A 70,584-nucleotide genomic window follows, 5' to 3' on the forward strand; every position below is an offset into this window, starting at 1 on the left:
TTACTACCGACGAGGTGGTGCAACTATTGTCTAATTGGCCTAGCCTATTGCTTCTACGCATGGCAAGGAGCAAGGACATTGTCTCTGGCAGACACGACAAGAGAGATGTCCTGTGAATGCCTCTCATGGAACTCGTTCTTGCTGCCTATCATCGGGTTAGAGCTCCAGTAATCTCCAATACTGACTCACATGGAACCATGAGCATGTTTGGATCCAAGAGCTAGAACTACTTTTAACTTAAAATAGTCTAAAATTCCCAAACATGAGTACTAGTTCTTGACTATTTGCAAATAGCCTACCTCAAAAAACTATCTCACCCAAAGAGTGATTATTTAGGCTATTTCAAGTGGGACCCACCGTAGTAAGAGAGATAATAGAGCTCCAATGATTGGAAAAATGTGCTTTAAAGGTTAAATAGCTCTCGGATCCAAACATGTTAAGAGATATTTTATTGGAGACCTATTTGCTTGAGCTAATTAGCTCTATCTCAAATAACTCTAACACTTGAATCCAAACACGACCTATGTTGGCACATGCGGCCAGATTAACCCCTGGATCGGAGCGTTTGAACTAGTGCTGTCTAGTGGGTTGTCCGCTTTGGCCCCTATGTCTTTTTTATTCAATACTTCATCATTATCACTTCATCATTTGCTTTGCAGCGTTTGTTAAAAAATGCATCTTGATTTGCTTGTCTTGTCTTTTTTTTTTGACACCTCTCATCTCGATACAGCTGTAGCATATGTTCGTATACAAACACACACCTACACCATACACATGCACACCTCACACACACCACAAATATACAACCAGACCTACAACTATACACAGATACCAAGACGCGTCCTTAGAGAGATCACTAGAGTCATCAAGGCTCCGGCGACGGGCGCATCGCAGTCCCTTTGTGGCTCCACACGTTGAGAGGCTCATCAGAGATTTAGGGACCCTACTGTTCCCAGGTGCGAAATCCTCGTTGAGCGGCGCTCGAACGCGGACGGCGGGCGCTCCACCGAGCGAACCCGCCAACCGAGCTACGGCTCGTTCGCATTTGCTTGTCTTGTCAGAATACATGTGAAGGCAGCTAATTGACTTTGGAGCCTGGGCCTTGGGTGATCTTGTTCCTAGCTAGCAGCCCAATCACATGGCAGTCCATGAAGCAGAAGGTGGCCGCTCAATCTAGGCAGAGCATGTAGCAGCTGCAAATGCTGCTTGTCAAGGATTGTGGATCGCTTGAGTACTGACTGAGATGCAAGGGTCTGCGCCGAGTGTGCCACTGCTGAAGGTATAGACAACAGGTCTGCCATTGCTTTGATCAAGAATCCAGTGCTCCATGGTCAAAGAAAGCACATTGCAGTGAAGTATCCGCAGACAATGGTCTGATCGATGTGGATTTCGTCAGGTGTGAAGAACAACTCGGAGACATTCTGACAAAGCCTCTTGGCAGAGTCAAATTTCATGAGCTTCGCACCAAGATTATTGGTGTGATCGATGTAAATAGGAAGCACAACAAAGCTTAGGAGGAGATTGTTGAGAATAACCCTTGTGTGCTAGATTAGTTTTTAAGAGAGTCAAATTTCATGAGCTTCGCACCAAGATTATTGGTGTGATCGATGTAAATAGGAAGCACAACAAAGCTTAGGAGGAGATTGTTGAGAATAACCCTTGTGTGCTAGATTAGTTTTTGCTATAGATGGTTATTAGTGGCTATTTAGGCACAGGATCATTGTGTGATTGTGCTTGTGTCGGCCTGATTGCAGGCCATGTTTTTCTTTCCTTGTAATCGTTTATTAGTGTATCAATAGAGTCTAAAAACGTTGCCAAGTTAGATAGCACCAAAACGAGGTCACAAAAATTAAAAACATGAAGTCACCTAGGATTCTAGGTGGACACTATTAAAAAATAGAAAAATCTTATAAATTTTCACTAAATACATCCCGCCGTCAATCCAACAACTCTAAATATAATAGCCATCAGATCTGTTATCTTTCCTAATAAATTACCCACCTCTGCCATTATGAAAATAGACTAAAGTAACTCCATAAACATGCATCTAAATTACCCACCTCTGCCATTATAAAAAAATCTAAATTAACCCCCTTATCTTTGTGTAAATTACCCACATATGTCATTATAAAAATAATATAAAACCCCCTTGTGGGTGTTTAGCTGCCAAACCTGCTCAAGGATACCCTTAGCAGTAGGATTGTAGGCAAGGGATCGACTAGCTCTCGAACTAGATGGTGCAAGGAACACAAGGATTTAGACAGGTTCGGGCCGCGAGGTGCGTAATACCCTACGTCTTGTGTGTTTGCTTGTATTGCCTTATGTGTTGTTTTTTTTTCGAGGGATCCCTGCCCACCCTTATATACTCTGGGGGACAGGGTTACATGGAAAGTTCTAGCCGAGTACTGTTGGAGTCCAACTACAATCTGGTAGGGTAGTTTTCTTGCACTACAGCTAGTTCTACGCCTATTCGGGTAGTTACAAAAGAGGCAAGATACATCCATCCGCTATCCCTTACTCTAGAACATTCTACGCCTATGAGCAGTCCCACTGCCCCGGGTCTGACAAGCCCCCGAGCTCTTCATAGCCGAGTCCTGCAGACATCGAATACTTGTAGAGGCTTCTTCGAGAACTTCAAGAAGTCAGAACATCCATCTAGCTGCTTCTGGGCCTTCCTTCGAATACTTCGAGTAGTCTTTTAAGTACTTCTGGTTGCTTCGAGGCTGTGAGGTGCTCATGCCCCAAAATCTTGATCATATGTGGTGCGCGAAGTACTCGCGCTCCATATGGAGTAGCCCCCGAGCCTTAGGTTAAATCATAAAATCAGGCTAAGGGTCACTTCAGTCTTTTTTCTTTCTTTATTTTCCAAAAAAATTGAAAAATAAATCTCTGATGCTCCATATACCGCAGCCTCCCGAGCCTTAAATCTAAATTCCGCATCTTGCGGGGAGCCCCCGAGCCAAGATTTAGAATTAAGAATCTAATTCGTGGCATCTGATTTTATTCTAAAAATATCAACAAGTATAATTAGATCCGATATCTAAAAGATCTCTTTTAAGGGCGATATCCCAGAAAAATGATACGATTAGATATACCACACTGATTACACCCGTAATATCTTAAAAATAAAACACGAGATATTTATCTCTTTACTATGCATTCACATGAAGATTCACTGTGCGGGAATTTGCCCTATTAAACTCGTGACTGTTGTGTCCTTAGTGTCACGCGTCGTCTCCCAGCGATCCACACGCGGCTATAAAAGGCGAGCAAGAGTTCACTTCGAGGAGCACCCAAGAACTGAAGACATGGCTCTCAGTTGGTGTTCTCGATTAGAAAGCTCTCGCCCTCCTGATATGTGTAGATTTCCTCGAGCAAAAGATGCTAGAAAAGTACATGCGAGTGACAAGGGTAGTCTCTGCTGCCTAACCCTGCAACCACACTGCTCCCTACTGGTCCATTCTAGACATCATCCCCCTGCAACTACCCTGGAGGGAGGTTCTTTGTGTACTAGTTGCCTCTGGGTGTGTCATACTCTTGGGATCTCCAAGATGAAAGTTCCCAAGAACTGACATCTCTGGTGAGGAGACTTAATCTTGTCACAACGTATTCAGGGAGAAGGAGAAATTTCTTTTCAAGATGCAAGAAGAGGACTTGCGAGGCGCTTACTGTAATTTGCCTCCTTGCTATTGAAACTTTTCTCCCAGAATACGAGTATTATTATTCCCTTAGTGGGAATAAGAAGTTTGGAGCTTTGTAACGGCTTTAGACCGATGTAGCTACAGCCGTCCTCGTCCAGGAGGTCTAGGAGGTCTGCGTGCAGGTTCAAACTTGTTGTAAAGCTTACAATGAGTACTCGAATTGTAATATCGAGTAGTTTTATGGGATTTGATTGTTTTTATTTTATCTGGAATGTAATCCCAGAAAAAGGGGAAGTCATATCGAGTAATTTTATGGGATTTGAGTGTTTTTTTCCAGAATGTAATCTCAAAAAAAGAAATGTCTCAGAAAAAATCTCATTTTTACTGTAAACGGTAACTGACTCTCGGTCTTCCTGATATTTACCCTTTTGCCACCACCACTCTTATTTAAGTGGGTGGTAAATTAGGTTTTACCCCACCGGCCGCCATTTTCCCCTTTTCACCAGATTAAATCTATGCTTGCTTCCACAGCTCTTCTACTTTCAGATCTACTCTTTTCCCTTGCACTTTCATCGTTCTCGATTCTTGGGTAGGGTAGCCATTGTATGCGCGTGAAGTGTCCAGTGACATTCCGCATGGCACCTAAGAAGTCGACAAAGGGGAAGGCGGTGGAGGCCGAACCCACCCGCGACGAGGGGTGGTTGCCAAGTAAGTGTTCAGAAACCGACTTTGCAATCCCTTGTTAGCAAGGGTCTTTTGCCTTCTAGATCTATGGTATAATGGCATCCTGCCTTGGGCCATGATCGTCCGTATGAAAATATGGGCGAAATCATTGCTTTTGCTCCTTATTTTTAACGAGAATTGGGTCTTCCATGTTCTAATTTTTTTTCTAGACTCCTGTATTATTACGGTGTAACGAACATGGCACCATTTATGCCATTTCGAGTGATTTTGGTCATCGAATGACAACGCAATTAATGGGACTAATGGTTTTATTAAGTGAACATTTCTAGATCCCAGGGATGAAGTATAAAGGCCATGCAAAGCAAAACACGAAGAAAGAACTCAAAGAAACGCTGAAATGGATGAGTTCTGCAGAAAACTGTAGCACCGGATGAACCGACGCACCCAGCATCGGTGCATCCGATGGTTGTCGGATGATCTGACGGCCCGGCTCTGACACAAGTCTATGCGCCTCTGAATATCAAGTGAAGATCATATAGGCACTGGTTGAACCAACGGCGGCATGTCAAGGCATCAGTGCATTGGACATACTATGTACCAGAGACCATGTCAAGCGTCGAGAAGAAGATCCTTCAGCACCGGATCAACCGACGAGTCATCGGAGCATAGCATCGGTGTAATGACGTCAGCAGAAGAGAAGAGCCCAACGGCTAGTCAAGTTGCTATAAGAGACTGGTTGAACCGACGCCCTAAGCATCAGTTTAACCGATGGTCCCTGGAGTTGCTGCAACTGTGCCAGAGAAGCCAACGGCTACTTCAGTTGCTTAGAGAGACCGGATGAACCGACGCTACCCATGCCAGAGTCATCGGTTCATCCGATGATACGCAGATTTCTGCTGAACGTTGGAACAACGGCTACAAGACTTGGTGGCCTATATATATGCCTCACCCCGGCCATTTGAAGCTTGCTGGAGTTGCTGGACTTCCCACACATACTCAAGAACACCTCCAAGCCATACAAGAGCATAGTGATCATATCCTTAGCCCTTAGCACACTTTGAGAGTGTTGTGTAAAGGATAGCTCTTAGTGAGTGAGTTTGCAAGGCCTTGATCCTTTGTGCTGTGGTTCTCTAGTGAACCAAAACAAGAGCTTGGTACGCCGGCACCTTGGAGCTTTGAAGCTCGCCGGCAACGTCATCGACCCTCCAACTTGGTGTGGAGCGGCGACGACATCTTTGTGCGGGGGACGTGGAGACCCCCATCCTTTGTGGAGAAGCTCCTTAGTGGAACCCGGGGCCAAGGTGATCATGATTGTGTTCACGGAAGAGACTTGGTGGCCGAGTAGCAATACTCTTAGTGAGTGCTACAACAATGTGGATGTAGGTGTGCCTTTGTGGCTAACCGAACCACGGGATAAACACCCGCGTCAAGAGTTTGCTATCTCCTATCCCGCTCTTTAAGCTTCCGCATTTCATACTAGCAATTTGTTTGCCTTTACTTTCATAGAGTAATTTCTTGATAGGAAAGGCTATAGGTTGCTAAACTCTTTTGGGATAGGGGTTTCACACTAGAACAACCATAGTTGCACATCTAGATAGCTTGGTTTACTTTAATTCTGTGCAAACTAGTTGGAGCCATAGGTCTAAGTTTTTAGTTGCCTAATTCACCCCCTCCCCCTCTTAGGCTAGAGCGCGCTACCGGTCCTTTCAATTGGTATCAGAACCGGGACTCACTCCTCTCACAAAGGAAGCCAATTCTATTGGCAATTTGTGTTTACCGGCTCACTTGATCGGTTAGGCTTCACCGCCTAGTGAGTTAGCTCTTTTAGGGGAAGAGATGGATTCTCTAGGACCTCCTCCACGTTTCGATGGCACGGGCTTCCAACGATGAAAGATCTTGATGCAATCACACCTCCAAGCAAAGGGCCTAAATGTTTGAAGAGTAACGAGTGAAGGAACTAAGAGCAATAGTCAACAAGAGAAGCAATATGATGCTATAGCCAAGTGTGGTATTTTAAACTCTCTTGGTGAAAATGTGTTCAACTGTGTGTTTGCTTGCGAAAATGCTAATGTTTTATTGAAAACTATTAGTGAGAACAATGACGGCACAAAAGATGTTGCAAATGAAAAATATCATGTTCTCATTGATAAACTTAATAGCTTCAAGCAACTTGATCATGAAAATGCCGAAGATATGTACTCACGGTTGAATATTCTTGTGAATGAGATTAATTCTTTAGATGTAAAGAAAATTGAAGATTTGGAACTCATTCGCAAGATCCTTCACTCACTTCGAAGGCCGGACTATGATTTGGTGACAACAATTCTATATGAGAAAGATCTCAACACAATGACACCAAACCAAGTCCTAAACAAGGTGATCGCTCATGAGCTACGCCATGACATCAAGCCAAGAGTGCCACCTTCTTCACCAACACATAGTGCACTTGCATGCAAGCAAGTCAAAAAGTTGAACAAGATGATCATCAAAGGTAGCTCAAGTGATAAGGAAGAAGAGGATGCAAGAAGCTCCTCAAGTGATGATCAAGAGACAATGCACCCCAACCTCTACAAGCAAGTAAAGAAGATGAACAAGTGCTTAAAGGAAATCAACTCAATGTGGTATATGATCTTCCTCAAAGATGGGCCTCACCATCAACTTATGAAGGTTGAGAAGAAGTTCAAGAAAAACAAACAAAAGAAGGAGAAGAAGCCCAAGCATGAATCATTTGCCATATTTGGTGAATGGGTTAGTGGTGGTGAAGAATCAAGTGCTAGCTCAAGCGATGAATCAAGCAAGAGATTCACCACCCGCACCAACTTCGGATCATCATCAAACACTTGCCTTATGGCCAAAGGTATGGAGAGCGATGTAAGTGATGATGACTCCGATTCTCCTTCAATTGATGAACTTCTTGACCTTGTTCATGAGCACCAAAAAGTCATTAAGAAACAATCAAAAGAAATTAAAAACCTTAGTGCTCTCAAAGATCTAAATGCTTCTCTTGCTACAAATTTTGAAGATTTAATGTGTAAATTCAAATTGCTTAGTAAGGAGCATGAAGAGTTCAAATTAAAATTTGAGAGCATTAATGATACTAATGACTCTTTGGAAATGAAGCAAGCTATCCCTTGTGCAATTCCTATCTCTAGGGTAGATGCTTCAACTTCTTGCATTGATTTAATTGATGATTCTTGCTCTAACCCTTGCAATGAGAAATGCTATGAGAATGTTGTTATAGAAACATGTGATGATGTCATTGCAAAGGAGAATGATGAGCTCAAGCAAGAAGTGGAAAGGCTCATGAAGGACTTGTATAGATTAAAGGGCAAATGCATAGAGAGCAATGTCCAACCTTCTCAAGATAACCGTGAAGACATGGTGAAGAAGCTTGAGAAGGGGTCCACCGTGACTTGCTCAAAGTGCCACAAAGAAGGCCACAAGTCCAACAAGTGTCCTCAACCAAGGAAGAAGCTTTCGGATGAGAAGAACAAGAAAAAGCTAACAATCAAGAGTTCTCTCATCTACACCAAGCCCAACCGGAGGAACAAGAGCAATAGCACCACCTATGTGATCAAGAAGAAAACAAATGGCAAGGTGGTTGCTCACAAGGTTGGGAAGCAAGAAAGGAGTTGGAACTGCCCCATTTGGGTGCCCAAGGATGTCATCATCAATATGAAGGGGCCTCAAATGGTGTGGGTTCCAAAGGAGACTTGAAGCCCAAGAATGGCAACGGGGGATTTGGAGGCTTAGCTCACAAGTTGAAGTGAAGGTTCAAGCCAAAGAAGCTAAGCTCACAACTTGGACATTTGTTGCCCAAGTCCCCCATAAGTAATGGTTGCTAAATTTCAATTCAAGCATCATGTAGCTCCATTGCTCTTGCTAGGTTGTTTGCATACATTGCATCTCCTAGTGTTATATATGGTGGGTTGCTTGTGTCATGACTCTAACCCATGAGCAACCTACATGGTTTGATAAGTGTGTAGAAAGCTACACAAGATTACCCTTCATGGTATATGGACTTCATGAGGTATGTATTTCATATGTGTACCATGAACACAAGCTATAGGGTAAACTTCCCAATTGTGTCAAAATCAATGTGCATACATTTGCTTGGTGATTCAAACACTAAATGCACACATCTAGGGGGAGTTCACTCTATGGTTTGTGATTTTGAGACTAACATGTTTGCTAGCTTATCTTTTGTAGTCTCACGTGCAGTTAACACTCTAAGAGAATGTTTCTCACGATCAATGTGAACAAACAACTCTATAAGAGTGATTAGATAAATTGTGCTTTCATGAATATTGAGCCATGCTCTATTGAACTTAAATGCTCATATCTAAGTTCATAGGCTATGTGCTCATACATTTGCTTAACCTTGGTGTACGAAGTGCTCTTTGACCTCAAAGACTTTCAATTGGTATTCAACTTCAATTGGTACCATATGCAAGTCACCTTCAAATTGGTACATGCAAGGTAAACAAATTCTTCCCCTGGAGGTATGCAAGGTTCTAAATTCATTCAATTGTTATCATTGTCAATTCCTTATAATTTTTAGAGCTACCTCCGTGCATGATATGATCTAAGCTTTCTAGTTATAACATCTAGTTGTGCACATGATTTTCACATTATCTTTTTGTGCACATACTTATGGAGAGCTTAGCTCATGTCATGCTAGTTTCATGATTTAGTGATCCACCATAGTGAAAATTTTCAATTAGTATCTTCATTGATATCATACAATTGGATCATGAGTCATGGAACTAACTCCCTAGGCTACTAATCTTCTCTTGAGCTATATTGTTTTGCAAGACCTTTTAGGAGCAAGACCTTTTAGGTGATTTGATTCCAAAGGGGGAGAAATGTGGATCAAAGCAAAGTATTTTCTCAAGGAGAAGAAGCATATCCCAAAGGGGGAGAATTACCTAAGTGAATCAAGTCATGAGGGAGAAGTAGCAAGATAGGGGGAGGAACAAAGGGGGAAATCATGGTTTTAGGGGGAGGCCAAGCCATCATTGGATGGTAGTAAGCATCCAAGCAAGCGTAAACGGTTTCAATTGCCTTCAATTGGTATCAAGTGGTTCAATTTGTCAATTTTTGCAAATATTATGCTTGCTTTGATTGTGTTGTCATCAATCACCAAAAAGGGGGAGATTGTAACGAACATGGCACCATTTATGCAATTTCGAGTGATTTTGGTGATCGAATGACAACGCAATCAATGGGACTAATGGTTTTATTAAGTGAACATTTCTAGATCCCAGGGATGAAGTACAAAGGCCATGCAAAGCAAAACACGAAGAAAGAACTCAAAGAAACGCTGAAATGGACGAGTTCTGTAGAAAACTGTAGCACCGGATGAACCAACGCACCCAGCATCGGTGCATCCGATGGTTGTCGGATGATCCGACGGCCCGGCTCTGACATGAGTCTGTGCGCCTCTGAAGATCAAGTGAAGATCATATAGGCACTGATTGAACCGACGGCGGCATGTCAAGGCATCGGTGCATTGGACATACTATGTACCAGAGACGATATCAAGCGTTGAGAAGAAGATCCTTCAGCACCGGATCAACCGACGAGTCATCGGAGCATAGCATCGGTGTAATGACGTCAGCAGAAGAGAAGAGCCCAACGGCTAGTCAAGTTGCTGTGAGAGACCGGTTGAACCGACGCCCTAAGCATCGGTTCAACCGATGGTCCCTGGAGTTGCTGCAACTGTGCCAGAGAAGGCAACGGCTACTTCAGTTGCTTAGAGAGACCGGATGAACCGACGCTACCCATGCCAGAGGCATCGGTTCATCCGATTGATACGCAGATTTCTGCTGAACGTTGGAACAACGGCTACAAGACTTGGTGGCCTATATATATGCCTCACCCCGGCCATTTGAAGCTTGCTGGAGTTGCTGGACTTCCCACACATACTCAATAACACCTCCAAGCCATACAAGAGCATAGTGATCATATCCTTAGCTCTTAGCACACTTTGAGAGTGTTGTGTAAAGGATAGCTCTTAGTGAGTGAGTTTGCAAGGCCTTGATCCTTTGTGCTGTGGTTCTCTAGTGAACCAAAATAAGAGCTTGGTACGCCGGCACCTTAGAGCTTTGAAGCTCGCCGGCAACGTCATCGACCCTCCGACTTGGTGTGGAGCGGCGACGACATCTTTGTGCGGGGGACGTGGAGACCCCCATCCTTTGTGGAGAAGCTCCTTAGTGGAACCCGGGGCCAAGGTGACCGTGATTGTGTTCACGGAAGAGACTTGGTGGCCGAGTAGCAATACTCTTTGTGAGTGCTACAACAATGTGGATGTAGGTGTGCCTTTGTGGCTAACCGAACCACGGGATAAACACCCGCATCAAGAGTTTGCTATCTCCTATTCCGCTCTTTAAGCTTCCGCATTTCATACTAGCAATTTGTTTGCCTTTACTTTCATAGAGTAATTTCTTGATAGGAAAGGCTATAGGTTGCTAAACTCTTTTGGGATAGGGGTTTCACACTAGAACAACCATAGTTGCACATCTAGATAGCTTGGTATACTTTAATTCTGTGCAAACTAGTTGGAGCCATAGGTCTAAGTTTTTAGTTGCCTAATTCACCCCCTCCCCCTCTTAGGCTAGAGCGCGCTACCGGTCCTTTCATACGGGATCCAGCTTCATCATCTTATGCCCAATTTTTTGTTCATCTTTCCATCTTCGTGCACTTGTGCAAAGCTTTTCTGGGCATCGAGCCCCATTTTGAGCTTTTCTGCCATCTCTTCCATCTCAAGCCCCAACCCAACTCTACAAAGCTAGACGTAGTTGGGGTGCGGGTATTCAGCTTAGGCAGGGGATGGATAAAATGTATATCCCCTATAAGCTATCAAGTAAAGTAATAGATTGGAAACCAAAGTGGTTTTACATTGAAAACCACGGCAGTACTCTTCCAATGATTGCTCTAGGGCCCCTAGTTATTAGGCCCGAGTGGAAGAAGAAACCCCTAGATACCAGCCAAATTCTAGATTTGCTCAAATGGATTGCAAATCTGAAGCAAAGTAGGATAACCGGATAGGCTGTAGAATTTGACTGGATGAAGCATAGAATCTAGCCTCTCCAAGCCCGTGTAACTTTTGGCTTTGAGTATCAAGGAACAAGTGGTCCGTCGCGGTACTCGACCAAGGAGATCACCAATGGAGAAGCTCTACGTTGGGTACAGTGGCTACTCGAGAAGGTGGATCATGTGCCTCACCTACTCGATACTTTCTTAGCGTCGAATCCTCCAAAAGAGGTATGTATAAAGTAGTCGATTTGCTATTCGAGTATTTTGTCTTTTGTAGATATAACATATCTAACAACCTCTCTTTTTGGTTCTAGGATGACGTGAATGTATATAGGAGCAGCCCTCCTCTACCAGGCATATATCTCCCCTTTTTTCTTCTTCCTAGCGCTCATGTGCCGTCTCTGCCGGATTCTGAAGATTCTTCAGGAATCGAAGGCATTGGTTCTGACGATGAATCTGGTCATGCAGAGGCTGGAGAGAAAGCTGGAGAGGATGAGAGCGGGGGACATAGCCCCAGCCCAAGCGAAAATGCTATGGCTGATCACCCAAAGGGCACTCGATCAGCTGCGCGGAAGCGTCGGGCCTCGTCTCAGCCTGGCGACAGCAGGTAGGCCAATTTTTATTTATACTCAACTACGTTCATAGTTTCATCGAGTTGTTTTTTCTCAAGTTATTTTGCTTTTTTCAAGTCCGGTGGACAAGGTGACGCGAACAACAGCATCTGGGGACGATGCTGGGGTTGGATCGAAAGTCCCTTCCACCCCAGCGGACCCGTCAAAGGGGACCCAAACTGCTCCGCCGAAGATAACTGCATAGGCGAGTAGTTCCAAGGGTAGTTGTGCTGCCCTAGGGGAGAAGGGCGCTGGAGTCGGCAAGGCACTAATTGTTGGGCCTTTGCCAAAGCTGTCGGCGCCGAAGAAGCTCTGATTAAATAAGGCACCCATGTAAGTATTTGATACTTGTTTTTGTATTCATATTTTTTGGCTTTGTGTTGAGTACTTAAACTCTGATGTTTTTTTTGTAGTAACTCGAACCTGGGATCTGGGGGTTCTAGGGGGAATACCTCCATAGCCCCCAAGCCTACAAGCGATGACCCTACGGGTGTCTCTGAAGAGGACGCCCGGTCTGCAGAAGAAATGGCGGATTTCGTGCTGCTAGATTCGCCATTACCTGACGCGGAGGAGGAGGAGGAGCGGAGGCAATAGGGGGAAATCCCTACAGATGAGCCCATTGTGTCCCCTCTTTCTTCCATTTGCTCGGCTTTTTACTCGAAGAATTTTTCCCTAGGTCCTCAAAATCAAGAGGATCCTGTGGGGAAAATTGCGGGTAAGACGCATGTGGAGGCATCACTGGTGGTGGGGGCGAGTACCTCCATCACTCCTTCTGGAGGTGCCCCGCCACTGGTGGATAGGATAAAACTTGCACAGGAAAACATGGATCTTGTGCAAGTTCGTGTAATCGAGTGCCAGAAGCTTTTGGCGGTAAGTAATCTCTTGATTGAGTACTTGATTTTATTAGATCGAGTAGTTAGGTACTGATCTTTGCTTTTATATGTCCAGGAGCTGGCAAAACGGGGGAGCAGCAAGCCCCAGGACAACCCAGAGCTACTCGCTCTGAAGGGTCAAGTGTCCAAGCTCACAGACGAAAAGACTGCTCTTATGAAGAAGCACAAGAAAAGCTCCAAGAAAAAAAGAGGTTAGTGTCGCTTTTTCAAAGCAGTCGACTAGTTTTATACGTTTGGTATTTATAAGAATTTTGTTAACCAAATACTCAGCACTCCGGAAATCATTAAAGATTCAGGAGGGCATGGTACTCGATTTAAAGATTCTTATGTACCGTAACGCAGATGAAATTGAAAAGCTTAAGAAGATCAAGGCGGATTCTGACAAGGAAATGCTTCAAGCGCTACAACAGGTGAAGAACTTATCAAATTCCAACACAGTGCTGCAACAAGAACTCGATGAGCTGAAGGTTGCAGACCAAGCTATTGTGAACATGGTGGATATTGCCGAGGATGAAGCAGAAGGGCCGCTCTCCCTCGCGAAGAAGCTCTGGAGGGTCCCTCGAGGCGTAATGAGGTACATCTCGGCGACCACCCGTCAGTACGTGTCACATGTACTCGGGTTGGTCAAATCCTACTGGCCACACTCGATCCTGGATCCGCTCAGCGAGGGCATGAACCCCAACTGTGAAGAGAGGCAGTTCGAGGAGTACCTTCTTGAAGTCTCGCCAGTGGCTGATAGGATTGTGAGCAGCTTGGAGTAGTATGCCTGAACTTCTAAGCTTTTAATCATATTTTTGTAAGATGATGTAATGGGCTTCTGGAGCCGAAAGTACTCTTATGTCTGTACAAATTTTGCTTTGTACTGATTATTTTATTGCTATGTTAAGGAGTAATGTTTCCTTAGAGGTCGAGTAGTATTTGAAAGTCTCTGAGCGAGTACTTTTAAGTCTGGCAGCAACGTGCCTACTCAAACGTAATGCACTTCAACTTATCCTTTAAATAAGGATGGAGTTAAAGTTTTTTGTGTTACTCGAAAATTCCATCGAGTAAATTGTTCTGTATAAGAACTGAAGAAGCTTCATGATGCTGACCGGTTTGGATTGAATCTCGTAAGATTAACCAAGTTGGAAAAGCACTAAGAAAAAAGTCAAGCCGTGACCTGAAAGAAGTTTTCTTTATAGAAAACTTTGTGTAGGTATTCTATTAGGATTAAATCTCGTAAGGTTAACCAAGTGGGAAAGCTATAAAAGATTTAAGTAAGTTTTAAGCCTTGGCTTAAGATCTACTCGAAGATACGAGTAGAAGGTCCTATTTAAGGACTGGAGTAATCTCCAAGGCTGACCATTTAGGATTAACCCCGTCTGGTTACCCAAGTGGAAATAACTTTAAAAATATTCAAAAACCTACTCGATCCAGCGAGTAGGGTGTCCTACTTGAGGACTAGAGTAACCTCCAAAGCCGACCGTTTATGATTAACCTCGTCAATTTACCCAAGTGGGAATAACTTTGAAAATATCCAAAACCTACTCGATCCAGCGAGTAGGGTGTCCTACTTGAGGACTGGAGTAACCTCCAAAGCTGACCGTTTAGGATTAACCTCGTCGGGTTACCCAAGTGGGAATAACTTTGAAGATATCCAAAACCTACTCAATTCAGCGAGTAGGGTGTCCTACTTGAGGACGGGAGTAACCTCCAAAGCTGACCGTTTAGGATTAACCTCATCAGGTTACCCAAGTGGGAATAACTTTGAAGATATCCAAAACCAACTCGATCCAGGGAGTAGGGTGTCCTACTTGAGGACTGGAGTAACCTCCAAAGCTGACCATTTAGGATTAACCTCGTCAGGTTACCCAAGTGGGAATAACTTTGAAGATATCCAAAACCTACTCGATCCAGCGAGTAGGGTGTCCTACTTCAGGACTAGAGTGACCTCCAGAGTTGACCGGTTAGGATTAACCCCGTCAGGTTACCCAAGTGGGACTAACTTTAGAGGTACTCTAGGGCTAAGCCGTAGCTTAGGAACTACTCGATTGTTGTCACAAGTCTCAAATTTGCGACAAAGAACTCGAAGTAGTTCAAGGGGAGGGTGTAGGTCATGGTTGAGAGAGAGACAAGTAGTCGATTTAAGCAGCAATCAACTTTATATAAAAACTGTCGTGATTACAAGACTTTGTAAGATGACAGACTCTAACTCTTAAGACCTACCCCTTGCCCATAGTGACAGACACTTTGAACAATGATTTACATGACTAAGTATGAAATATTTAGGAATAGTTCTAATCAACTTAGTAGTCGACTAGATTTTTGGTTGCCCAGCAGAGGCGCTCCAAGAGCTTTGTGGAGTGAGTTACACTCGAAGACTGTGTGGGAGCTTTTTGGGTGCAAGAAGCACTTGCGTTGAAGCATCTTGTTGACCTTGTCTCCTCCAATGGGCGCATCTGCATGGTGCTGATTACGGGGCTGGCCCTGAAAATTAGTGGTCACATGCTTGCACTTCTTGAAAGATCCTGGTCCATTGGTGGGGATGTTATAGTTGGAAGAAGGGCTATAAGCCTCAATTTCCTCACGCTCCTTTTTCCTTGAGATGATCACATCGCGAGCGTCACGCCCGATGTTGATCACTTTGCGGAGATCGCTGTTGTAGTAGTCGTAGTTGTTGCCCTGTTGTTCTTGGCGACGGTCGGCAATGTTTCATTGCGTACGCGGCGGTGTTCGTAGAGATCCTCTGCCAAAGGCTCGTCTTCCAGCTGGACGGTAACCGTCACAGCTGGTGGAGCTAAGGGCGGATCTTGCTTGATGATAGTCTTGACTTCAGTGATCGCCGTGGGAGTGGTCTCCATGTTGTTAGAGAGGTATTCGTCATATTCATTGGAGTTGTAGTCATCGAGGTTGATGCATTCCATTGAATTATCATCTGATTCGTGGAGCTCAGAGATGCGCACCATATGGATTTCGCGATAGAGATTCTTGACGTCTTGATCTTCTATACTTTTCGGCGGGTCTAACGGGGCGCCCTAATGGAATGGGAGCTCGTCGATCTGATTATTGAGCCCCGGCTTTTCCAAACGCACCGTTCACCCTTCCGGTGTCCCATATATGACCAAGTTTGGCAAAGAATCCTGGTCGGTTTTGAAGTTCGTAGTCGAATTGGCTTCGGCTTCTTTGCTGTACTGAATTAGATTGTCCAGCTCATCTTCCGAATCGTAGGAGTATTCGGAGTCGGGGTCGGTTAGATCACCGATTTTTGAGTATATGTGTTTTGGGTGAGCGAGGAGTGGAATGCCCATCTCTACTCGAAGGGCGTTCTCGGTCATCCAATGTAGTCAAGACTGAGTAGGAGTTAGTCCTTCTGGCTCTTTGGTCCATGGCTTGTCGAAAATTGACTCGCTGGGCTTTTCTAGGGTTTTGGAAGTTTCTCCTTGCTTCTTGAGCTTGGATTTCTCCCACAGCCACGTGTGGTGGGTGGGACATGGCAACCATGAACAAGTCGACGTTGTCTGACCAATTCTTGAGATCATCATATGATTCGAGGTTGTCAAGACTTTCCATGGACTCGCCGAAGTCCTGATCGAATAGAGAATCAGAGATATCAGTTGGTTCAGGAGTCCACTTGTGAGCAGGGTTCAGTGAGGGTCCTTGGGTTTCCCTGAGAGAAGCGGTCCCATCTGTGGGGGTTTGTCTTCTTGTGTTTCCTACAGGATTTTCCTATTGAATCCTATTTTTTGTGATGCAGAGTGCTCTCAGACATGTTAATGCAGTCGATGAGCGAGGAATCGACTAGATCAATCCCAGAGAAACATGTTACCCGTCCGTTTAAACCGGGGGTTCGAGGCTTCCAGGTTCTGCTGTGTCTTGGATGAGTCCAGAGCAGATTCTGCAAGCTTAGTGCTTCCCTTAATTGATTGTGAAACTCGATCTACTCCATCGAGTAGTTCTGAGTTGACAATCTTGGGGCGTTTGATTGACTTGAGGTAAGCCACACATTTTCCCAAATTTTGAGAAAATTGAGAATTTTCGGAATTCGGGTTTGTGTCGGACTCGGCTGACCCGCCTGAGTGAGCTGGAGTCGACATGTTCCCAATGTTTTCCATCTCGAGTTTAGGTAGAACTCGATTCCCGCCGAGTTCGGAAGCGTCAGTTGTTACGGCGGGTTGATCGTCGAGTTTCATCTCTAGTTCCTTGGAAGCGATCAGGTGGCCAGAGAAGCCGCCCGATCCATCAGCCATACAGGCCCAAGAGCCAAAGACGAGGGTTGTGCCTTTAGGCACGGTGTTGGGGTCACTTGATTCGGCCATCGAATTCGCTAGTGAACTCGCCTAATCCCCTACCTGGCGCGGTAGCTGTCGGTGTTTAGCCGACAAGCCTGCTCAGGGATACCCTTAGCAGTAGGATTGTAGGCAAGGGATCGACTAGCTCTCGAACTCGATGGTGCAAGGAACACAAAGATTTAGACAGGTTTGGGCCGCGAGGTGTGTAATACCCTACGTCCTGTATAGTTGCTTGTATTGCCTTAGGTATTGTTGTTTTTTTTCAAGGGGGTCCCTGCCCACCCTTATATACTCTAGGGGACAGGATTACATGAAAAATCCTAGCCGAGTACTGTTGGAGTCCAACTACAACCTGGTCGGGTAGTTTCCTTGTATTACAGCTAGTTATACGCCTATGAGCAGTTACAAAAAAGGTAAGGTACATCCATGCGATATCCCTTATTTTAGAACATTCTATGCCTATGAACAGTCCCGCTGCCTCGGGTCTGACACCCCTAAAGTTGCATATAAATTATCTAATTCTGTCATTATTAGAAGTTAAATTACTCCTAAATCCGAATCTAAATTATATAATTATAATAAAATAGTAAAGTGAATCAATATAAAAATATAAATTACTATTTCTATCATTATTAATATATTATTTATATAAAAATACTACCCACGATATGTGTCACAATGTATTCATGTGTGATGGAAGAGATAAGAATATCAATTCACAAACAAATAGTTCAACTAAATATACATCGAATACATATGGAGGTGTGATATAAAATGAAATCTAGATAATTATAAATATATATTTTAGAGTATATGTTAGACTATTTAATAGATGAAAAAGAGTTTGAGATAGATAATTATAATTATTAGCTATAAATTTTATTTTTTATATTAATTCTAATTAGCCCGTGCAGGAGCACAGGTTGATAGGCTAGTTTTGACAAACCTAGATATATGGTTTTTACTCTGTATGTAGACATATTGTTTATCTAGATGCATAGCAAAAGCTATGTATCTCGATTTGCCAAAATGACCTAAAATTTGTAACGGAGCGAATACCACTTTATCCTTTGCTTCACAGCGGGTGGTTTTATCTTCTTTTCTATATTCTTATCACCTTATACTTATTCTTGCTTTATTCACGCGTTTGTTAAAAAAAATGCATCTTGAATTGTTTTGCTTGTCAGAATACATGTGAAGACAGCTAACTGACTTTGGAGCCCTTATACATTCAGGTGCTTCAACTCTTCTCTTAAGTCTTAACACCGTCCATACCTAGGGGTGGTAAAGGGCCCAACATTTTGAACTAGAAAATCTAAGGATCGGGCCTTAAAAGGGCCGGGCTCTAAACATATGTATTTTTGAACTAAAAATTTTAAGGATTTTATTGGACTGTGAAGAGATCATTAGGGCCATGGCCCATTACCACCCCTATCCATACCTGAGGTGTGAAGAAGTCTCCTTTATTTCAGCTCTTTAAAAACAACCCCTTGCGTGTGGAATCGAGCATAGCTAGTGACTCCCGGATCCAGTGCCGGCCGGTGAGTAGTGGAGCACCAACTGGCGCGAACTGCATCATCGGGCAGCAGCAGGGCTAGCTATAGCCATGGCTGACGTCGTCGCCATGGCGGTGCTGGTTCTCCTCTTGCAGCTGGTCTCCTCGAACCCCATGGTGGCCCACGCCGATGCTGCCAGTGTGCTTGGGCGGAAGGCCGGCGTCGTCGACGAACCTGCCGCGGAGAACGCGCCGGCTGGGCCCGGGAGGTACGCCGGCAGCACGGGGAGCCGGCTGCACGTCTTCAGCTTCGACAGGCAGATGGACCTTGCCCCTATCGGCGACGACATCGAGTTCTTCGCCAAGGTAAGACGATTCTATATATCATGGCCACTAGATCATACGAAATAGGATCGTCTTGATTCTGAATGCGGCAGTCTTATAAGTAACTTATAGGCAGTGTAGTTAACAATTGGGAAAGTGTTCCTCGCAAACAAAAAGAAAAAGAAAAGGAGCGAAAGTATGGCCGTCTAGTGAAGTACTCCGTAGTGTGTAGTGATCTACGGCGGCCAAAGGCTCCGGGTGCCCGCAATGGAATGCAACTGCTTTTCTCCCCTTCCTTTTTTCTTTTCCGCATGGCGCATCACTTCCCTCAAATCCAATTTACAGTCGGCTGTTCATTGGTTTGTAAGGCTCAAGCTATGTAGGTACGTACGATTGTCGTGTATAGGATATAAGAGCCTCGTTATCTAGTTGGAATTCATATAGCCATACCAGTTGCATACGTGAAGACCTCACCCATAAACTTCTATGTATTTAAACTCTATCATCAGTACGGTTAATTAATATCAGATGTGCCTGGGTATCAATTTTACTTTCTTTTTTTCCATTTCCTTTCAAAAAAAATTTCATTTACATTTTGCGAGACCTAGTATTCTATTTCTTTTTCTTTTTTAGTTTTTCTGTTTACTTTCTTTATGTTGTGTTTCTGAGGTAGTGTTCTTCTGACAAATATTTTGTACAAAGTTTGCTAAAAATTTATATCGAGAAGTTGTATTTTTTACACACGTGTGCTGAACTTATGCATCAAAGTTGTGTGAGAAATTTTTCTAATAACATTTACATGGAAGTTATGTTCAAAATTAACCTTTAGTAAGTAGACTAAAAAAGTTATGAGTAAAATTTGTAAGTATCGTGATAGTTATGTTGAAAAATTATCCTATGAAAATTTGATTGGAAAAAGTTATGAGTAAAAGTTATGCATATCCTAGAAGATATGCTGAGAAATTATCATCTAAGAAGTTATGCTAAAAAAATATCATTTGATAGTTATCTGAAATAAGTTATACGCGTATATATAAACTATAACATTATGAAAATTGAAAATTATGGAGAAAGAAACTTTTCAGAAAAGGAAAACCACAAGCTGTATGAAATCGACCGATCGTAACCCTCCAGACCAGAGCGCGCCGATTAGCAGAGCTGGGGTGGTTAATAGAAGCTTTGCAAGGCGGTCGCTCGGAACCACGATAGCATTGGCGTGGGTGGCACCAAAAGAAAACGAGAATAGTCGCAGGTGCGCCGTGCGCGGGTGATTGAAAAGGGAAAGCTAATTATTGCTCGTCGGAAATCGGTCGCTGGTTTCCCTACTGACGCGCGCCCGCGAATTAGGAGCCCTTCAAACCGTGTTGGTTTGCAGAACAATTTGATTGCCCCATGCATAATCAACGGCTGATGATGCAGGTGAAGCCCGGGCTGAGCTCGTATGCTGGACAACCCCAAAAGGCTGCAAACTCCATACTACCTCTCCTTGACAAGGCCAAGAGCGTTGTCCCTTCACGCCTTACGAAAACAACACCTCTTAAGCTAGGAGTATGTGAACAAATTTTCTTCTACTTTACAAGAACTTCACTTCAAAATAAATCACGACTAATTTGACTTCTTACCAATCAAACTTGCAGGCGACTGCAGGATTGCGCCTAATCGGAAACCGACAGGCAGAGCGAGTTCTTGATGCGGTATGTAGAACCATCTTACTCTCCAGTCTTGTCTTGGCACACATAGTAGTAGTGTGTACAATCCATGATATTAATCGGACAGAAAGAACATTTCAACTTTTGATCGTTAGTACAGGTCAGAGATCTTGTCCATAAAAAGAGCAAATTCCAGTACAAGCCCAACTGGATCAATGTTCTTGAGGGATCTCAAGAAGGATCCTACCTGTGGGTATGATGAGCTAGCTGTGACACACAACAACATTATAAAATTCATCCATACTCAGTATCATCCATTGACCTTAACGTGCATATATTCCATGAGATGTAGGTTGCATTGAATTATTTGTTGGATAAATTGGGAGAGGACTACTCCAGGACGGTAGGCGTGATCGACATGGGTGGTGGATCTGTGCAAATGGCCTATGCTATCTCTGCAAGTGCTGCTGCTAGAGCCCCTGCGGTGGCCGATGGAGAGGATCCCTATGTTACAAAAGAGTATTTCAAAGGAAAGGACTACAATGTCTATGTACACAGGTTTGAAACTATCTTTTCTTACTATTACTAATTGGAGGTTTCTTTTAAAGCCTCACATGAAGCCACCTAGGATCCTAGGTGGATACTGTAAAAAAAATAGAGAAAACCTAGAAATTCTCACAAAAATCAGAAACGTACAGCCAACAATCCGACAACTCTAATTATAATAGTTGTTAGATCTGTTATCTTTTCTAATAAATTATCCACCACTACTATTACTAAAATAGATTAAAGTAACCTCCTAAACATGTATCTAAATTACCCACTTCTGTCATTATAAAAAAATCTAAAGTAACCTCTAATCTTTATGTAAATTACCCACAAATACCATTACAAAAATAATGCAAATAACCCCCTAAATTTGTATATAAATTATCCAATTATATTATTATTAAAATTAAATTAATCCATAAATTTTAATCTAAAGTAATATAATTTTAGTTAAATATTAAAGTGTAGCAATATAAAATTATAAATCACTAATTCTATCATTTTTAATATATTGTTTATGTTATTGTTTAGATAAAAATACTACCCACAATATGTGTCACCATATATTCATGTATGTTGGAAGAGATAAGAATATCAATTTGCATGCAAATGGTTTAATTAAATATATCAAATACGTATGGAGGCATAATGAAAAATAAAATTTATTACAACTAAATAATGACAAATAACCCACCTATGCCATTACAAAAATGCAAATGACCCCCTAAATTTGCATATATATTATCAAATTATATTATTATTAAAATTTAAAGTAATCCATAAATCTAAAATGAATTATATAATTATAACTAAATATTGAAGTGCATCAATAAAAAATTATAATTACTATTTCTATCATTATGAATATATTATTGATGTTATTTTTATATAAAAATACTACCCACGATATGTGTTATCATGTATTCATGTATGATGGAAAAGATAAGAATATTATTCACAAACAAATGGTTCAATTAGATATATATCAAACACACGTGGAGGTGTGATGCAAAATAAAATCTATTACAACTAGATAATGATAAATATGAATTTAGAGTACTCCCTCTAGGTTTGTAAAAGAAATCGTTTAGGACATCGACACGGTCTCCAAAAACAACTTTGACCATTATATTTTTGCTATAAAAAATTTATAAAAATATAGTCAATATATATACTTTTACGAAACTACATTTCAAGATGAATCTATTTACTTAGCTTTCATATTTTCAAACTTAACCCATAAATATTTATTTATAGTCAAAGTTTAAAATGTTTGACTTCAGACAAACTCAAAACGACTTCCTTTACCAACACGGAGGGAGTATGTGTTAGAATATTAATAGATGAAAGAGGGTATGAGATAGATAATTATAGATATAATTTTTATTTTTATATTAATTGTAATTAGCATGTGCGTAAGCATGGGTTAATAGGCTAGTATCATAGTAACTGAGGGAGAGAAAAACATGTAGCACATTACCCTTTCTAATCAGTCAGATAGTGACCAGCAGAGACTTTATTTGTCCATGCAGTTACTTGCACTATGGTGCTTTTGCAGCACGAGCAGAGATTTTGAAGTCGAAGAATGGACCATTCAGCTTCTGCATGCTGCGTGGATTTATTGGTATGGTAGGCTTGCTGACGACAATACCCAAGTCACACGCTTGATTTTTTTTTGAAAGCATCACGTTGTCAGGCATTTTAAGATCCTTAAAATTAGTATTTTTGTGAAGGTAAATACACCTATAATGGGAAGCAATATGATGCTACTGCTAGACCAGAAGGAGCAGTATATGAGAAGTGCAGGGAAGAGATAACCAACGCACTGAAGTTGAATGCACCATGTCACACAAAGAACTGCACATTTGACGGCGTGTGGAACGAGGGAGGCGGTGCTGGCCAAAGCAACATCTATGCCACATCGAGCTTCTACTACCTTGCCTCACATGTAGTCACTACAACTGATGCCTCAACCTTTTTTTTTTCCTTTTGCTGAAGAACTGATGCCACAGTTTAATTTGGGGGTCTGCAAGTTGCACGAACTGAATTTCTTCTTCTCTTTAACTGAAAGGTTGGGTTCATAGACAGCAAAGCTCCCAGCGCGAAGGCCGCTCCTGCCGCGTTCATGGCTGCTGCAAAGAAGGCTTGCCAAATGGACATCAAGAAAGCAAAAGTTACCTATCCAGACATTGGAGACATGGGTCTGCCGTACTTGTGCATGGATCTTACTTACACATACACATTGCTCGTTGACGGATTTGGTAAGTTGCGTCGGGCTTTAACATTTTGTCGAGATGACAAGAAAGTTTTCCGATGTTTTCTCACTAGTGTTCTGAGCAACCTGAACTTCAGACATTGTTCATTCGGTTCTTATACCTGGTGCATCACTGCAGGTCTGCAGCCAATGAAGAAGATCACATTTGTAGACAAAGTGAAGCATGGAGAATACTACATTGAAGCCGCGTGGCCTCTGGGTACTGCTATTGAGGCCGTCGCACCCAAGAAGATGCCCGGAAACTAATGGTTAAATTTCTGGGTCAGTAAGGGGTATTTGGCACTTCATAATGTTAAATAGTATCTGATATTCTGATTCTCAAATCATTGTAAGTACAAGCTGTGTGCATCGGCTTGGAGTTTTGTCATCAGATTCAAAAAAGTAATAAAGTAATTTTTGCAGTCACTTCGCTCCTTCAAACTTATGATATCTAGAAAACTGATAGCTGCTTTGCTGGTAAAATTGATCAGATTACTAAAATGAGAGTTGGACTATTGAATCACTTAGAGTAAATTACTTTCGTAATAAAAATAATGGGATTTTTACTTTGGTAAGAAAAATAATGGGCGCTTTAGTACAAATTGTTAGAAGGACTAGCATAGATGCACGTGCGGCACGCTCGTGTTAAAAAAGACAAAAGTTCATTTTGCACTCTAACTTGTCACCAATTTTTTTTTAAAAAAAAATCCAAATTCAAAACCGGACATTATGCGCACGTGTTAAAAAAAGACAAAAGTTCATTTTGCCCTCTAACTTGTCACCAAGTTTTTTTTAAGAAAAAAATCCCAACTCCAAAATCGGACATTATACACCCTCATCTCCTCAAAATCAGGCAACCTACCCCCTCTTGACCATTTTTAGAGAGGTTTGTCAAGCGGTTTTGCTAACATGGCACATGTGGATCCCACATATCACTATATTTTTTGCCACCTCACCTCTCCTTCTCTCTATCTCTCTGCTGATTTTAGAAACCTTATTAACAATATCTTTTATATTTATAATAGAACATACCTGGTAGTACCAATTTTCATTCTTTTCCAAACATAGTAAGGTGCAAGTGCGGTACGTGTTTGAAAGTTGGATGCTTATATGACCAGATCCGACGGTAAAATTAATGTGGACTAAAAAATACTCACATTTCATAATACAACTGATAAACCTCGTATGTTACCATTAACTTATTCTCACAGCATTGTATTAATATAATCAACAGGTTCTTAGTTTCAGTAAAAAATAAACAATAAAAAAAATCCAAATACGCCCTCGCCGAGGGAGTCAATGATGTGTGGGACGAAATCGTGCGCCTCCGACAGGGGCCAGAACGCGAACAAGCGGGAAGTTGTAGTCGTCCGGCCTGTGGCACAAATATATTTGGTGATTGCATTAATACCCGGTGTACTCAAATCAAGACATTCTATTTACACGTCTGTTCTAATTTCTATTTATAACTCTGGAAAAATCTGCCATTGTTTTCCTACATGCAGCATGCTCGGTTGACAGGCATGACCATGTCGCTCCACCTTTGGTACCAGAGTACCAAGATCCCGAGCCTCATTTTCTCAGCTATGGTTGGTATAATGGTATATAATGCTCAATGGCACGTTACGCTGAGGATTGATCATGCCTGCAAAAAAACAACAAACAGTAAGAATTTGTTGTAGGTTATGTGGAGTGCTAACATGCCACGGAGCATCATCCATGGAAATGGAATAAGCTGCAGGTTTATGTCGATTGCTAAGGAAAGATGTGCAAAGAAAAAATATCAGTTACCTTTAGCCAAGCTTCAATGCTTCCCTAAGATCAAAACTCATCTGGGCGTGACCCTTTTTCCCTAGTGGGTTATTTCCCTTCTGCATCATTACAAATTCATTGTAGTCGATCAGACCATCCTGAAGAGATAAGTAAGTGAGATGGAACTATTGGCCTTTATCAGCAGACTCATAATCAGATGCACATCTACTTACATTGTCTTGATCAATGTCGCGGATAATATCTTCTAGGTGTGTATCTCTAATACCAAACTCTTCACATGCCTTTTGTAGCTCATCATGAGTAATGTAACCACTGCCATCTTTATCAAAGTATGAGAATGCTGCGAAGAGATTATCTTCTTGTTCAACTTTGTTGAGATGTGAAGTTGCAGTAAGGAACTCTCCGTAATCAATGGAACCACTGTTATCGATATCTGCCTGAAAGTTGCACAACATATATCTTCATTCAATCAACGCCCAAAACTTACATGTGCACTGTTAATTCTCCTAGCAACAAATTCCTTTGCAAGAATATAATAAGGGTCATTCTCACAATCTTAGATCAATAAGTTCAGATAAAAACAAATTTAAAAACTAAAATGGATGCTATTAATGCACCTACATCAGTTTGATATTTCAGGAACTCAAATTCAAGAAAGAGTTTTTTTGAGCTCATTGGGCTCAAGAACCTTTTGAAAAGATATGGAAACAGAAGGGCAAAAATATGTTAGAATAATTACCGCTTCCATTAGTGTTATAATTTCTGAGTCCTTTAAGTTAGCACCAACTCTCTTTAAGCCACTTTTTAGTTCCTCCAATGTGATCTGCCAACTATTGTCAGTGTCCAGCATTTTGAACATTTCTATCAATTCTGCAATTTCATCTTCGAACAAATTCTCAGCAATGACCTGCAGACACCTAGTTCAACGAGAATATCAATACTGAACACAATAATATCCTCTCTACAAACTAAGCAACCTTCCAGTACTCACCCTAAGGGCCATTTCTTTAGTTTATTCATTGCAGAAAAATGCTTCAATCTTGTTAAGATGGAAGGGTCCAGAGGTCTGTCTGGAGTAACTCCATCAACACAAACCTAGGGATGACCTGGCAAAATAAAGATGAGTCATTTGGGAAGATTTATGACAACAAAATTAGATGATCAACAGAATGTTCTATAATAAAGTGGTATACTTCGTGGATTTAGATGATCAACAGCAACTCTAGTTGTGCCTAATTTCTGGGCCAGTTTGTTCGGGGCATACTTAATGGAGTTCTATAATAAAGTAGGAATAATAAAGTGGTATCATTTCTGGATCTTGTGCTCTCACATGTTCTGAAGTCCACTGAAGCAAGCAACTCTAGTTGTGCCCCATTTATGGGTCAGTTTGTTCAGTGCCTCTCAATTTAGAAAAAAGATATTTCATATCTAGCACGGCACCACAGGCTGTTACTACAGCTCATTTCACCACCAGAAAAGACACACACTCACAAAACGTCTTCTCCAACTATTAATCATTCCCACTACTAAAATTGATGAAAGAATGAGGGTATAAATAAATAACAAATGCACATTAATAAGATTGAGATCTTACCTTTTCCATGTCAATCTCCTGCTCTCACGGCCATGCTAGAGTTCATAAAAAACCAAACTGAATGAACATCCACTAAATCATTTATGCAAAATACATCTCCCACATCTGCATGATAACTTAGTAGGTTTAGAACATCGCTAATTGCATGTGGAGCAGAACTCAGAATAAACCAAAATTTATCCCAACAGTACTTGAAAGGAATCAATCATGTAGACTTGTAGTTGGATACACATCCCTTAAGCACCGGAAAGAATTCAATCATTATTGGGGATATTTTTCAAGTTATTTAATTTGTCACTACACATCACCAACCCCTGAATAAGATTTTCTAATTGAGCCACACCCATAAACACTGGAAAGAAATCAATCATTAATGTGGCTCTTTTACTCAAGCACTGATCATACTTGATTTAGTAATTTTATAACACTACTTCACATTGTATCAGTACATCAGGGCATATCCATTCATGTATGGATAATGATTCCTATGTAGTCATGGTCATTTTTTATATTATGCTGGCACCGGATGACCTTGTTTGTATTGCATTTGCATCATGAACACACTATGCATCAAACAGTTCATCTCAAAAAAGACTGGGTAAACTATTCAAAAAGAAGATCAGTATCTTAGAAACCAGTCAAATTGATGGCAAACTTCAATAGGCATAGTCTCAAACCATTGTTTCCATCTGAGTACTTCATTGCCATTGGCCCCATGTAGCCCTACTCCATCTTATCCTGAGCAGATTTGTGCATGCCCATGTGCGGCACGCACATGTTTTAAAAAATTCAGAAAATATGAATTTTATATTATAGTTAACGTTTACATGTGGAAATGATATATTTTTTTAAAAAGAACTGAATAAATATTTAGTGAAGAGTCCAGCTTCGTGCACTTCAACTGGAAATATGCGGTCCTCTCACAGAAAGTTTAGTAGCAATTGCTCGCCATTAGCTTAACTGAACCCTTGTACATTCCACGCCCTTAAACTGAATTCATATGATGAGTCTTGGATGCATTGACCAAAAATGTTTGACATCAAATCAATATACCCATAAATGTTTCGGTAGAAACAATTCCACCCTTCGCCTCACATATGTTTGTAGGGGATCGCAAGACTGGCCAGAGAGCGAGGGAGAGAGGAAGGGGGAGGCGGCGTCGTGGGAAGGGTGGGTACGGGTATAGCAGACAAGGAAACGGGAGAGAACATGATTCATGGGCAATTCACGGGAGGAATTAGAAGTGGGTACAATAGTCAGGTAGATATCCACACAGTGAAAAAAAGACAGCCAAACCATGGAAAACATTTTAGAAAGAGTGATTTTTTCCTCATCACCACAATTTCAATATCCACTTTCCTGACACTGAGGAGTGGGTGGGATTTTTTCAGGTGGATGTGACTTTCAATTGCAAAGTAGCCGCACATAATATTATTGAACATCATAAAGTATATTTTGTAGTATCGGACATCATAAAGTATATTTTGTAGTATCGGTCGTTTATTCAATCAATGTAAATGACAATGGTACATTCCATTGGCCAAAAATGAAAGGAACCTCAGTTTCCATTAAAAACTCATAATGTAGAAAATAATGTCATCATTGTTTCAGTGTACTCTCAAATCGCTAAACCAGGAATCCATATGCTTACAATCTACCATACTGATGTCACTTGCAATATAAATAAAACTTAAGTTGGGTGTTGGTTCCAATTTCGAATTTCGATCCCTCACATTGCTATGCACTGCCTCCTTCCCAAATCGAAAACTCGACTGCATCAAAGTGTGACAAAAAAAAGGTTTATTAGGTTACAATATACGCTGAGAATCTTCTAATAAGTTTGAGAATGTGTATCTCTTCATCGCCTGAAAGTAAAATTCTTTAGTAAGCAATCCAGTAAATCATATTTGGTTACTGAACTTGAATTTTGCAGTTACAAACTTGGAAGAGAAATGGAAGCATTTTCCAAGTGGAGGACGACGCGCTGCTAGTCTCCTTTGCTTAATAAATTGATAATAGCAAGGTGGTCCGCGCGTGCCGCACATGCTTTACATTAATACGATACTAATGAAAACTACAATATAATGAATTGATGATAGATTGTTCTCATGTCGCTAACTAAATAGACAACTCCTCATACTTCAGAGGTATCATCACAAGTTGTGCACCCTAGACGGAATTAGAAACTTTCAGTCATCACCTGAAATAGCAAGCAAAATTGGGACAGCAACAACACTTTATTCTTTTGCTGCTGCAAATTATCATCAGAATTCAGCATGTGAAGCTTGAATAGCAGTGGCACATGTAAAAATCACCAATATTTAAAAATCAATTGAACAATAATTTGGGACATTTTCAGAAGTGACACATCTTCCAAAAAATAAAACTAATTAGGAACACTACCTCATTGTGCTTGCAAGAATTCACCATCCTTTTAACAAGATCAGCTTGACGACATATCCGAGCAGCAATCTCATTGTGTGGAAGCCCAGTAGCAGATAATAGAGAAATTTTTTACCCTCGCGCAATTGAGTTCATCAGCAGCAGAGAAGAGAGGAATTTTTTACCCTCGTGCAATTGAGTTCATCACATCAATGGTGGTTATTCCTGTTTGAATCATCTCTTTTGGATAGGTTTCCTCACCGGGGTCGATAGAACATCCTGAAATATGATCAAACTTCACAAGCTTATCACATAGTAAACAGTTTTCAAAAATGGATGATTCAATGACTCTCAAATCCTTCTAATGAACATGGACCAATGATCAGCAAAAATTGATATCCTCCAAGCGGAAACAAACCAGTCATAGACAAAAGAAATTAATAAATAAAATTAGAACAGATTGAAATATCTAAATAGGAAAAGACCTCTAACTGCACCCTCTATAAGCTAATTAACTGCCATATACCTATTTGCTCTGGAGATTGCAAGCTCATTTGCTCAACAGTCAATACATCATCTAGAAAGAAACCAAATTTCAATCTGCATTAAGGGTTAGTAAGAGACCACACTTTAAGAAGAGTTGAGAGTTTGGCAATAAGAAAATGGGCATGTGGTGCCTGTCAGACCCCAAACCTCATTTGCATTTGAGTTGCCGCAAAGAGACAATTAAATTAGTGATGATGTAATTTAACACAAACTTGAGAAATCAAACAGACAGGATTAACTCTGTTTCATCGAAACATAACAAGATGGCTTAGGCCTACTGGTGGTTGTTTGATGACCGGTTGGCATAATAGTTGGTTTCTACGTCTCCCTGTGGTCAATCTGGCGGAAATCGAGTAACCACATCTCGCCTGAATTAGCAGCAACGAACCTCAAAAATCTAAAAACAAATTAGATTGACATATTGTTGTGCGGTGGTTTATCTGGATGATGACGCAAGATGGACGGATGCACCGTCTAGATTGGTGAGGCCTCCACGGATGAACTCTGGTGGTACCAACAAAATGCTAAATCTATTGGGAGCTTCAAAAACAGTCTGGCAGCTTGCCTAAATTAACCCATTATTTTGCTATATATGTACCACAAAATTTTTGAACATGATACCTCAACAAAAAATTGCCATCTAAATTGATTATATCCAACCAGAATTTCTTTATGAAGTAATTATCCTTGCTTGAAATATGAATACTGGTTACTTGTAGCACTATAGCAACTAACAAGGTTCCAGTAATAAAATGTTGTTTTGTGTTACATGGACACGGGTGCGGGTGTCCGATTCGGCAAATCCTAAAAAAATAGGATTCGGGGATTCGTCAAATATATTTTTTGTTTTTAAATTTTACAAATAAATATGCAAATATACAAAATAAGGGAAAAGAGAAATGAATAAGGGAAACAGAGAATGAGATGAGCTGCCCTGCTCTTTGGCCCATGTTGACATCGAGCCCACCACGTCCTTATCCTAAGCAGCCCAAACAGCCCACCAGGTCAACCTTATCGCCCACCTTATCTTCACCCGACGCCTCCCCTCCCCTGTTCGACGCCTCGGGTCAATCGGCAATGGCGAGCGCTCGCCCCTGCCTCGATTGCACCGCCATCCTAGCCTCCGCCGCCGCCGAGGTTCGTCCCCTGCCTCCTCCTCCTCCTCTGCGCACCTGCCCCTACCTCCTCCGCCGCCTCCGCTTCTCTCTCCCCCCTTCTCTTCCCCGTGCTGGCGGAGGATGGCGGCCGGCGGCCGGCGCGTGGGGCGGAGGACCGCGGCCGGCAGCCCGCGCGGGAGGAGGCGGTGACGGCCGGCATGGGCGCGGCGAAGGCCAACGGCCGGCGTCGTGCAGGGATGGGCGGGGGGCACAGCGGAGGCGGCGGCCGGTGCTGGCGGGCGCGGCGCAGCGGAGGATACTGCTGCGGCGTGTCTGGTACGCGTCACATCGCATTCGACGTGAATCGACACGTGGATGCACGTCGACGCGCCAAAAAAATTTTGGACACACGTGTCCCGGTAACACAGATAAAATGACTTGGATTGATTCATGTGTTTGTTAAGAATATTGATTCATGTGTTTTGCAATTCTCAAGGTTGCCTAATCCAATTTTTTTTTTGTTTCTACTAGGGATAACAGTTCTGTTGTCGGTCAAAACCCACCGGCGAGTAGTGACAGGCAACACAAGGAGCCGGGAGGCTGCCGGGGCGCTTTCTGGCACCGGTCCCTCGGTCAACGGCCCAGATCCTGGCACACGCCGTCGCTTCCGGAGACGCAGGGCATGCCACCTGATCTATACCCGATCAGGAGGGTGCAAACGTGCCTTTGACGATTTGCCTACAAGCACAGACACGTGTAATCATTAGTCCGAGCCGTGGTCGGCTCCCTGGGACGACTCTTGCATCGGCTTTAAAGAGCCGATCGAGTCCCGGTGTCAGATTGGATCTGCATATCCAGATGATAATGGATAAAGCAAATAACTGCAAAAACTGCTTCAATTAAATCTAGCTAATCTAATCCACGACGGTAAAAGCTTCACTGCTAGATCGGAATATCCTACACATAGTTAGGCCTAACGAGCGTAAAAGATAACCGAACCTTGACCAAAAAAGAGGCCTAAGAACAACCAAAAGCCGATTCCCGGATCAATCCCTATTAAGATCAAGGCAAAGCATCTAATACGTCGCCGGATCGTCCAACCCGTTTGCAAGGCCTAAACTAGCAGATATTACGCTAATTCTTAAGTATAAGAACTAACCACAACAGATTAGATCTACTAGATAAAAAAGGAGCAGAGTGTCATCTCTACGCGACTAATTCCATGCAACGAGAATTAGTATAAGATTAAAACATGATCGCGCAGAGATGACATGATGTTCATAGATGATAAGCAATAAAAGCACGATGAATCTACTAAAAATCATGCTACGAAAATCAAGATAACTAGCACTACTCGCCATCAAAAATGCTTCAGTACGAGTAATACCAAGGTAAAAGCAAGAACAACGCTGCCCTGATCGCAAGAAGCGATCAGGGCAGCATGGCGCTTACTTGGACGAAACCCTAGAATTAGGGGTGGCGGTGCGCTGAGAGTTGTTGTTTGCAAAACGTGATGACGTTCCTCCTTTGACAAATGTCATAGAGTACATATTTATAGTCCGGAGACTTGGACAATAATCTAAACTAACGTGTCCATATCAGACTCTATCTCTAGCTCAAACTGAACTAAATCTAAAGATACATGGCCCACATGGCCCAAACGCTCACGCAGGAGCCGATTCGTAAGGCTCCTTTAATTTCTTCATTAAGCCCAACTCACACGCGGCCCATTAATTAACCTGTTAATTTATGGCGATAACAAGTTCTTACTTTACAACTGTATTTCTCAGTTAGGCCTCTATGGTGCTTTCTCACCCTTTTCCACCTCACCCATCCATCCGAGCCATAAAAAAATATGGAGAAGAATCATGGCAGTAATCTCTATACTATAGTAAAAGAGCTATTTAGCTTAAAGAATTTATTTCACGGATAAATGATGCAAAATCAGTAGCATGCTTCCTTTGTTGAATCATTTCTTATTGTTAGGAACTGTTACAATTATTATAAGCGCAACATGTATAAAACATAATTGTTGGGGTATATTGAGCCCATGTATAGAGGCCTATCTAGAGGCCCATATATAGGAACTATATATCCCACCCTTCTAGAGTTTGGAGGAATACACACAATTATTCTCTCTTACATGGTATCAGCTAGCTCTTCCTCTAGCTGCCGCCGCCGCCGGCACCCGGCCGTCGGCGCCGCCCCTCTTCCCCTTCCCTCCCTTCTCCTCCCTCTGCTGTGAGATCTACAGCGCTGGCCCCTATTGCTGGCGGATCTGGTGCCCTGGCGCCCAGGAACGCACCTGCCCCGCGAGCACCCGCCACTGCCGCGCTGGGCGCGGACGGCGCCGCTGCAGCCGCCGCCCAGGGCGCCTGGCGCGCGCCTGCGCCGTGGGCGTCCGCCCCTGATGTGCTAGACGCGCACGGCGCCACTGCAGCCGCCGCCCAGGGCACCTGGCGCACGGCTGCCCCGCGGGTGCTCACCGCCACCGCGCTGGCCGTTCTCTCTAGCAGCGCGAGCACGGACTCGGGCATGGCGGGCATCGCCGCCACCGCGCAGAGCGCGGCCGCGGGTGCTGCGGGGGCCGCCGTCGCAGCCCAAGACACAGGGGCCTTGGTGGCGCGCCTGCTGCCGCCATCCGTGTGGCCCCTGCTGCCTCTACTGCCCCCGTGGCCCCTGCGGCCGGCGCGGGCGCTGCCGCTGCTTCCCACGCGGGCGGGGCTGGCGTGGGTGCGGCCGCCGCTGGTGGCCCTCCTCCTCCGTGGCGTGGGCTGGGCATGCCCACCACGGACACATCGTTCGCCGCCTCCTCTGCGCGCGCGTGGCTTCAGCCCGCCGCCGCCTCCTCTGTGCGCGCGTGGCTTCAGGCCGCCGCCGCCGCCTCCTCTGCAAGCGCGTGGCCACAGGCCACCGCCGCCACCGTGTTTGCTGCATCCGCGGGTGGCCCTCCTAACGCCCAGCCCCCGCCGGCCCTGGTCACGCTGGCCATGGGCGCGGGCGCAGTTCTGTTTGTTGCTGCCCCCTCTCCTTCATGGCATGGGCTCGGTATGCCCCCCGCGGACGCGCCGTTCGCCGTCGTCACCTTCTGCGGGTAGCATATCGCCGCCAACGCTGCTACGGCCGACGCTGCTCTCACCACGGCCCTCCTCGCCGCCAAGTCTGAGGCTGCGGCGGCTCAGGAGCGGGTCCGCACGGCTGCCCTCACTTGGGAGCGCGAGAGCTCCGCGGCCGACGCTCTCTCTCGTCGGGTCGTCGCGGAGGAACACTACTCCCTTGTCCAGCCCGTCCCCTTCCCCGGGCATGGCACTTCGTCCTCCCACCAGGCTCCGCCTTCTGGATCTGGACCCCGGATCGACCCGCCCGGCAAGACCGGGGTTGGGGGAGGCTGCGGGGTTGGGGGGGACGTGGTGGTGGTGCTAGCGGCACTTCTCCGGCTCCGACCCCGACTCTGGCTATCACTCCTGCTCTTGCCCATGAGGTACGCCCTGGCCATCCTTCAGCGCCCCATGGTCAGGGCGCATCCCAATGTGGCCATTTCAGGGTTAAGGGGAGGGGCCTCGTCCTCAGCACCAGCCGGCGGCCTTGTTCACCGGTGCTGCTCCCCTGTTTGCGCCGTTCTGGAGCCCGCCCGCTCAGCCCAGCCAGCAGCCGACCTGGCCTGGGGGTGGGACCAGGCCGCACTGGCGCAGTCCTTCAGCGCCATGGGGCTGACCCCGCCGGTCAGTACTGAGTGGATCGCCGACTCGGGTGCCTCCTTCCACACCACCCCAGATGCCATATCCTCTCTTCTGTCCAACCCCCACACCCCTCTTGTCCTTCTTCCATCATGGTTGGTGATGAGTCTTGCCTTCATGTCACCGCCGTGGGTTCTGCTCCTGGTTCTTTTCTTCTTCCCAATGTCTTTGTTGCTCCTCGGATGGTTCATAACCTTCTTTCCATTCGTCAGTTTATAGCTGACAACTCTTGCTCCATCGAGTTTGACTCTTCTGACCTTACTGTAAAGGATTTGGCCTCCCGACATCCGCTCCTCCGGTGTGACAGCACGGGGCCCCTTTACACCATTCGCCTTCCGTCTTCCGCTGCACCACTCTCGCCTTCTTCTTCTTCTTCGTCTGCAGCTTTTGCCGCGACGCCGTTTTCCACCACCTGGTACCGCCGTCTTGGTCACCCTGGCCATGATGTTCTGGCTCAGCTCAGTTGTAGTACCGATGTTCCTGGTACTAGGGCTCCTGCTGAGCACCTCTGCCATGCGTGCCAGCTTGGTCATCATGTTCGGCTTCCTTTTCCTCTTCTTCTTCGCATGCGATGCATGCCTTTGATCTTGTTCACTGTGACCTGTGGACCACTCCTGTTCTTAGCCTTTCTGGCTACAAATACTATCTGGTGGTGGTCGATGATTTCTCACACTACTCTTGGACTTTTCCTTTGCGCGCCAAGTCTGAGATCTTCCCCACCCTTCTCCACTTCTTTGCCTGGGTGTCCACTCAGTTCGGCCTCACCATTAAGACCGTCCAGTGTGACAACGGGCGTGAGTTCGACAACTCCACCTCCCGTTCCTTCTTCCTCTCTCAGGGTGTTCAGCTGCGTATGTCTTGTCCGTATACCTCTCCTCAGAACGGCAAGGCTGAGCGAATGATTCGCATGACGAACGACGTCGTGCACACCCTTCTGATCCAGGCCTCTCTGCCCCCGCGCTTCTGGGCTGAGAGCCTCCACACCACCACCTACTTGGTTAACCATTTTCCGTCCACTGCTTCTCCTGCTCCCACTCCACACCACGCTCTTTTCGGTACCCCTCCTCGCTATGACCACCTTCAGGTCTTCGGGTGTGCATGTTACCCTAACATCTCCGCCACTGCTTCTCACAAGTAGGCGCCCCGCTCGACTCATTGTGTGTTCCTTAGTTACTCTCCTGACCACAAGGGGTACCGATGCTTTGACCTCACCTCTCGCCGCGTCCTGATCTCCCGACACATTGTGTTTGACGAGTGGATTTCCCCTACTCCACCTCCTCCACACCTTCTCCTGACCCAGAGCTAGAGTCTCTGTTTCCGACTGATCTGGTGGTTCAACCACCTTTACCTGTCTGTCCTTTCCCTGCAGGTTTTTCCGGTACACCGGCACCGCTTACGGTGATCCCTGCTGTGCCTAGCGTGGCCCTGATGCCCGCTATCGTGCCACACGCGGCCCCCGGACCTCCAGTCGTGCCGCGCGCGGACCCGGTGTCTTCTGCTACGCCACGCGCGGCCCCGGTGCCTTCCCCTGCACCTGTGCGATACGCTCAGCCGGTGCAGGTGTACCGGCGTCGTTCGGCGCCGACACCGGTGCCGCCTCCGGCTCTGGAGGCTCCTGCGGCGCCTACACCGGAGTCGTCGCCTCCGCCACCTACACCAGAGCCGCCACCACCGCCGTCCCCGACTCGCTCTTGAGCCGAGCCGGCGGTGTACCACCCGCTAGTCATCCATCGGGATCCTCGGCATATCCATTCCATGGTGACCCGACGGATGGCGTCTCAGGCCGCGACTCTCTCCGCCACCGAGGGAGAGCCCCGAGTCTCTCCGGTACCCTCCTTTGTCCGCGACGCCCTGGCGGATCCTCACTAGCATCGCGTGATGGAAGAGGAGTACGCGGCTCTCCTTGCCAACCAGACGTGGGACCTCGTGCCGCGTCCGTCTGGTTGCAATATGGTCACTGGTAAGTGGATCTGGACGCATAAGCATAGGGCTGATGGTACACTGGAGCGCTACAAGGATCGCTGGGTTCTCCGGGGTTTCACCCAGCGGCCTGGTGTGGACTATGATGAGACCTTCAGTCTAGTAGTGAAGCCTGCTACTGTGCGCACGGTCCTCTCGCTCGCACTCTCTCGCTCCTGGCCTGTGCACCAGCTGGATGTGAAGAATGTTTTTCTCCATTGCACTCTGTCAGAGACAGTCTACTGCAGTCAGCCAGCGGGATTTGTGGACGCGAGCCGTCCGGATATGGTCTGCCAGCTCAACAAGTCCCTCTATGGTCTGAAGCAGGCTCCTCGGGCTTGGTACTCTCGGTTCGCCACATTCTTGCTGACTTTGGGATTCACCGAGGTCAAGGCTGACACTTCTCTGTTCATCTACCGCCGTGGGGATGAGACTGCCTACCTGCTGCTCTACGTTGATGATATTGTGCTCACCGCCTCCAGTCAGCAGCTGCTTGAGCGCATTATCTCCTCTCTGCAGCAGGAGTTTTCTATGAAGGACCTTAGTCAGCTCCACCACTTCTTGTGGGCACGAAGTGAGATTAGGAGAGGATTGGTGGGAGGGTTTAAGTGCTAAAATAACCCACCTTTATATCTAGCCATTGGATTAGAATCCTGGGGTCCTCATCGTTGGTTTGCATAGTTTGCATAGCAGCCTGGTTTGCATAGCATACGTTGCCCAGAAAGGAAGCAAAGTAGGGTGGAGGTGGGGTCGCACGCTCTGCGTCCATGCGACTAACCGCGCTATATCCTGGTCCCTCCTGGAAGCACAAAGGAGCCCCCAATAATTCAGTGATCATGAGATGCTCATATTGTGGTAAATTTCAGCATTCAGGTCAATAATAGAGAATAGCATTATTTGTAACTTAAATTGAAAGTTTCTCTAGAGTAAAATATGATGTGCCAAGCATTGCACTGTAGTGCAGATAAATTGTGGATTTTGCAGGAATTTAGATATGATAGGGTCACAAAAGTTTATATGGAAAATGGTAATAAAACAAGCATAGTTGTAACACACACTTCCTTTACGATATGTTCATTTTCTACATATCATCTGGTAGTTTTCCTTGTTGTCTCTCATACATAAATAGATAACCATTAGTTACAAATTAACATAGAATTGGCAGAAAGTACAACTGTTGACACTACTTCTGCTATTTAGATCCATGACATGCAAGAGACGGTCCCAAATAGCCAGTATATACGTGCTCAGGAGGAAGGCGCATCTGGTTGCTTCTCTGGCAATGCAGCTAGGAATGCAGGATGTTCCATGTAAGCTTCATGGAGCCTTGCCAGGACAGGGTAAATTGACTGCAAGGCAGAAAATGACCTTATTAGTGTCAGCAGATGAATATGATGATTTATGAACTTCATAAATTCCCTCTTTTTTATAGTTAAATCGAAACTGAAAGCTATTCCAAATTATGATTTAACTGCAAGATTACAACCATACATCAACCATACACATGAGAAATTATGTATGTTTGATTTAAGGAAACAGAATAAAGAAGGTATTGTGCCATTGAACCACCGTAGCATTGTGCTTTAACGCTAGGCTAGCTGCACGTGCAAGCTGTAAGCCTGCAATTCTGTTCATCCCCTGTTGAGGATGTAAATAAAAAAATAAAGATGTAATTTGCAAGGGCAGTGGTACTTACCATATCGATTCCAAAGCGCTTGATACCACCGTATATCTGGGGTTCCAGAAATACATCAGCCTGTACAGCATCATTAAATAAATATAGCTATCTCAGATAAAACCGAGTGAACTACCAAAAATGTTTTGAGCTAAATTTTGTGGCATCAACTTTTCAAACTCGAGAGGTGCTTCATTGTAGGAACTTGGGCAGTGTAAAAGCAGTGTAAAACTTTGGTTTGGTAGTTTGGTGCTGCTCGTGTGCTCAGCTAGAGATTTTTGTTGGAGAACATAAGCATATGCTGGGTTTGAACGTCAGTCCATGTTTCCATATCATTACATTTATGCCTTTTTAAACAAAAATATACAATTAAATTGGAAATGAGGTACAAACCAGCTGGATTTCGTTTCCTGTGGCATATGTAGTATTGCATCCTTTCAACAGCTTCTCAAGAGCTGAAAATACATCGGAAATAGAGATTTGAAATCTAATTGAATAAGAGTTAAGATATAACAATTTATATATAAAAAAGAAAAGAGACAGCCTGTTATATGAAACTGAAATCTTGGTGATAGTTTCCTTGTTTGATTCGTGCAGTTACACTTATCTTCCAATTTTTCAATATCTGTAAAAACTGATGACAGAGTACCGAACCTGTGAAGCCCCTATTGATGTGATGCTGGGTCCACTTAATCGCCTCATTTGAGTCCAACTTCTCCTCTATGAAATTCTGCAATCAAGATGCAGTAGAAAAGTTATCATTTTGTTACAAAGAAAGGAACTGCAAATAGAAAGAACTGTAGTTTCTGTGAACGAACTCACAAGAGCAGGATAATTTTGGAGCGGTTGAATGCTTGAACCGACTATGCTTGCAATCTGCAATTCAGAAACCATGGCCATTTAATTCAGATGAGCAAGATGCACCGGATATCAGATAGAGTTAAATACATCAGCGGCCCTCAAACTTGTCATAAGGTGCCACTTAGGTCCATGAACTCGCAAAATCGAAATCTAGCACTCCGAACTTGTTAAGTTGTGTCACTTAGGTCCATAACCCTTGACGTGGTGCCACATGGTATGAATATATGCAAAAAGGCCCTCCAAATTTGTCATCTTCTCCTCTCCGGTCCCGGCGGCCTCCCAGGGCCGCTCGCCTCGCTCACCTCCGTCCGGCTGCCTCGCCCGACGCCGCGCGCCGCTCGCCTCCTCGAGTCCGTGCTCGCGGGCCTCGAGTCCAGCATGCCGTTGGCGAGGGGCAGTCCCTGCATGAGCGCGACGCCGTGAACCGGTTGAAGGGCGCATCCAGGTCCAGCGTCGTGGTGACCACCCTCACGTTCTGCTCCCGCATCCACACTGCGAACGTGCTCGTGCCGCCGCTGATGTCCAGCCCGATCCGCACCGTGCCGGGCGCCTGCGACCGCAGCACGCTGTCAATGTTGGCGTGGAAGCCGAGCGGCAGTCGTTTGGGCTCGATGGCGAGCTTGAGCTCGCCCGTGGGCTCCTCGAGCCACCCCCCAAAGTCCCTGGCCTCCGACTTCCCCGTACTGGACTCGAGGCCCATGAGCACAAACCCGAGGAGGCGAGCGGCACGCAGAGCGCCATCACACCGGCGTCCATACCGCGACTGAGCTTCGGCCAGTCGTCGCCACGCGTCGCCCCCTAGGGCTGAGTCCATCCAGTCCGAGCTCGAACAGAGCTTTCATGTCCAGCCTAAAATCTGTCGCTCATGCCTCGTCCCTTTCCGATTCCTTGCGCGTCGAGTCTCCTCACCATCTTCCCCATCCCCTAGTTGAGCTTCTCCTCGACCAAATTGACGGAAATCGACCAAGCCACCACCAGCCACCATTAGAGCCCGCTCGAAGCTCCGGCCCCACGTCGACGGCTCATTTCCCGCCCTTCTCTGTCCCCCCAAAACCAAGATCATGGTGAGCACACGCACCATCCCAACCCTTTTTCTCTTTGTTTACTACATCAATGACGCCGGAACGTGGCCATGCCGCCGGCGGCCAAACACCTGCCGCTGCCGCAAGTTGCGGGTCGCGCTCGTGCAACCCCGCGCCACGCCACCGCACGCACCAAGTCTGCCCGGCCGCGCTGAACATCGCGCCGCCCCGCACTACCGCCGGCCGGCTTCGCCGTCGGCAGGGGCTCCGCACCATGCGCGGCGCCATGGCCACCACGCTCCGCTTGGCCGCGCTGCGTCGAAAGTTGAATGGCGGACGGTCCACCTATGGGGGCGGACAGTGCTGCCATGCTAATTCCTCCGGCCTCCATGTCGTGCGCCCGCCTCCGGCGAGCCGCCGACCTCCACGCCGCACGTGACGCCCTGCCCTCCTCTCTATCCCTCCCTCAAGGATGCGAAGGTAGAAGATGGTAAAATTCAAGGGCCTTTTTTCATATATTCATGCCACGTGGCACCACATCAAGGGATATGGATCTAAGTGGCACAACTTAACAAGTTCGGGGTGCTAGATTTCGATTTTGCGAGTTCGTGGACCTAAGTGGTATCTCGGGACAAGTTCAGGGGCCGCTGGTGTATTTAACTCTATCAGATATGTAGTGCATTTTGTTTTATTTGCACATCACCGCAGTTAAGTGTACAATACAATTTTTTCTCCATAAACTATGACATGGTGAAATGATTTTTTTCGTAAACTCAATTATGCTATTCCAGTGAAAGCAGATTAGCAGAGTACACGATGAAATGGTTGTGTTGACGCAAAATGAAGAACAAACCTGGATATTCAGGGCCCTCTTTTGGGGGTCTTGTGGTAGCAGAGGATGCTGGGGGTACACATCCTCAAGGTACTAGTACACCAAAAAGCAATAGACTTGATGACTATGGCAATTGGCAACTCAGAAACTGCTTTCTCAAATTCTGCACCTGCATATCTCGTGTCTTACTTACCAGCAAGATTGCAAAGGAATCAGCGATGACCGTGTCGCCATCCACCAATGCTGGAACATACTTGATTGGGTTCAACCTCTCAAATTCTGTATCCAAAGGGGTAAAGGACAGTCTCAGTTTCAGATCAACATTTCTGCACATGGATTGTCTGAAACTCTGAAGGAGGGCACGCTAGTTTCAGAAGAACCTCTGAACTTCTGTTTCCAAAGTGGGGAAGTACCTGGGTCTGACTGCTCGTTTGTGAGGAGATTCACCGGCTTATACTCGTACTCCAGTCCTAGCGCGCCCGGCCCGGCAGATTGTGTTTCAGCAATCAGAATGTTTATGTTCAGCTCACACTACTTCTGAAGCAGGTGCTCAAGCTCATGCGGGTTGCAGGTCTGACAGAGTCATGCGGGTGTAGTGGGGTACCTTTGAGGTTGAGGGCGATGCGGACGCGCTGCGAGCACGAGCTTCGCCAGAAGCAGTAGAGCTTCAGCTTCACCGGCGCCTCCGGCACGGCCCCTGCTCCGGTGATCGCCTGATTGGAACCGAATCAGAGAAGAGACAGCCGGGTGATTCAGAGGTGACCGAGTGCCAGCAAGCTGAAGCTGCATACCTGTGGCGCGTTGGATGAACAGCCCGACGCCATTAGGTGATCGAGGCGACCGGCGGTGTCTGTCGATAATGGTCAACGGATTTGTGTGTTCTTGTTTGGAGGTGGCCAGCAAGGAGTAGGACAAAGTGCCGCCTAGTAAGGTGAGGGAACAATTCGGTCGCCATCAAGGCAGTCCGAGTAGGGTGAATGCGATAGTTTTGTTAGTATACAGTGTGAGAAGCTACTCCCTCTTCAGATCGTTTGATCTTTTTAGATTTATAATATGAGCTCTTTTACAATAATTGTAAGGTACCAATAGTTACTTTTAGGTATATTTACCTTAAACTTTTTTCTAGCCGTTGATCTATGAAAAAATATTTATAAAAATTTAAATTAAATTAGTATTCGGTTCCACTTTTTGGTACTTGGTCCCAGAAGTACCAGATATTTTATTCTAGATACTTCTAGGTACTTCTTACTTTCACCACCGTATGATTTTAACTGATAGACGGCTCCTAGTTTTTCAATCATCGTAAAATTTCTCTTATAATATTTACTATGTATCTCCATTTCAAATTGTAGGTGATTTTGACAATAAATACATAGCTTTTCGCTATACATCTTGATAAACATTGTGTATAGATATATAGAAAAAATTATGCATCTAGATTTGTTAAAACAAACTACAATTTAAAAGGGGGAGTATGTGATCTAGACCGGACGAAATGCTCGTAGCCCGTTAGCTCGCTTGACTCTCAACTGGCTCGGTTTGGCTCACTGCAATTTGCAGCGTTCTTTTTTACTTCTTAGTCTAATGAGCCGGCTCGAGCTGGCTCACGAGCCTAGCGAGCCGCGCACACCAGCAGGCCGCAAGCCCAAATATATTGGCCAAACAAGCCCACCGACCGCTTAACCAAGTAGCCAGCTCCAGACACATTATCCGATGTCCGATCCCCCATGCTGTTAACCGATCGAATCGCCTCCCTAGCTCCCTCCACCGTTCCTCCTCTCGGTGTCACGACGCCTTGCAGACGCGGAGCCACCGTGCACCGACGCCCGCCCAACGCCTCCCTCACCTGCTCCCGTCAGGTCTGCCATTGCCTGCTCCACCTTCGAGCAGCGCAGGCGCAGGGGCGCCCGACCATAGGAGGAGCAGCCAGGACCCGTCACCCGCGGCCAGTCATGGAGGATGAGAAGATCCAGCAAGCAGAGCAAGGCAGCGGTCGAGCCGGCTAGACGCAAGTGCCAGGAACGGACGTCGGTGTTGCCCCTTCGAATCCCTTGATTCGTGTTGCTGGATGCCAGGAACACGTGTCGGCGTTGCCCCTCCCCGTCCCTCGACTCGCGTCACTTGGAACGCCGACGCCTGGTCACCACTGCCAGAGACGGCCGCCAGCTCACCGCGGCTCGCCCCCCGGCAGCCTCCCTCCGTCTCTCCCACCCGCTCCTCTCCAGCCTCGTGCCTCAACCCGTCCGCACTCCCTTCCGAGCGGCAGGGGCTCATAGCCACGGGCCACGGCGGAGCCGAGAGCCGCCATAGAGTATGAGGAGGCTTCTTAATGTTATCTTTCTTTTCGAGTCCGAGTTCAGTATTGTTTTTATGTAAACACAAATATGTAAAAGCCCGCATTCTAATTCAACTAATATGACATGGCAGTGCTCCTGCCTTAACTTCAGAAAAAAAAGAGTATGAGGAGGCGTCATACGGCCGTAGCATATTAATGTTCGTTCCGGCACGCAAGCTGTCCGAGTTGGCTCGTGGGCCGAAACAAACCAAGTTTTTTTTGTTCGTTTCGTTAACATGTCGAGCCGAGCAGGCTCATTAGGATAACGAGCTGGGCACAGCTGAGTCAGCTTATTATCCAGCCCTAGTCTAGATGCATAGCAAAAATTATAAATATAAAAAATCAAAATAACCTATATTTTAAATAAAATGGAGGGAGTATTAGTTACAATTTATAAAGCTAGTAAAATGTATGAGATTATAAAAGATGGACTAAAATCTGCCTTGTCTGAATCGGCTAGAGCTTTTAGAAACCTTAACATACACGAAATCTAGTTGATTCATAAAGAACCACAAAGAAAAGCCCCACTGAAAGAAGTTTTATTTGAATACAGGGAAAAAGCCACGGCCCACGGGCCCATTCAGCCCAAGTTTAGCTTAAGGGCATGCATGTCCATCACCACATTTTTTTTGAAATTCATATAACGGCATATTTTTTTGAACCAGAGGGGCGGAGCAAAAGGATTCTGAAAACATTCGGCCTGTTTTCGTTTTTTGAGCTGAGAGATCCAGTTGGCCCATCACGAGTTTAACTTTTAGCCCATGAGCCCAACAGCCCACGGCCCATCACATCAGTTCGGGACGAAGCGTCTCGTCTGGCTTTCCTCAGTCACCGAGCGCCGGCACTGCGGTCTCGGCTGTTAGCAAATAATGCAAAAACAAGATCAAACACGAGACACGATTTTTACGTGGAAAAACCTTTACGGGAAAAAACCACGGATGTCTTACCCTGCCGTCTACATGGCTCAAAAAGATCACTATTGAGGAGAAAACCTTCTGTATCACTATTGAGGAGAAAAAGATCAAACTTGTCCAAGGACAGCAGCAGCGAGGCGAGCAAAATGCTCTCCAACCGCAAGTTGCCAGTTACCATGACTTCCTGGGTACTCAGCCCCTGCTGTTCAGCAAAACTGAGGTACCACTTGATGCAGACACCTGGATTCGCACCATCGAGTCCAAGTTCACACTACTTGTGGTGCCATGTATGGATGCTAACAAGGCCCGCTTCGCTGTGCAACAGCTTCGTGGGTCCGCTCATCTTTGGTGGGACCACTACAATGCCATGTTGCCGGCTGATCATGTGGTCATGTGGGATGAATTCAAGACCGCCTTCTGTGCCCACCATATCCCAAAAGGTCTTATGGAGCGGAAGCTGAACGAGTTCCTGGCTCTCACCCAGGGTACTCGGACGGTCACCCAGTACGCGCAGGCCTTCAACAACCTATGTCAGTATGCTAGGTATCATGCCGACACAGACTCTAAGAAGCGCGATCGCTTCAGGCGAGGCCTCAGTACCATGCTCAAAGAACGACTCAACCCCGTCAAGATGGACACCTACAATGAGTTGGTTAATCTAGCTATCACCCAGGAGGATTGCATTATGGCACACCCAGTAGACTCATAATTGTATTAGAAACACCCAGTAAAATTTTCAGTGCCATTAACCTAGTAGATCTCTCTGTATAAATTGATTTTTTTATGTGTAGCTATTTAATTGATTTTTCATAAATAATCTGCTGCATAAAAGTTGCTGAAATTTTTACAGTAAGTCACTGAATCAATTTGCACCTTGTGTAAGAAATATCAGGACCAGAAGATACAAGAATCTACCTGTTTTAAATTAAAGCACAATAAGGTCTAAAATATAGAAATAAATAATCTTACATATATAATATAAGACTTTTTGGAAATCACCCCGCACTTTTATGTGGAAAAACCTCTACATGGTTAAAAAAACCCACGGATTTTTACGTGGAAAAACCTTTACGGGAAAAAACAAGATCACTATTGAGGAGAATTTTCAAGCAGTGATGATACATGGCTCATCTACGATGTCTTACCCTGCCGTCTACATAAGGCTTGCATATATATAGGGGTGGAACATAACTCACGTAGGAGTAGGACTCTATCTCTAGAGTATACTATTTCCTAATAGACTAGGAATCAAATCCGGCAACACAACTAGTATTAGACTAGAGTTCGGATCACAATATAACAATCTCCACCTTGAGCCGAATTCCCTTGTGTAGACGAATAATAAATCTCCATATCAAAATCTTGAATGCCAATGTCCATCGGACTAATCAATGAGTAAGATCACTTGAGTATTCTCCTAACACTTCATATGAAGCAAAATTGAGCAAATATCCAATAGGTCCAAACGCACAGCTATCAACAAAAGCAGACGAACAATATGGGTCTTCAACAAGTTCATAACCCCAGCAAAAGTCTGAGTCTGTGCAGCTGAGCTCAAATGCAAGTGATAATAATGCTCAATCCTCAAACGACATAAAGTCGCAACATCAACTGTGGTATTGAACAAATATCCAGTGAAGAACTCATCTCATTGAATAGTATATGCTCCATCGGGAACACAAGACTCAGCAAAACGCTCTTGCATGAGCAAATTGCACGTGTGTATCACGTACAATAAACTGCCGAGTGAATAAGAAACTAAATTCCATGACATGGTCAATAACTGCTCCATTCAAACACAGTTGAGACGTAGGCATAAATGTGCAATTAACGGAGTATAAACCTCTGCAATAGACCCCTGCCATAGTGCAGTCATGAGCGGACGTCTCCGCCTTGAACAACAAACGTACTGAAATCCAGTACAAAAACATTGTAGTTATCTATGCAGCAACTTTGTACTAGACCCCTCTGGACAAGCAAAGACAGCAATAAAAGTACTGCTCCCGCAATACATAACACTGTAGTATCTAGTCAAACAAACCTCCTCTTTTGCACTTGGAATCCTCCACCTCGAACTCAATTCAGAGCAAAACCTTCACTTTCAATTAACCAACTCCATATAGGAGTAAAAGAAACCACTAGGCTGACAAGATCGATGTTGTCAAAACATCAACAAGGATTAACTCAAAGTGATCCAATAACATATCCCAATATCTCCTCAAGAATTCAATATGTCTCAGCAGCGGAAATCATATATAAAAAATAATACTCTCCCCAAAAAAAAGTGATCCCTCCAAAATGACATAATGGCATCATAACGGTCTACTAAATAGCACCAATAATACTTGTACCAAGGAACAATGATAAAACATACCATCAATCGAAGAAGGCATAAATCTGCATGCTTGGCATAATCCATAGATCAGAATAAGATGGATATGAATGAATCAACCGGCATGAAAAGAAACTCAATTGTGTGTTACTCGGTTGCTTGAAATAAACTCCCTCGGTATATTCTTGTGGTGCACAAACAGATCCAATAGAAAAATCCATGTATCAAAATTTCTAAACGGAGAGCACAATCAACAGGAAACCTTCGGAGTAAAACTTATCGCAGCACACCTCAATCTAGCAGCCATTGAGAAGAATAACCAAGAGAAAAAATGAATCTGCAGTAAATAATTTAGGTATATTATTGTGTAACCCTAGCAATAACATGCAGCCTGGTCAGCAGAACTCTGAAGAACTCCTGGTAGCTTCCTGTGTGACCGTAGCAAGATTGCCAATTTCCATAGAGGAAACAGCGGCAGTAGCAGGTACACTACTACAGAATAGGCCTTTGTTCCAGGCCATTTGTCCCGGCAGCCTTTGGCCCCGGGACAATAGGTGGCTTTTGTCCCGGGTCCAACGGCTAGCCGGGCCAGCGGGGGACAGGTGTCTTTTGTCCCGGTTGGAGGCACCAACCGGGACAAAAGGCCCCCCTTTTGTCCCGGTTGGTGTCTCCAACCGGGACAAAAGGCCTTGGCCCCCTTATCCCCTTCCCTCTCCCCCCGCCCGAGCCATTCAACTCACTTGTTTTTTGCTGTTCTCGGCTCGGGAGAGAGGAGTCCTTGCTCATTTCTTCACCACATTTGTGAAGATCTTTGATTCCCCGTCCATCCATCGGCGCTAAAGGTTTGGGGCTTGTTTTTCTCTTCTTCCTTGGCTTGTATAGCTCATTTCATGCTTTAGAAATAGAGAAAATGTGTAGCTAGCTCATTTCTTGGACATTTAGCTAGATTGCATATGTAGGTGTGATTTTCTTTTAGATTTAGATGAGTATGTGGATAGTAGAAATTTTTAGAATGAGTGTAGACATTTCATGTGATGTACTTGTATATATGACCATATTGTGGATAGTTGATTTTTGTATTCATGAATGAATTAATGAAATGAGTATATTAGAATTTTTTGTATTATGAATGGATTATTTTGACACTCTAGTGATGTATTTATTCAGGCTCACATTAAAACCATCTAGAAGCTAAAAAAATTTTATTTCAAAACAAGTAAACGTCGTTAATCTCCATCCAACGGTGATGGCACTACCTTTCGGGGATACACGATGCGCTATAAGGACGTCGCGAATCGGTTGGTCGCATCACCAGCACTTCTGATTGATAAGAAGACAGCATTTGACGCAGTCAGCATGGCCATTGTTGTACTGAGAGCATATCAACGTGCACGCTGCCTGTGCCAAGTGCTGTGCCTATTAATCGTAAATGTTGGTGCTGCGACTAGCCGATTGGTGACATCCTTGTACGGCACCGTGTCCCCCCGAAAGGCAGTGTCATCACTGCAGGGTTGAGTTTACTGACATATACATTTTCAGAAATAAAGGTTTATTTTTCTTCTAGAGGGTTTCTGGATATTGAAAAGAGTGTACTCCTGGAACTGAAGGGTGTCAAAGTAATTAGAAGTTATAGAGATTTCTTTCAATTAATTAGAGATTTCTTGAGGATTAATGATATATTTTGTCTTTTTATATGATTTTATTGTTATTTGCAAGAGTTATTAATCTGATCATTGTAATTGTAATAGTAAATAATTTTTGCATTGTAATGGTAAGAATTTATAATTTTGTGGAAAATAAAGGTATTTTTCACTAAAATATGGCTTCAGCAGCTGGAGGGAGTGGCGCCGGTGGGGGTGATCGTTGTCCTTCTGGAGAGAAGGGCACAACTCGAGTAGGTCGTCGGTCCAAAAAACCTAGTGCTTTTCATAGGGCAGCGCTCCGTTATTTGGAAAAAGAATATAGAGAATGCATGGCAAGGGGCGAGGAACCTCCGTTTGATCTTGAGGATTTATTGCGGCGTTACGGTTCGTCACCACCAAACTCGGAGGCTTCAGCTCCGCCATCTTCTTCTGCGCTAGCAAGAAATCCGTTAGAGCATTCTGCGTTCCAACACAAGGACGGTTGAAAACCTATGTGTTGTTTTCCGAATTTTTAAGTTTCACGTATAGTACTCCTTTGTTAAGTTCTGTAATGGATTAAGTACTCCTTTTAATTAATCAAGATGTATGATGGATATTGCATATCTTTTAATTATCCATGTTATGTTACATTTAGTTTAATTTAGGTTTGATATATTTTATTTATTCGATACATGTAAAGAATTCAAATCAATTTATTTAAAATGCAGATGGACTGGCAATGGATGTACAATGTTGACCGACGTTCGAAAGGATTCATTGATGGCCTGCATTATTTTTTATCTGTGGCTGAGGCAAACAAGCAGAATGGTTTTATGTGCTGCCAGTGTGTTCATTGCAACAATAACAAGGATTACTCATGTTCAAGAATCCTACACAACCACATTTTCGCAAATGGTTTCATGGAGAAGTATGTTTGTTGGACGAAGCACGGAGAACAGGGGGTTACCATGGAAGACAGTGAAGAAGAAGATTTTGACGACCACTTTCCCGGGAATGCTGGAATCGGTGCATTCGATGATGATATTCCCATGGAAGAGCCCGAAGTAGATGTAGCAGAAAATGATCCCAGCAATGATCTGGGGCAGGCATTGCACAATGTGCAGGCAGACTGTGATAGTGAAACGGAGAGGTTGAAGTTCCAGAAGTTGTTAGAGGACCATCGTAAGTTGTTGTACCCAGATTGTCAAAATGGATTGAAGAAACTTGGCACCACCTTGGAGTTGCTGCAATGGAAGGCGACAAATGGTGTATCCGACAAGAGATTTGGTGAATTACTCAAACTTGTTAAAAAAAATGCTTCCTAAGCACAACGAATTGCCTGCCACAACGTATGAAGCCAAACAACTTGTTTGCCCTTTAGGATTGGAAGTGCAAAAGATACATGCATGCCCCAATGACTGCATCCTCTTTCGAAGCGAGTACGTGAATTTGGATGCATGTCTCGTATGCAGTGCATTGCATTACAAGATTAGAAAAGATGATCCTGGAGATGTCGAGGGGGAGCCTCCCCGAAAGAGAGTTCCTGCGAAGGTCATGTGGTATTCGCCTATAATATCACGTTTGAAACGTCTGTTTAGAAATAAAGATAATGCTAAGTTGATGCGATGGTACAAAGAGGAACGCAAGAAAGACTCGATGCTGAGACACCCCGCTAATGGGTCGCAGTGGAGAAAAATAGATAGAACATACCTTGAATTTGATTTGGATGCGAGAAACATAAGGTTCGGTTTGAGTACGGATGGCATGAATCCTTTTGGTGAGATGAGCAGTGGTCATAGCACTTGGCCTGTGACTCTTTGTATGTACAATCTTCCACCATGGCTCTGCATGAAATGAAAGTTCATCATGATGCCAGTGCTTATCCCGGGTCCAAAGCAGCCCGGAAATGACATTGATGTGTACCTAAGTCCATTGGTCGAAGAACTCTTATTGCTCTGGGGCGATGAAGGTGTACGGATGTGGGATGAATACAAACAGGAAAACTTCAACCTACGAGCATTGCAGTTCGTAACGATCAATGACTAGCCTGCTCTTAGTAACTTGTCAGGACATTCGAACAAGGGATACAAAGCATGCACACACTGTTTAGATGATACCGATAATATATGGTTGACTCACTGTAAAAAGGTTGTATACATGGGTCATCATCGGTTTCTTCCCATCAGGCATGCGGTACGAAAGAAGGGCAAGCATTTCAAAGGCCAAGCGGACCACCGAACTAAACCGATGCACCGTAGTGGTAAAGACGTCTTCAATATGGTAAAAGATCTAGAAGTTATTTTTGAAAAGGGATCTGGTAGCCAACCTATTCCGAACGAAAACGAAATGACGCCTATGTGGAAGAAGAAATCTATATTTTGGGAGCTACCATATTGGGAAGTCTTAGATGTTCGTCATGCAATTGATGTGATGCACCTCACGAAGAATTTTTGCGTCAACCTGATAGCATTCTTGGGAGTGTACGGAAAGACAAAAGATACAGTAGAAGCACGCCAAAAATTGCAATGTATGGAAGAACGAGATGCCTTACATCCACAATAGCGAGATACTGGACGACAATACTTAAGTCCTGCCAGCTATACTCTTAGCAAGGAAGAGAAAGAAACCATGTTTGACTGCTTGAGCAGTATAAAGGTTCCATCTGGATACTCATCCAATATAAAAAGGAATCTTAAATTTGGCAGAGAAGAAATTTACAAATCTCAAGTCCCATGACTGCCATGTGCTTATGATCGAACTTCTTCCGGTTGTGCCGCGAGGGATTCTGCCTGATAACGTCCGGTTAACCATCGTGAAGATATGTGCCTTCCTCAATGCAGTTTCTCAGAAGATAATTGACCCGAAGAATTTGATAAAGCTGCAAAACGATGTGGTGCAATGTCTTGTTGGCTTTGAGCTGATATTTCCACCATCTTTCTTCAACATCATGACACATCTTCTAGTGCACCTTGTGAAAGAGATTGATATCCTCGGACCAGTATTTCTACACAACATGTTCCCATTCGAAAGGTTCATGGGGGTACTCAAGAAATGTGTTCGTAATCGAGCTCGTCGAGAAGGAAGCATCGCTAGTGCCTACGGAACTGAGGAGATCATTGACTTTTGTGTTGAGTTTATTGATGACCTTAAACCGATTGGAGTCCCTGAATCGCTATATGAGGGGAGACTAAATGGAAAGGGTACATTAGGAAAGAAATCTTATGTCTGCACAGATGATTTCTCATTCAAGAAAGCGCATTATATGGTTCTTCAACAATCATCCTTGGTTGACCCATATATCGAGGAACACAAGAAAATTCTGCTCTCCAATTTCCCGAAAAAGTCTGAGGCATGGATTACACATGAGAACATGAACACTTTCTGCAGCTGGTTGCAGAAGCATCTAATGCATAACATGGATATTAGTGAACAACTGTTCTTATTGGCTAGGGGACCATCTTGGAATATCTTAACATACCAAGGGTACGAGATAAATGGAAACACATTTTATACGATAGCCCAAGATAAAAAGAGTACCAACCAAAACAGCAGTGTTCGTATAGATGCCACGGACAATAATGGAAAAAAGGACACATATTACAGCTACATTGAAGAGATATGGGAGCTGGATTACGATCCCAATTTCAAGGTGCCTCTATTTCGTTGCCAATGGATTAAGCTATCTGGAGGAGGGGTAACAAAAGATGAGTATGGGATGACAATAGTTGATCTCAACAATCTTGGGTATACAGACGAGCCATTTGTCCTAGCCCAGGATGCCGCTCAGGTTTTCTACATTAAGGACATGTCCAGCAAGCCAAAGAAGGGGATAAACAAGCAAAAGGATGAGCCTAAGCGACACATAGTTCTATCAGGAAAGAGAAACATCGTTGGAGTGGAGGACAAGACAAACTTGTCAGAAGAATATAATAATTTTGTTGCCATTTCACCTTTCGAAGTAAATGCTGATCCATGCATTCTGCTAGCCAATGATGATGCTCCATACTTGCGCCGTGATCATAATCAAGGGATATTTGTGAAGAGAAAGTTTGTTACCGCTAATCCTTCATGTACTTGAATCATTTTATATTATTGTATAAAAACGTAATCGCAATTCGAATACTTTTATTATATATGTACTGTGCAATTATACTTTATGTGTTATATATATCATTTTTTATATTTTTCACTTAATTACCAGACTCAATTATAATTTTCATTCAATAATGGATTACTGAACTAATTTTATTTATTTCATGAAATTACATTCACATTAACACACTATATTTTCTCACTAACACACACACAATCTCTCAAACTCACACACTACTCATTAATATCATGAAATTACTTAATTTTATGTAAAATTCACTTTTTAAACATTAATATCGTGATAGAATCCACTTTCTGTCGAAAAGCAACAGTTTGAAAAAATTTGTTCACCTAATATATTTTTGCATGGTCAAAATAACAAATATGATTTCAAAAAAATTAGATATTTCGTTGACCCAATCACTTGAATAAAAATTAATTATTTTTGTTGCGTGTGTCAAGTTTATATAGAGATAAGAAATTTTTTTCCATAATTTTTGGAATCAAAATTTATTAACTAAATTAATAAATGAAAGCCTATTTTAAAAGAGAAGTAAAAAGAAATAAAAACAAACATAAGATTTGGCGGGAATGAGGGAAAACGGGCCCCTTTTGTCCCGGGTGGTAGATCCACCCAAAAATACCTTTTGTCCTGGGTGGAGCCACGACCCGGGATAAAAGGCCCTTTTGTCCCGGGTGGTGGATTCACCCGGGACAAAAGGGGGGCCTTTTGTCTCGGGTGAAGCCACCACCCGGGACAAAAGGGCCTTTTGTCCCGGGTTGTGGCTCCACCCGGGACAAAAGGCCCCCACCCCTATATCTCCCTTCTTCCTCCCCCTTCCCCAACACTTGGTGGTTTTCTTGATCTGCGTCGCGCCGCCATCGTCCCCTGCTCCCACCGCGCCTCCTGCTCGCCGCCGCCGCTGTCCCCGAGCGCCGCCGACCTCCGCCGCCAGAGCTCCGCCGCCCCATCACGCCGTCGGTGCCGAGCTCCGCCATCCCCGAGCGCCGTCGACGTCCCCCACGAGCGCCGCACGCCCGAGCTCGATCCGCCTCCTGAGCGCCGTCGGGCCGCCTCCACACAGCCGTTCTGCCCCTTTGGAGTTGCTGGTGAGGTTCGCCGCCGTGTCCTCCACCCTGTGCGTGCCTCCCCTGGCCCGCTCCGGCCCCGCCTCCATTGCGCCGGCCGTCGTGTGCCTCGACGATGCCGCCCCCTTCCCTGTGCGCCGCCGCCTCGCCGCTACTCCACCCGCCGGCACGCCTCGACGCCGATGCCGCGCCGTCGTCCTTGTCCCCGACGTGGTATGGGCCGGCCGCCGGCCATTTCTTTTTTTTCTTTTACTATAGAATTATATATATATTATTTGTTTCTATTAGTAAATATTAACTACAATTTAATTATAGGGATATTTTTGTTGAATTTAATTAAGGTATAATGTTTCCATTATTTGATATTATCTAGAATTTAGTTATTAGATATAGTGAGAATTATGGAGAATTTAGAGAGAAATAGAGAAGGAAATGCTTTTAATTATTTAAATAGAGAGTGTATAATGTATTAGATAATTAGAGAGTGTATAATGTATTTATTATTTAATTATGTCATTCAAAGACTTTAATTTTCTTGTATTCATTATTTACATATGTCATTCATAGACTTTAATTTATCATGTATTTATTATTTAATTATGTCATTCAAAGACTTTAATTACATATATTCTTTATTCTTAATTGAAAGGTGTCATTTATATTACTTCTTTATATTCACCGACGCTCTCTCCTTCTCACCGACGCTCGCTCACTCACTCACTCACATACACACACACACTCACTCACTCGGCCGCTCACTCGTTTAATACTCAAACCGTTACCGAACGTAGTCCCCTTGTCGTTACCGCTTGGAAATGGTTAGAGTATTTGCCATCTAAACGTCCATGTAAATGTAGTCCAATCCAAACGTAGTCCCCTTCTCGACCTCGTCCATGTAAATGAAATTTGATCCAATCCTCGCAAATATGTACATTTTTAGAGAATTTTTAAGGGTTTTTTTTGTATTCATATTTTAGTTACGATGGACCCATGACACACAGACGCGGAAGACGAACAGTTCCTGTTGAATATGATTGGCGAAGGTCAAGGAGATGTCCCTGAACAAGCTGATGATGGCAGCAATACCGACATATATTTGAATATGTCTGGTGATGGAATTGAGCCACCATCTATTCAGGATGACGCTGCTGGTGAACAAAGTGTTAATGTACATATCACAACTATACTTATTTGTAGTGAAAATCATATTTTCATCTGAATCTATATGAATACTGTGAATGTTTTTTTATAGCCGTCTGGATCATCATCGCAGCAGAAAAAGACGAAGCGAGGCCCGACAAAAACAGTGGAATGGCAGTTCATTATAACGGAAGTTGGTCCAGATGGCGAACCGATAGCTCCAGAAGCTGCCGCGAAAAAATTCATAAGATAATCCGGATGTATTGTCAGGGACCACATCCCGATTAGCCTCAGGCTCTTGAAAGCTTCCAATCCAAGCGAGGAACGGGATGCGGTACTCGAAAGAGAAAAAGAATAGTGCTGGCGGGAGCTTAAGAAAAACTTCATGGTTCCAGCTGAATCCGAAGAGATATGCAAGCGCTGGACCCTGAGTAAGATGGCCGAACAGCTGCAATCATTCAAGAAAATTTTGACGAACAAATATATCAAGACCGGGACCACACCCGTATTTACCGACGAGCTCGAAAAGCTCAGGGGTCACTGGGATGCATTTGTAGAATACAAGTCTTCAAAGCTTGGGCTTCAGAAGGTGCAGAAGGCCAAAGACAACGCCTCGAAGAAAATTTACCATCATACTCTAGGCCAAGGAGGCTACAAGCTTGCAATACCCAAATGGGTGAAGATGGAGCAGGATCTGCTTGACAGAGGCATCCAACCTGCGACCATGAACTGGCCTGAAAGGTCAAGGACCTGGTTTTATGGTCACGGGGGAAGCTTGGACCCATTGACTGGTGACTGCATCTATGGGCCAAACATCCAGCGAGCAGCCCAGAGACTACAGGAGGCCATACAAGCAGCGGCCGAGGGAACATTCCAGCCGGATAGATAGAGGGACAAGCTAACTTATGCCCTTGGGAATCCAGAGCATCTGGGCCGCACAAGAGGCAAAGGCGTGGTTCCGTGGAAGTATGGGTTCAGGGATTACATTGAATCATATAGAAGCCGGCAAAGAAGAAAGAATGATGAGCGGGAGCACTTGCGAAGGCTAGAGGAACGGCTCATGTCACACGATCAAAGACTGGAGTAAGAGGTTCAATGCCAAGTGGCCATAGCAATGAGCCAGCAACAGCAAGCGCAAACGGTGCCTCCAGAGCCTAATGTCACAGCCGATCATCTGTCTCAACGGAAAAGCAGCTGCGCTTCCACAGACGTCGCCGTCGCCGAGCCAACGGGGATCCAGGCCGCAGTTGAAGCGATGGCCCCGCAGCGATTTCCAGTGGATGAGATCACCCAGCGGACACCTTGTGACCTGCAGACTGTCGTTAAGAACTTAATGTTCACTATTATGTATGGTACCGCCATGCCAACCCAACCAGGCGACGTGTACCACGGGCAACAAATTCTGCCAGGATACACAAGAGTTGGCGTGGAGCAGGTGTGCCAGGGTTGGGAGACGCTCTAGCTTGATATTCATGGAGGCGATGGGGAGAGGACACTAGCAGAATCCATTCATGGCTACATCCTATGGGATAAGCGCTACATTGTCCTAAAGTCGGATGATCAAACACCAAGACCGGCATCTCAGCATGCCTCTCCAAGGCCGGCATCTCCGCAAAACTCCCTAAGGGCAGCTGTAAGCATCTAGGCCCTCTAGGTATGTTTCGGTGATTAATGACAACCATTATTGTGACTAATGAGTTTGTGCAGCTTAATGAAATATTATCGCTCATTGGATCATATGTTAAAGAGGCCCCTCAATTTCATTATTCAAAAAGGCGATCTCGGTATTCAACTCAAGTATATAACAAGCCTAAGGATCTTTCTAGTCCTAAGCGTCACAAGGTTGAGAAGGACACTTAGGTTAGTATAGGTTTTATAGTTTTGTAGAGGTCGCACTATTAAGAGGGGTTAAGGCCAAGTAACTTGAGCATGGATATGGTCAATTAAAAATGGATGCACACTATGGTCACTGAGGTTCCTAGAAGTTCAAATAAGTGGTTTTCAACTTATATCTCAAGAATATTTGGATTTCATTCAAGACTCAAATCAGAAAAGGCAAAATCAGAAAAAGTCTATACACCGGTTTAACCGACGACTCCAATTTTCTATACGTCGGTTAAACGCAGTTATCAGAGTCTGGACAAGTACATACACCGGTTAAACCGACGATATTTGAAAATTAACGTCGGTGCAGTTGTCTAGAACATTGGTTTTCCAGGGTGTTTCAAGGTTACATTCACCGGTTAAACTGACGAAATTTGAAATTAACGTCGGTGCAATTGTCCAGAGAGTTAGTTTTTCCAGGGATTTCAGAAGTTATACTCACCGGTTAAATCGACGATGGATTTGAGTTAACGTCGGTGCAGTTGTCCAGAGAGTTGGTTTTTCAGTTGATCAGTGGACAACTACACTCACCGGTTAAACCGATGATACGTCGGTTAATCTGCCCGAGTTGTAACGGCTAGTTTTCCAAATGGGCAGTTTACATTCATCGGTTAAACCGACGATGACTTTTGGAGGACTGTCGGATTAACCGGCGTTGCGTACTTTTCTGGCAGCTTTTCTCCAACGGCTCTGTCCACGTGAGCTGCTTATATATACCCCTGCAATGGGTCATTTTGAGGTCTCTTGACACCAGGCAACATTCATACACTCATACTATTGTTGAGAGCCACCTTGAGCTTCATATTCCACACATTTGTTCATTCAATGATTCAATAAGCAAGACTAAGGACTTGAGTAGAGAGAAGCTTGTGTGCATCCGTTCTTGGTGATCGGTTCTTGCTCAAGTGAAGGCCCTAGCTTGTTACTCTTGGTGATTGGCAGCACCTAGGCGATCTTGGTGATTGAGGTGTTTCTTCCGGAGCTTGCCAAGTTGATTGTGGGAGCCCGAAGAAGTTTGTACGTGGCTTGAGCTCCACCACGCCGGGATGGTGAACGGAGACTCTTAGTGAGCGCCCTCGTCTCGGTGACATGGGAGGTGACAAGACTCTTAGTGAGTGTCACAATGTGGATTAGAGGTGTGTGCCAACACATCGACACCACGGGAAAAAATCCGGTTGTCTCTTGCCCACTCTTTACTTTCAAGCACTTACTTTCATGCAATTATTCATGTGCTTAACCTTAGAGATCATAACATAGCTCTACCTTGCTTAGTTTCATATCTTGTTGTTTTCTTTATAGCTTGTGTAGTTTGCTTAGTTAGCTGGTTGGTGAATTGAGCCTTACTAGTATTGCATAGGTTAATGTTGCTTAATTTTGTTTTAGGATTTTGAAAAAGGCCCAATTCACCCCCCCTCTTGGTCCATCGATCCTCACAATTGGTATTAGAGCCTCGTTGCTCATTTGGATCATTAGGCTTCACCGCCTAGAGCTATGGCCAAGATGGGTGATTCGCCGCCTCACTTCGAGGGCAAGAATTTTGCTTATTGGAAAGTTCGCATGGCCGCATATCTTGATGTGATTGCCCCCGAAGTGTGGTTAGCAACTAAGACCGGGTTCACCAGAAATCCCACCCCCGAACAATTAAAGTGGAATGCTAAGGCTAGAAATGCAATTTTCGAAGCTATTAGTGAGGAAGTCTTTGCTAGAGTTAATGGCATGGACTTAGCAAGTGATATTTGGAAAGAGCTCATTAAAATTCATGAAGGCTCCACAAAAGTTCGTGAGAAAAAATATCATTTGTTTAGAGCTAAGTATGATTCCTTTAAGATGCTAGCTCATGAAAATTGCAATGATATGTATTCTCGCTTGAATGTCATTGTCAAGGACATTAATGCACTTAAAATATCTAAAATTGACAGTGGCTCCATCAACCGCAAGATACTCATGCTCCTTCCGAAGCCTAAGTACAATATCATCAATGCAATGCTTCAAAAGGAGAATCTTGATACGATGGAGGTGGGAGAGCTTGTGGGCGAAATTCGCGCTCATGAAATGGGTATTCTTGGTATGTCCGAAGAGCCAACTACAAGCAAATCAATCGCTCTCAAAACCAAGGCTAACAAGCCCCGCAAGCTCAAGATGATCAAGCAAGAATCAAGCTCAAGCAATGAAGAAGATGATCATCATGAAAGCTCATCCGATAATGAAGATGATGGAGAACTTGCTCTCATGATGAGAAAGTTCACACGCTTGAGTGACAAGATCAACAAAAAGAGTTATAACTTTGACCCTAAGAGAAGAATCTTTCGGCCAAGGGAAGATGTCAAAAACAAAACATGCTACAATTGTGGAGAAAAAGGTCACATCTCTCCCGATTGCCCCAAGCCGGACAAGAGAAAGAAGGACAACAAGAGCAAACATCGCCATGATTCAAGCGATGATGATGAAGATGAAAAGAAGAACAAGAACAAGAAACTTGGGAAGAAGAAGAGCCATGACAAGAAGACCAAACTCTTCCCAAAGAAGAAAGGCCACACCAAGAGAAGCTTCTTGGTGGAAAAACAAGAATGGGTGACCGATTTCTCATCAAGTGAAGAATCAAGTGATGAAAAAGACATCGTCACCATTGCTCTCACCAATGAAGAACCATCGCTACCTCCACCTCCTATGTGCCTTATGGCAAAAGGTAACACAAAGGTATGTGAGGTGGATAGTGATAGTGATAGTGATGATGAGGTTGATCCTAATGAATTTGCTAACCTCATCAATGAGTATACATCCGTCATCAAGAGGGAAAAGGGCAAGGTCAAGCTTCTTGAGAGCACTCATGCCAAGCTAGAGCTAGCTCACTCCGATTTGCTTGGCAAGTACAATGACTTGCTCAAAAAGCACCGTGAGTCACTTGCACTTGCTAAGCAAGTTGAAGAGAGTCACAAAAAGCTCAAACAAGAGCATAGGGAGTTAGCTCACAAATATCAAGAGCTTGAGTTTGCCTATTAAGCAATTGACCCGAGTCTTGAGAACTTTATCAATGAAACTATTGAAAAGGTCAACGCTTGTACTTCATGTGATGACCTACTCAATGATGCACATGCTACTAATGTTGTGCCCGAGCTTGCTCCTTCTAGGGAAAAGGAATTGATGGATCAAATGGCAAGCCTCAAGATTAGTGTGGAGAAACTCTCAAGAGGAGAATACATCCACAAGGAAATTCTCTTCAACAATGCTCGTGACTATGGCAAGAGAGGTCTTGGTTCATTTCCAGAGCCAAATCAAGGCACTACTCCTTCTCCGGAGATCAAGACTAGCTTCATAAAAGAAGTTGGATCCTATTGTCAACATTGCCAAGTCACCGGGCACCACACTAGGGAGTGTCCCTTGCCATCACGTCATTTCCCTACTTTACCTAAGAATTACTCATCTATGCATCAAAATAACCATTTTCTTTTGAGGAAGGTAAAGGGCAAGGTGAAGGCCAAATTCATTGGCAAAATCACAAAGGAAGCAAAGAAGAAGCTCTCCAAGCAACTTTGGGTTCCCAAAGCTCTTGTCACACATGTGCAAGGCCCAAAGCTCGCTTGGGTTCCAAAAACTCAAAATTGATTCTCATGTGTGTAAGTGAACTACAAAGCCGGTGGAAAACATTGGGTACTTGATAGTGGTTTCTCTCAACACATGACCGGCAATGATAGCATGTTCACTTCTCTTGAAGACCCCGGCGATCATGAACATATCACCTATGGTGATAACTCAAGGGAAAAAGTTTTAGGTTTGGGTAGAATAGCAATTTCTAAAGATTTATCCATTTCTAATGTCTTGTTTGTAGAAGCACTTAGTTTTAATCTTATTTCAATTGCTCAATTATGTGATCTTGGACTAACGTGTACCTTTGACAAGAATGGTGTTGTAGTAACCCTTGAAGAAGACAAGTCATTGGTATTCACGGGGTTTAGGCATGGCAACATTTACTTGGTGGATTTCTCTTCAAAGCAAACAAGCTCCATGACATGCCTTTTCACCAAGTCGTCTCTTGGGTGGCTTTGGCATAGAAGAATTGCTCATATTGGCATGAGCAACCTCAAGAAAGCCCACAAGAGAGGGATGATCACCGGCTTGAAGGATGTCACCTTTGACAAGAACAAACTATGTAAAGCATGTCAAGCCGGAAAGCAAGTTGCAACACATCATCCTATCAAGACGATGGTGTCTACCTCCAAGCCGCTCGAGCTACTTCACATGGATCTTTTTGGTCCAACCACATACAAGAGCATTGGTGGTAATCTCTATTGCCTAGTAATCGTTGATGATTTTTCACATTATACTTGGGTCATGTTTCTAGGCGATAAGGGTGAAATTCCAGAAGTCTTCAAGACATTTGCAAAAAGAGCTCAAAGGGAGTACAACTCCCCAATTGTGAAGATCCGGAGTGACAACGGCACCGAGTTCAAGAATATGAAGATTGAAGAATGGTACGATGAAGAGGGCATCAAGCATGAGTTCTCCGCCACCTACACGCCTCAACAAAATGGAGTGGTGGAGAGAAAGAACAAAACACTAATCACTCTAGCAAGAGCAATGTTGGATGATTATGGCACGTCCGAGAAGTTTTGGGCGGAATCAATCAATACGGCTTGCCATGCATCCAACCGAGTGTATCCTCACCGACTCCTCAAGAAAACACCATATGAACTCATCACCGGGAAGAAACCAAACATATCCTACTTTCGAGTCTTTGGTTGCAAATGCTTCATTTATAAGAAGAAAAGGCTCGGTAAGTTTGAGAGTAGATGTGATGAAGAAATCTTTCTTGGTTATGCATCAAACTCTAAAGCATATAGAGTATTCAATCAAACCTCCGGGTTAGTTGAAGAAACATGTGATGTGGACTTTGATGAATCTAATGGCTCCCAAGAGGAGGTTGTTGGCTATGACAATGTAGGTGATGAGGAGATTGAAGAAGCTTTGAAGAAGATGTTCATTGGGGATATCAAGCTGGAAGAGGTGCATGAATGCAATGATCAAGGGGGAGGACCTTCCTCATCTACACCAAGCACCTCCACGGCACCCCAAGTGGATGAAGATAAAGAAAAGGATGATTCACAATCTCAAGAAAGTGCCGCAGCAGTACCCGCCTCGACAGCAGCAGCAGGCAGGTCAGGGCCCGAGGTTACCGGCGCCTCCGGCTTGTGCTCCACCAGCTCCGCCAGCACCGCAGGCTCCACGTCCGGCAGCTCCTACCGGACAGCAGGCTTCGACACTTGCACGCGTCTGCTATCACTGTGGCCAGCCGGGGCACTACGCCAACACTTGCCCCCGGAAGGCGCAGGCGGGACAGCAGGGGCGCCCAGCTCAGCCCAGGGCGCCAGCACAGGGTCGGGTGAGCCACGTGACAGCCGAGTCAGCGGCCGAGGCTCCTAACGTGGTTATTGGTACGTTCATGGTCAACTCTCACCCCGCTACAGTGCTTTTCGATACCGGTGCTACTCATTCTTTCATCTCCAAGTCATTTGCCGAGCAACATCGTATACCGGTTTCTTGTATGAGGACAGCTATGGTAGTTACCTCACCTGGGGGTCAGATACGTACATGTTCTATATGCTCCAGAGTTAGTATTGTCATAAAGGGGGTAGAATTCCGCACTGGCCTGATAGTTATTGACTCCTCGGGGATAGATGTGATTTTGGGCATGGAGACCCTTACCAGATGGGTAGTCTGTATTGATTGTGCTCAGTGGACAGTTCACTTGTCAGCATCTGATGGCCAAGAGGTGACAGTCAGTGCTTCAGAGCCTTCTGGATTTCTTCATCAGATGGAGGCTAGACCCACGGACGGTATTCACATGGTGTCTGAATTCCCGGATGTCTTTCCGGATGATCTGCTAGGTATGCCGCCTGAACGCGCCATTGAGTTTTGTATTGATCTCGTGCCTGGCACAGCTCCTATTGCAAAGCGGCCCTACCGTATGGCACCTATAGAGCATGAAGAAGTCAAGAAAACTATTGATGAGTTGCTAACCAAGGGCTATATCCGTCGCAGCTTCTCTCCTTGGGCTTTTCCATTATTGCTGGTAGATAAGAAGGATGGCTCCATGAGGATGTGTGTTGATTATCGGGAGCTGAATGCAGTCACTATCAAGAACAAGCATCCACTGCCCCGTATTGAGGATCTATTTGATCTGCTTCGAGGTGCTCGTATATTCTCGAAGATTGATCTTCGTTCGGGTTATTTTCAGCTGAGGATCCGTCCTGGGGATATTCCGAAGACGGCATTCACCTACAAGTACGGGCTATATGAGTATACAGTCATGTCCTTCGGCTTGACTAATGCCCTGGCTTTCTTCATGCATCTGATGAACATGGTTTTCATGGACTATCTGGATGTCTTTGTGGTGATTTTCATTGATGACATTCTGATTTTCTCCAAGACAGAAGAAGAGCATGAGGAGCATCTGAGACTCGTGTTGCAGAGATTGAGAGAGCATCAGCTGTATGCTAAGTTCAGCAAGTGCGAGTTCTGGATTGACGAGGTTCCATTCCTCGGTCATGTTATCTCTCAGGGAGGCATTGCTGTTGATCCAAGCAAGGTGAAGGATGTGCTAGAGTGGGAGACACCGCAGACAGTAAAGGAAGTCAGGTCATTCTTGGGCTTAGCTGGATATTATCGGAGGTTCATTGAGAATTTCTCCAAGATCGCGAAGCCTTTGACTTCTTTGCTGGAGAAAAATGTGGCTTTTGTATGGACTGATGAGCGTCAGATGGCCTTTGATGAGCTGAAGAAAAGGTTGACTACAGCGCCAGTCCTGACTCTGCCAGACCAGACGAAGAGGTTCACGGTATATTGTGATGCTTCGAAGGATGGTCTTGGGTGTGTTCTGATGCAGGAGGGCAGAGTGATTGCTTATGCTTCACGGCAGTTACGTCGGCATGAGCTGAACTATCCCACTCATGATCTTGAGTTAGCCGCAGTTGTGCATGCTCTGAAGATTTGGAGACATTACTTGTATGGATAGCGGTGTGATATCTACACGGATCACAAGAGCCTCAAGTACATTTTCACGTAGAATGAGCTGAACATGCGGCAGAGAAGATGGCTAGAGTTAGTCAAGGATTATGACCTGGAGATTCACTATCATCCGGGTAAGGCCAATGTTGTAGCAGATGCTCTGAGCAGAAGAAGTTATGTCAACATGGCCGTGGCTTTCCAGATGCCTCCAGAGTTATGCGAGGAGTTTGAGCAGTTGAGTCTGGGCTTCTTGCATCATACTTCGAGTGCAGCGTTTGAGGCAGTACCGACTCTAGAGTCAGAGATCAGGCAGCATCAGAAAGATGATGAGAAGCTGCAGGAGATTCGTGAGTTGCTCAAGAAGGGCAAGGCTCCTCATTTCAGAGAGGATGATCAGGGTACTTTGTGGTACAAGAACCGGATCTGTGTGCCAGATGTGAAGGATCTCCGGAAGCTGATTCTGAGTGAGGCCCATGATACAGCTTACTCTATTCATCCGGGCAGCACGAAGATGTACTATGATCTGAAGGAACGTTTCTGGTGGTAGGGATGAAGCGTTCAGTGGCAGAGTACGTGGCTATTTGTGACACTTGTCAGCGTGTCAAGGCTGAGCATCAGAGGCCAGCAGGTCTGTTACAGCCTTTGAAGATTCCAGAGTGGAAATGGGAGGAAATCACTGTGGACTTCATTGTTGGATTGCCTCGTACTCAGAAAGGGTACAACTCCATATGGGTAGTAGTGGATCGTCTGACGAAGGTTGCTCACTTCATTCCAGTGAACACCACTTACTCCGGTGCTAGACTTGCAGAGTTGTACATCTCTCGGATTGTCTGCTTGCATGGTGTGCCAAGAAGATCATATCTGACAGAGGGTCTCAGTTCACTTCTCGGTTCTGGGAGCAGCTCCACGATTCGCTGGATACGAAGCTGCGATTCAGTACGGCTTATCACCCTCAGACAGATGGGCAGACAGAGAGAACCAACCAAGTGTTGGAGGATATGCTGAGAGCCTGTGCCATTCAGTACGGTACTAGTTGGGATAAGTGCCTGTCATATGCCTGTCATATGCTGAGTTCTCATATAACAACAGCTATCAGGCCAGTCTGAAGAAGTCCCCCTTCGAGGCATTGTATGGCAGAAAGTGCAGGACTCCTCTCTATTGGGATCATATTGGTGAGAAGCAGCTCTTTGGCCCTGAGATCATAGATGATGCAGAGCAGATGGTTCAGGCTGTGCGAGAAAACCTGAGAGTTGCACAGAGCAGACAGAAGAGCTATGCAGATGGCAAATGGAGAGACCTGACTTTCAGTGTCAGTGATTATGTGTATCTGAAGGTGTCTCCGATGAGAGGGATCCGCAGATTTAATGTCAAGGGGAAGTTAGCACCTCGGTATGTGGGGCCATTCAAGGTGCTAGAGCGGAAAGGCGAAGTTGCTTATCGCCTGGAGTTACCTCTCAGCCTCTCGGGAGTTCATGATGTCTTCCATATATCTCAGCTAAAGAGGTGTTTGCGAGTACCCGAGGAGCAGGCACCACTGGATGGAGTAGATGTGCAGGAAGATCTGACCTATACTGAGCATCCGGTAAAGATTCTGGAGACAACAGAAAGGGTTACTCGGAACAAACGCATCAAGATGTGCAGAGTTCAGTGGAGTCATCACAGTGAAGCTGAGGCTACTTGGGAGCGAGAAGATGAGCTAAAGAAGACATATCCAGACCTCTTTGCTAGCCAGCCCAGCTAAATCTCGGGGACGAGATTTCTTTAAGGGGGTAGGGTCTGTAACACCCTAATTTAAATTTTAGCATTTTTTAATAAATTTAATTGGCTTTATTTAATTTTCTAGGAATTTATTTGCTTAGTCTTGCATTTAAACTAAAATTTTGTTCCTCAAGTAATTAAAATTTTTCCTAGGTTTTCTTTTAATGTTGCATCCATGCTGGAGCATTGATTTATTTGTTTGAGTGTTAGAGTTGAATTCAAATTAAATTTTGAATTCAAATAGTTTTGGTTGAGTTAGTTTGAACAGATGTAACGAACATGGCACCATTTATGCCATTTCGAGTGATTTTGGTGATCGAATGACAACACAACACTTGGACTAATATGATTGTTAAGATGATCATTCTCAGGCTTTTAGGTTCAAGTGATGACAAAGAGAAAGAGAAGGTAGGCGTAGCAAGGCCCAAAGGGCCGCCCCTACGGGGGCATCCGGTGGTAATCGGAAGAACCGACGCCATGATGTTTGGTGCAGGATGGAATCGAAGCCAAGTCAGCCTTTAGGCACTGGTTGAACCGACGGTCCAAGAAAAGGGCATCGGTGCATTGGCAGTCCTTTGTACTAGAGACGATGTCAAGTGCCCAGAAGAAGTTTCTTCAGCACCGGTTCAACCGACGGTGCATCGGTGCATACCACCGGTGTAATGACGTCAGCGTCCAGGAGAAGATTCCTTCAGCACCGGTTGAACCGATGAAGCATCGGTGCAAAGCATCGGTTCAACCGGTGGTCTCTGCGTCAGCCGACAGGAGTCCAACGGCTACTTCGTGTTATGAGTGACCGGATGAACCGACGCTACCCCGCCAAGAGGCATCGGTTCTTCCGGTGATACGCAGATTTTCAGCTGACCGTTGGAGCAACGGCTACAAGACTTGGTGGCCTATATATACGCCTCACCCCGGCCATTTGAAGTTTGCTGGAGTTGCTGGACATCCCACATACACCCAAGAACATCTCCAACCACCATAGAGCTTCATTGTACATCATATAGGCTTAAGCACACTTGTGAGAGTGCTTAGTGCTTGTAATAGGGATTAGTTCTTGCGAGAGCTCCCTTAAGAGAAGTCTTGCTGCGGCAAGCAATCCTTGTGATCTGTCGTGTGACCCTCCGTCTTGGTGTGGAGTGGCAACGACACTTTGTGCGGGGGAAGAGGAGGCCCCCTCCTTGGTGGAGAAGCTCCGTAGTGGATTTCGGCCGGGTGACCGAGAGAGACGGTGGCGGTGCACGAGACTCGGTGTCTTGTGGACACTTGCCTTTGCTTGCCGGCATCGCCATTGGTGGCGTAGTGCAAGACGGTGATCGGAAGAGCCTCGGTGTCCCGTGGACGTAGGCGTTTGTGCCGAACCACGTTACATGACCGTGTTTACTCGGGAGTTTGCATCCCTCTTGCACTTACCTCTTTACTTACCGTATTACGTTTCCGCATTCACTCTTCTTGCGTGCCTATACTTTCCTAGTTAGTTTGATTAGGATTGGCTATAGGTTGCAAGTCTTTGGGGAAAGTAGAGAGTAGCAAAGATAAACCTTAGTCATAACTAGCATGCATAGGACGTGTTAGGTTTATCTTATGCAAGTAGATTGAGCCCTAGGTTAAAAAGCGATTAGCGACCCTATTCACCCCCTCCCCCTCTAGGGTCGGACACCCCGGTGATCCTTACAACAGAAAAAGAAAAAGAAGCCCAAAACCCCCTCACAGTTGGCCCACCAACTCCCCCTAGAACCCAGCCCAAACCCACCAGGCAGCCCAGCAACCCAACCCACCGGCCTACTCCTTTTTCTCCCGCGCTGAGCCCGCGAAGCGCGAGGTCCAGCTCCCTTCTTTCCTCTCCCGCGCGCAGCCCGTTTTCCTCCTCCCAGGCCTGCTCCAGCGCCGCGGCCCAAACTTCCCGCGAGGCCCAGCGCGCCCCGCTCCCAACCGGGCCCAGCGAGCCGCTCTCCCTGCCGCTTCAGCCCGCGAGAGCATCGCCCGCGCTCGCTGACCGCCTGGGCCCGCACTCACCCGCGTCCCCGCCGCTGCTTCCGCTGACCAGCCGGGCCCACTCGCCAGTTTCTTCTCCCCCACAGAGCAACCACCGCGCCCGTCAAGCCGAGATTCCCGGCGGGCCTTCCATCCGGGGCACGCCTCCCCAGGATCGCCTGAACCGCCCTATATAGTGCCCCGCGCCTCTGGGACCCCAACCCCCACCTCGCAACGCCGCCCCAAACCCTAGCCCGAGTTCCGCCTAGCTCCGCCGTGCCGAGCTCTTTGCGTCGCCGCGTTCCCAGCACTCCAGGGCACCCCGACCACCGCGAGCTGCAGGAGGAGCTCCGCCCGGTGGCCACGAGCTTCGCCGAGCTCTTCCTCTCCGATCTAGGCCCCGCTGCGCACGGGATTTCCCGTGGAGGAGCTCCGTCGAGCCGTACCCGCGCCGCCAGAATTCTGCCGCTGCGCCGCACCACAGTCTACCCCGAGCCCCTGGTGAGCTTCGCCATGTTCCCCTCTCTCTTTTGCGCTAGAACCCGAGCCCCAGAACCGCCAGACGCCCGCGCCGGCGAATGCGCCGCCGCGCCGTCCGCCCCTCGCCATGGCAAGCCCTGTCCAAGCTTGGGAGCCCTGTTCTAGGTGCACAGGTGGATTACGCGTGGTGCGTAGATCCTCCCTGGCCATGATCCGCTCGTTTTCGAGCCCAGGAATGCCAGTTAGGTGAGCTCCGGCGAGCTCCCAGCCGCGCGCCGCCGCGGAGAGCTCTGTCTCCGGCGTCAGCGCCGCCACCCGCACGCACCGTCCATCCTGGACCGTCCGATCTTGTTTCAACGCGCTAGATTAGATTAACTTACCCCTTAGATCTAAACCGTTAGATCCAGATCTAGCGGCCCACGTGCGTGGATACCGGTTCGGCCGGTATGTTTGGCATAAGAGCCCCTCCGTTTCTTTGAAATCAACCCGCCATCCTAGCCAGTGTAAAAGTAATTACGTTAAGGTCCGGTTTTTAGCACTTAACACCCTGAGCTTTTTAAATATCAAACCCGCCGTCCAGCCCTTGCCTTTTTGCACGCTAGCCCTTGTATCTAACCTTTAATTACGTTCTAGTCCTCGGTTTTTACAGAAGACCCCCTGGAACCTTAGTTTTCTCGCAGATAAGCCCCTAGAACTTATTTTTAGGCTAGAATATGCGTTTTAGCTCCGTTTTAGGTGATCTTTATGTCCACGCGATCGTTGTAACGCGTAGAATAGTTTTAGACTAGTTTAGTGTGCTGTTTTTATGTATTGTTGTACTGTTTCTTAGTTTTTGCTTGTGTTTGCATGTATGTTTACTGTCGTGCCTTGTTTTTGGCCATGTGTTCGTGAGTAGACGTTGAGCTACCGGAGGAGCCCCAGTACCAGTACTAGGAGCAGCCGTCTTCCGAGCACTTTGAGCAGCAGCAGGAGCAGTACGAGGAAGGCAAGTATAACATGAACAACCTATCACTTTTAATTACACTTTCATACTGCATTTTAATACTGTATGCCTATAAGGATTTCCTAGCCACTTTATATCCTTTATATATACCTTTGGGTTGCATTTTGGTTAGTTGTGCTAGGTGCCGCGCTATAACACAGTCTGGTCCTTTTTAAATTAATTTGATTAATGGTTTACTTGAACTTAATTCTGAGAGTGGCCCTCTGTGCTTCGTGCTTGGGTGGCTCACGTCTCGTTAAAATATGGTTTTTGTAGAAACATGGTTTAGGGGCCCAGATCCTCTTTTTGATTAGTGGGGTTGTCTCCTTCCGACGAGGGAGGTGCCTCTCGGGGTTACCTTGGTGGCTTGGTTTTGGTTTGGTTCTCAGTAGTCTCATGATTAAATTTTTGATTAATTAATATGTAACTGGGTTAATGGTAATTCATCAACTTGTAGTAATTAGTCTTAATAAAATTTTGTCAAGACTTAAAAGCTAATGCAGTTGAGTCAGCCAACCTTAGAGCCTCATAGTTTGTGTTATACTTGTTGAGTACAAGTTGTGTACTCACTCTTGCCTCTTCTCTACTTTTTCCTCTTGGCTACGCTACTGCTGATCAGTTCCTGCCGACACGAGGGAGTTCGTCCAGCGCTACCAGGACTACGATGACTTCTAGGTGTTCGTCTCCCAGTCGACGTCCCTATGGCGCCCTGCTCAGCTTCGGAGAGTTTTTACCGTATTTGTACTTCGCTTCCGCTGTACCAGACATCTTTGTCATTAATGTAATAAATAACATTCGTATTTCGATTTATTATGTCTTATTCGTGATATGTGCTGTGATATACTGTTCATTCTGTTGTATATACGTGTGACTTGATCCTGGCACGTATATGATTGCTCGGTTTATGTTCTTTTATAAACCGGGTGTTACAACACCCCAAGTCCAAGAACAAGAAGAGCAAAATGTTCCACCACAAGCACAAGTCATCCATGATCCACCCCAACAAACATCCACGCATGTACCGCTAGTGAAGCATGGTCGTGTCTCCAAGGATCATCCAATTGATCAAATCATTGGTAGTCCTTCCAAGGGAGTAAGAACTCGTTCTAATCATGCTTCATTTTGCGAACATTACTCGTTTGTTTCTTGTATTGAACCCACTAGCATAGAGGAAGCGCTTGAGGACTCGGATTGGGTGATGGCCATGCAAGAAGAATTGAACAACTTCACCCGCAATAAAGTTTGGGTCCTCGAAGCTCCTCCGAAAGACAAGAAAATCATCGGCACTAAGTGGGTCTTTCGAAACAAGAAGAATGAACATGGGGTGGTGGTACGCAATAAAGCAAGACTTGTGGCAAAAGTGTTTTCTCAAGTCGAAGGTTTGGATTTTGGTGAAACTTTTGCTCCGGTCGCAAGACTTGAAGCTATCCGCATCCTTCTTTCTTACTCTTCACATCATAATATCAAATTATATCAAATGGATGTGAAAAGTGCATTCTTAAATAGCGTTATTAACGAACTTGTTTATGTTGAGCAACCTCCCGGGTTTGAAGATCCGAGGAATCTCAACCATATTTATAGGTTGCACAAGGCACTCTATGGGCTCAAACAAGCTCCAAGGGCTTGGTATGAGAGGCTTCGTGACTTCCTAATTATGCAAGGCTTCAAGATCGGGAGGGTGGACACCACATTGTTCACAAAAGACGTCAACGGGGACCTTTTCATTTGTCAAATCTATGTTGACGATATTATCTTTGGCTCAACTAATGATTTACTAAGCCATGAGTTTGCTACCATGATGTCTAGGGAATTCGAGATGTCCATGATCGGCGAATGGACCTTCTTCCTTGGTTTTCAAGTCAATCAATTGAAGGAAGGGACATTCATCCATCAAGAAAAATATACTAAAGATATCTTGAAGAAGTTCAAGATGGATCAATGCAAGCCGATCAAGACACCCATGGCAACAAATGGGCATCTCGACTTGGATGTGGACGGTAAACCGGTTGATTAATCCCTCTATCATTCTATGATAGGGTCTTTGCTTTACCTTACCGCATCTAGGCCCGATATAATGTTTAGTGTGTGCTTGTGTG

General features: G+C 45.0%; 4 protein-coding genes and 1 long non-coding RNA gene across 11 annotated transcripts; 2 read left to right on the forward strand and 3 right to left on the reverse strand.

Annotated features, from left to right (window-relative positions):
* The first annotated feature begins 18,575 nt into the window (after positions 1-18,575).
* Positions 18,576-23,832, forward strand: LOC120686063 (probable apyrase 3). 3 transcript variants are annotated; one of them, XM_039968223.1, is made up of 9 exons: positions 18,576-18,996; positions 20,374-20,502; positions 20,592-20,648; positions 20,764-20,856; positions 20,956-21,161; positions 22,685-22,776; positions 22,886-23,100; positions 23,224-23,413; positions 23,546-23,832. In XM_039968223.1, the coding sequence occupies exons 1-9, from the start codon at positions 18,742-18,744 to the stop codon at positions 23,671-23,673; spliced, it is 1,365 nt and encodes a 454-aa protein (XP_039824157.1). In that variant the 5' UTR covers positions 18,576-18,741; the 3' UTR covers positions 23,674-23,832. The 3 variants fall into 3 exon arrangements, with proteins under 3 accessions (XP_039824157.1, XP_039824158.1, XP_039824159.1); XM_039968224.1 differs by having other exon boundaries at positions 22,711-22,781; XM_039968225.1 differs by lacking the exon at positions 20,764-20,856.
* A 1,367-nt stretch (positions 23,833-25,199) lies between these two features.
* Positions 25,200-26,782, reverse strand: LOC120684775 (calcium-dependent protein kinase 17-like). Its single transcript, XM_039966652.1, has 5 exons — positions 26,774-26,782; positions 26,180-26,274; positions 25,919-26,096; positions 25,392-25,616; positions 25,200-25,316 (listed from the first exon to the last, which is right to left on the reverse strand). Exons 1-5 carry the CDS (start codon positions 26,780-26,782, stop codon positions 25,200-25,202), a joined length of 624 nt encoding a protein of 207 aa, XP_039822586.1.
* Positions 26,783-28,281: 1,499 nt separating this feature from the next.
* On the reverse strand, positions 28,282-30,416 carry LOC120686064. 5 transcript variants are annotated; one of them, XR_005679945.1, is made up of 4 exons: positions 29,980-30,416; positions 29,682-29,755; positions 29,177-29,434; positions 28,282-28,545 (listed from the first exon to the last, which is right to left on the reverse strand). It is a non-coding gene; the product is annotated as an uncharacterized LOC120686064 (long non-coding RNA). The 5 variants fall into 5 exon arrangements; XR_005679946.1 differs by having other exon boundaries at positions 30,323-30,398; XR_005679943.1 differs by having other exon boundaries at positions 28,310-28,545; positions 29,682-30,416.
* A 600-nt stretch (positions 30,417-31,016) lies between these two features.
* Positions 31,017-33,896, forward strand: LOC120684776 (Holliday junction resolvase MOC1, chloroplastic-like). Its single transcript, XM_039966653.1, has 3 exons — positions 31,017-31,134; positions 33,053-33,576; positions 33,633-33,896. The coding sequence occupies exons 1-3, from the start codon at positions 31,017-31,019 to the stop codon at positions 33,894-33,896; spliced, it is 906 nt and encodes a 301-aa protein (XP_039822587.1).
* Positions 33,897-37,506: 3,610 nt separating this feature from the next.
* LOC120686778 (glutathione S-transferase zeta class-like) lies at positions 37,507-41,833 on the reverse strand. The gene is made up of 10 exons (XM_039968977.1): positions 41,676-41,833; positions 41,489-41,597; positions 41,298-41,354; positions 41,078-41,163; positions 40,906-40,977; positions 38,992-39,045; positions 38,824-38,899; positions 38,563-38,624; positions 38,191-38,250; positions 37,507-37,843 (listed from the first exon to the last, which is right to left on the reverse strand). The coding sequence occupies exons 1-10, from the start codon at positions 41,706-41,708 to the stop codon at positions 37,742-37,744; spliced, it is 711 nt and encodes a 236-aa protein (XP_039824911.1). The 5' UTR covers positions 41,709-41,833; the 3' UTR covers positions 37,507-37,741.
* Positions 41,834-70,584: the final 28,751 nt, after the last annotated feature.

Source organism: Panicum virgatum, chromosome 8N, assembly GCF_016808335.1.
Source record: "Panicum virgatum strain AP13 chromosome 8N, P.virgatum_v5, whole genome shotgun sequence".
NCBI classification, from domain to species: Eukaryota; Viridiplantae; Streptophyta; class Magnoliopsida; order Poales; family Poaceae; genus Panicum; species Panicum virgatum.

What these genes read in the sequence shown, in the direction of transcription:
- LOC120684775 (XM_039966652.1), bottom strand. An exon ending in ATGAATAAACTAAAGAAATG is followed by an intron (nt 26,097 to 26,179) that starts GCCCTTAGGGTG and finishes TCGTTGAACTAG; the next exon opens with GTGTCTGCAGGTCATTGCTG. An exon ending in GCGACATTGATCAAGACAAT is followed by an intron (nt 25,317 to 25,391) that starts GTAAGTAGATGT and finishes TTATCTCTTCAG; the next exon opens with GATGGTCTGATCGACTACAA.
- LOC120686778 (XM_039968977.1), bottom strand. Translation starts at nt 41,708, where the DNA reads ATGGCGTCGGGCTGTTCATCCAACGCGCCACAG. An exon ending in CATCAATAGGGGCTTCACAG is followed by an intron (nt 38,625 to 38,823) that starts GTTCGGTACTCT and finishes ATGTATTTTCAG; the next exon opens with CTCTTGAGAAGCTGTTGAAA. An exon ending in CAGGAAACGAAATCCAGCTG is followed by an intron (nt 38,251 to 38,562) that starts GTTTGTACCTCA and finishes GATGCTGTACAG; the next exon opens with GCTGATGTATTTCTGGAACC.
- LOC120686063 (XM_039968223.1), top strand. Translation starts at nt 18,742, where the DNA reads ATGGCTGACGTCGTCGCCATGGCGGTGCTGGTTCTCCTCTTGCAGCTG. An exon ending in AAGAAGGATCCTACCTGTGG is followed by an intron (nt 20,857 to 20,955) that starts GTATGATGAGCT and finishes CATGAGATGTAG; the next exon opens with GTTGCATTGAATTATTTGTT. An exon ending in ATTGCTCGTTGACGGATTTG is followed by an intron (nt 23,414 to 23,545) that starts GTAAGTTGCGTC and finishes GCATCACTGCAG; the next exon opens with GTCTGCAGCCAATGAAGAAG.
- LOC120684776 (XM_039966653.1), top strand. Translation starts at nt 31,017, where the DNA reads ATGGGCGCGGCGAAGGCCAACGGCCGGCGTCGTGCAGGGATGGGCGGG. An exon ending in ATACTGCTGCGGCGTGTCTG is followed by an intron (nt 31,135 to 33,052) that starts GTACGCGTCACA and finishes TGAGATCTACAG; the next exon opens with CGCTGGCCCCTATTGCTGGC. An exon ending in TCCTCCGTGGCGTGGGCTGG is followed by an intron (nt 33,577 to 33,632) that starts GCATGCCCACCA and finishes GCGTGGCTTCAG; the next exon opens with CCCGCCGCCGCCTCCTCTGT.